General features: G+C 43.0%; 7 protein-coding genes across 8 annotated transcripts; 4 read left to right on the top strand and 3 right to left on the bottom strand.

Moving 5' to 3' along the window:
- Window positions 1-7,290: 7,290 nt before the first annotated feature.
- LOC101760987 (U-box domain-containing protein 52) lies at window positions 7,291-11,528 on the top strand. The gene is made up of 8 exons (XM_004951383.3): window positions 7,291-7,468; window positions 8,052-8,131; window positions 8,542-8,663; window positions 8,759-8,938; window positions 9,148-9,460; window positions 9,611-9,712; window positions 9,791-10,219; window positions 10,641-11,528. The coding sequence occupies exons 1-8, from the start codon at window positions 7,291-7,293 to the stop codon at window positions 11,400-11,402; spliced, it is 2,166 nt and encodes a 721-aa protein (XP_004951440.1). The 3' UTR covers window positions 11,403-11,528.
- A 1,323-nt stretch (window positions 11,529-12,851) lies between these two features.
- Window positions 12,852-16,956, top strand: LOC101782199. Its single transcript, XM_004954574.4, has 5 exons — window positions 12,852-12,964; window positions 14,979-15,176; window positions 15,274-15,378; window positions 16,100-16,159; window positions 16,447-16,956. Exons 1-5 carry the CDS (start codon window positions 12,852-12,854, stop codon window positions 16,574-16,576), a joined length of 606 nt encoding a protein of 201 aa, XP_004954631.1. The 3' UTR covers window positions 16,577-16,956.
- A 938-nt stretch (window positions 16,957-17,894) lies between these two features.
- Window positions 17,895-25,199, bottom strand: LOC101760579 (aminopeptidase M1-A). Its single transcript, XM_004951382.3, has 19 exons — window positions 24,828-25,199; window positions 23,784-23,929; window positions 23,603-23,705; window positions 23,054-23,240; window positions 22,860-22,953; window positions 22,078-22,231; window positions 21,686-21,790; window positions 21,488-21,604; window positions 20,664-20,777; window positions 20,057-20,239; window positions 19,639-19,918; window positions 19,435-19,556; window positions 19,255-19,352; window positions 19,001-19,178; window positions 18,792-18,906; window positions 18,646-18,713; window positions 18,441-18,518; window positions 18,279-18,353; window positions 17,895-18,192 (listed from the first exon to the last, which is right to left on the bottom strand). The coding sequence occupies exons 1-19, from the start codon at window positions 25,071-25,073 to the stop codon at window positions 18,010-18,012; spliced, it is 2,646 nt and encodes an 881-aa protein (XP_004951439.1). The 5' UTR covers window positions 25,074-25,199; the 3' UTR covers window positions 17,895-18,009.
- Window positions 25,200-26,892: 1,693 nt separating this feature from the next.
- On the top strand, window positions 26,893-27,745 carry LOC101759760 (19.0 kDa class II heat shock protein). Its single transcript, XM_004951380.2, has one exon. It carries the CDS (start codon window positions 26,980-26,982, stop codon window positions 27,520-27,522), a length of 543 nt encoding a protein of 180 aa, XP_004951437.1. The 5' UTR covers window positions 26,893-26,979; the 3' UTR covers window positions 27,523-27,745.
- On the bottom strand, window positions 27,689-32,861 carry LOC101760175 (probable 28S rRNA (cytosine-C(5))-methyltransferase). 2 transcript variants are annotated; one of them, XM_004951381.3, is made up of 13 exons: window positions 32,512-32,861; window positions 31,888-31,946; window positions 31,653-31,703; window positions 31,241-31,373; window positions 30,862-30,947; window positions 30,603-30,701; window positions 30,466-30,519; window positions 29,786-29,930; window positions 29,246-29,307; window positions 29,032-29,119; window positions 28,422-28,505; window positions 28,176-28,337; window positions 27,689-28,076 (listed from the first exon to the last, which is right to left on the bottom strand). In XM_004951381.3, the coding sequence occupies exons 1-13, from the start codon at window positions 32,777-32,779 to the stop codon at window positions 27,859-27,861; spliced, it is 1,509 nt and encodes a 502-aa protein (XP_004951438.1). In that variant the 5' UTR covers window positions 32,780-32,861; the 3' UTR covers window positions 27,689-27,858. The 2 variants fall into 2 exon arrangements, 1 of the variants encoding a protein (XP_004951438.1); XR_002677368.1 differs by having other exon boundaries at window positions 27,935-28,076; window positions 28,411-28,505.
- Window positions 32,862-35,178: 2,317 nt separating this feature from the next.
- On the top strand, window positions 35,179-40,045 carry LOC101759356 (serine/threonine-protein phosphatase PP2A-1 catalytic subunit). The gene is made up of 6 exons (XM_004951379.3): window positions 35,179-35,654; window positions 36,362-36,476; window positions 37,148-37,256; window positions 37,340-37,417; window positions 38,886-39,077; window positions 39,501-40,045. Exons 1-6 carry the CDS (start codon window positions 35,402-35,404, stop codon window positions 39,672-39,674), a joined length of 921 nt encoding a protein of 306 aa, XP_004951436.1. The 5' UTR covers window positions 35,179-35,401; the 3' UTR covers window positions 39,675-40,045.
- A 224-nt stretch (window positions 40,046-40,269) lies between these two features.
- Window positions 40,270-45,079, bottom strand: LOC101758957 (protein CLP1 homolog). The gene is made up of 10 exons (XM_004951378.3): window positions 44,797-45,079; window positions 44,591-44,659; window positions 44,386-44,487; window positions 43,529-43,770; window positions 43,276-43,414; window positions 43,122-43,178; window positions 42,227-42,361; window positions 41,738-41,973; window positions 40,676-40,720; window positions 40,270-40,595 (listed from the first exon to the last, which is right to left on the bottom strand). The coding sequence occupies exons 1-10, from the start codon at window positions 44,995-44,997 to the stop codon at window positions 40,508-40,510; spliced, it is 1,314 nt and encodes a 437-aa protein (XP_004951435.1). The 5' UTR covers window positions 44,998-45,079; the 3' UTR covers window positions 40,270-40,507.
- Window positions 45,080-69,546: the final 24,467 nt, after the last annotated feature.

The raw sequence follows: 69,546 nt of genomic DNA, 5'->3' as shown, positions 1-69,546 counted from the left end.
TGATCAAATAGATAATGAGGAGACTGAGAAAGAGAAAGATTGTTTCTGCCTGTGGATCTGGACGGCAAACCTAAATGGGCTAGCCAAAACTGGTACCCTCAAGGTTGAGGAACCACTCCATATCCTGAGGAGTTTTACATGAGTTCTGGAAACATGGAGATGGGGATGGTTAGGAGTGGCGCAGTTGAGATGCTAGATTATGAAGTTATCATCCATCTTGATCGTGTGCTAGACTTTTCACCTTTGCTAAATAGCCCTTCACATAGAAGCTATAACAGTGGCACAAGTGGGTTGCCAGATGATGAACAAAAGAAGGAATGGCCGGTTAGACATAGATTCGTTTGGCACTGATGGTGGTGGCAGTGGTCGGCGAATTTTAGTGCTTGAGCGTTTGGGGGGGAGAGACAGATCACCACCAAGGGATGGTGGGGCTGGTGGCTGAGGTTTCTCCCAAATGCCCTCTCCAAGCAAGCATGACCTTGATCAGGCCAGAGGCAGGGGCTTCCAGCATGGGAGCAGCAACTCTGGTGGCCAGAGCAGCTATCGTGGCCGGCGGAACGCTGGAGAGGAGGAAGACTGTGCACTGGTGGATGGTGGTGTTCTCACCGCCGGGGACATGAACCTGAGCAACTTGGTCAACAGGTAGCCGCTGGGAGGGAAAGAGTTTCATTTCAGCAGAGGACAATTTCCTATCTGATGAAAGCTTGCATGGGGAGATGAAGCTTTCGAACCCCATGATAGAAGAGGCCAACATGATGAATACAAAGCCCTCCCCCGACAAGGTTCAGAACAGAGAGTAGCAAGCACAGAAGTCGGACACAAACAAGGCAGCAGAGGTGCTGACCTTGGATTGCCATACAACCGCAGAGCACGTAGATTTGACCAACTCTGAGGATCATAACAGGAAGGTGACAGACCTGAATGGTCTGAACATGAGCCAGCAGGCAGAAACCATACATCCATGAGGGAAGGTGGACCTCCTAACTGAAGAAATGCAAAGTGATTTGGGTGGGCATGAGAACTCTGGCCAATCAGTGCACGAGACACAAAGGCATGCAATGCTAATGTCGAATGAGGAAGTACACACTGAACTGAATGGGCCTCTAGTCTAGTATCCGAGGAGACTGAAGGGATGGGCCGTCAGAAAAGCCTAGCCACAAGGGCATCAGATGCCTTGATGGGCCAATCTGATAAGCCACGCCTTGAGGCCTTTGTTTCCCAAGAAAATGGCCGGGGTGTCCCCACTGAACCCCAAAGAATAGATGCACCAGAAGTTACTATTGTCGGGCAACAAATAGTGATGAGAACTGATTCAAAAAAGAGAAACCTGTTAACTGGGATGCTGACGAAGCCGATCTCTGGGCCGATTCTATCCACCCCAATGGTGGAAAAGATAGGGCGCAGGGGCAAAGGAAAGGAGAATGATGAAGGACTCATGAATGGGGGTGTAGAAACATCGAGGAAAAGTGAAAGAATTGCTAGCAAGCCTAAGACAAACCTCATAATGGAACAACAAGCCACAAAGCTCTTGATGAAGAAATGTGGCATCCTTGAGTCGGAGAAGAAGGCTGATGAAGCGGACACCACAGGTTTAGGACCAGTTCACGGAAACACTGACAAGCCGTATTGTCCATGGATTCCGTGATGCCTTTGGGCTAACTGAAGATGCTGAACACCACCCTCTGAGCTCCCTGGCGCTAGAGGCTAATGCATGCTGATCATCAGAATGACAAGGATGTGTGTGTGTGTCGGCGTGCATGCGTGTGTGCGTGCGTGCGTGCGTGTGTGTGTCTTTGTTCCAATGTGTGACACTGATGTTACTATGTGGAGAAGTAGAAGAGTGGCCTCCCAGTGGGGACGGCATTGTATGGTGTTAACTGTTGATGGCAACGGAGATTTCTTAGAGGGAGTGGGAGGTGTACTGACGAATGATGGGAGGATGTGAATGAAAGGCTGTTGCTGGCTACTAGTGACAGCCGGTGAAAAGGGATGGAAAGGATGGAGATCTCTTCTTGGTTTACAATGAATGAACAAAATTGCATCATCTTCAATTGGAATGTTCGTGGTCTGAATGGGAAGGCAAGAAGGAAGATGGTTAGAGATCTAGTACAGGAAAACAGATGCGCAGTTGTATGCCTACAAGAGACTAAGATGGACATCATTGATGAACATGTGGTGAGGGAGACTTTGGGTGCACAGTTTGCACGAAATTACACCTATTTGCCAGCACAGGAAACTAGAGGGGAAATCCTTCTTGCAGCGCATGAGGATTTCTACACTATGTCACAAGCATCATGTGGTGCTAACACAGTGACAGCCAACTTGGAGGCCACCACGGCACAGGTTGATTGGTGGATTATAGGGGTTTATGGACCTCAAGATGATGGACCAAAGCTGGAGTTTTTAAATTAGATAAGAAGCATCAGACCTGCCAATGCTGAACGCTAGCTCATCTTGGGTGATTTCAATATGATACTGCAGCCTAAGGATAAGAACAATGGCAACCTTAACAGGTGCATTATAGGAGCTTTCAGGGAGGCAGTGGATGATTTGGAACTCAAGGAGATACAGTTGCAAGGGAGAAAATATACCTGGTCTAATAATGTGACACGCACTAGAATTGTCATGGTTTTTTGCACAAATGAGTGGGAATGCATGTTGCCCAACTACAGTTTGGAAGCCTTATCCTCAGTTTTAGATCACTGCCCTCTACTCACGATAGGGGAAAACAACTTGAGACTATACAAAAGATTCAGATTCGTATCATTCTAGACGAGCATATCAGGCTACAGAGAGGCAGTTGCTGAAGCTTGGAACAGATAGCTATCCCTGCACAACCCTTTCTTGCGGCTCCACACAAAGATGCAGTGCACGGCGAAGAAGCTTAGAATTTGGGCTAGATCGAGAATTGGTAATAATAAACTACTGATGACAGCGGCAAAATAGCTCATAGCAATCTTTGATGTGGTACAGGAGCACAGATCCTTGAGTATGCAGAAAATTCAGCTTAAGAGGGACTTAAAGAATAGATATCTAGCAATGGCAGCCATTGAGAAATTACGTGCAAGACAACGTTCTAGAATCACATACATAAAAGCTGGGGATGCAAACTCCAAATTTTTCTTTCTCAGTGCCAATGGGAGAAGAAGGAAGAATTTTATTCAGAAGCTAGACACATTGCAAGGAACTGTACATCGGCAGGAGAAGGAAGGAGCAATCCTGGGCCATTTTTAGTCTATACTTAGGACATCCACCGCCACAACTGAGACACTCAACTGGGGAGAAATTAACATGCCATGACTGGACCTGCAGTTTCTAGAAGAAGAATTCACAAAAGAAGAAATCAGAGAATCAGTGATGGAACTCAAGTCTGAAAAAGCACCAGAGCTAGATGACTTTATAGGAAAGTTTTTCAAAACCTATTGGGATGTCATCAAGGATGATCTGATCAGAGCAGTGCAATATTTTTATAACATGTATGGCCAACATTTCAACCTTTTAAACTCGCCTCCCATTGTGCTAATACCCAAATCACCAGAAGCCAAACGGGTAACTGATTTCAGACCTATCAGCCTGACGAGCAGCATTGCCAAGATCATCTCCAAATGCCTATCAAACAAATTATCTAGCTGTCTAAACCTGCTAGTATCAAGGAACCAAAGAGTTTTCATTAGGAGGAGTATTCAAGACAACTTCCTCTACGCTCAAAATTTAATCAGAGAACTCCATAGAGCACAGAGGCTGGCCTTGTTTCTAAAACTGGATATAGCAAAAGCTTTTGATACAGTTAGATGGAATTATTTGATAGAGGTGTTACATGGGGTTTGGAGCAAGGTGGAAAGGATGGATAACAACACTTCTTGCCACAGCAACATCACCAGTGCTGGTTAATGGGTCACAAACTGCAAAATTCAGACAGAAGACAAGACTTCAACAGGGGGATCCTTTGTTACCAATGCTATTCATTCTAGCTCTAGAACCACTACAACGCATGTTGGCAATGGCAGAGAATATCTCAGATTTAACACCGATCAATAATAGATCAGCAAAGATAAGAATCAGCCTTTATGCTAATGATGCAGCAATCTTTGTTAATCCTGTGAAAGAGGACATATAGGCAATAAAGGAAGTTTTTGATGTGTTTGGAAGAGTTTCAGGACTGAAGATAAACTTGGCCAAGAGTGAAGTATTCCCAATTCACTGTGAAGGTCTAAACTTAACATAGATATTACAAAGCATGCCTTGCCAAATAAAAAACTTTCCATGCACATACTTGGACCTTCCATTAAGTATCAGAAAACTAACAAGGCTGGAAGTGCAACCACTCCTTGACAGGATTGCAGCAAAGTTGCTGGCATGGAAGGGGAAGCTTCTTGAAAGAACAGGGAGATTAACATTAGTTCGATCTATTCTAACTTCAATGCCAGTGCATTTCCTAACAGTCTTTGCACTGAAAAAGTGGGCTGTCAAGAAGATAGATAAACTCAGAAGAGGATTCTTGTGGAAAGGGACTGAATAAGCAACTGGAGGGCATTGTCTGGTTCGGTGGAAAAAGGTGATGTTACCCAAAAATCTTGGTGGCCTTGGAATTTTAGATCTAGAAACTTTCAGCAGAGCTTTGAGATTGATATGGTTGTGGTACGAATGGAACAAACCAGACAGGCCATGGGTAGGAACTGAATCACCATGTGATGACATTGATCGACAACTCTTTAGAACAAGCACCACTGTAACAGTTGAAAATGGTACCAAGGCCAAATTTTGGCACTGCAGCTGGATTAATGGCAGGGCACCAATTGATATTGCACCTAACCTATACAAACTTGCCTGGAGGAAAAAGAGAACAGTGAAGAAAGACTTGACAGATCACAGTCGGACAAGAGGGTTGTGGCGTATGAACTCAATTGAGCAAATGGCTGAATTTGTGACACTCTGGGGGTCTGGTGGAGAACTTTGAATTGGAGGAACAGGAAGATAGTATTTACTGGAGATGGACTGCAAATGGATCTTATACATCAAATCAGCTTACCTAGCACAACTACAAGGAACCTATTCCACAACAGATGGCAGCAACATTTGGAAGGCTCATGCCAAAGAAAAATACAAATTCTTTGCATGGCTACTTGTCCAAAGCAAGATTCTAACTGCAAACAAATTGTTGGCCAGAAATTGACCATGCTCGGTAGAATGCCCTTTTTGTGATCAAGTGGAGAAAACTGCAACCCACCTGTGTCTGCAATGTTGCTTTGCTAGAGAAGTTTGGGTGTTGTTCAAGAACTGGGCAGGAGAAGATATAATGGTGCCAAGCATGGAAGAAGAAGATGTTGAGAAGTGATGGAGGAGAGTGCTTGCTCCTCTTTCTTGTCAAAGGAGAAGATCCATAGCTTCAATCTTCATGTACACGGCTTGGCATATCTGGAAGGAAAGAAATAGAAGAGTTTTCTACAACAGATCAATGACAACCATACATGTGTTCAGTTTGATCAAGGAATATGTAGCCTTGCGTCGTCAGGCGTGCGGTACCCCAATGCTGGGGGAGACAGTATGTGTATCTTCATGTAATATCAACCATGTTTGTAACTTGAACTTCTCTCCTTAAATGCATGGCAGTGCTCCTGCCCTATATTAAAAAAAAAGTTTGTTGAATGCAGGTTTTGTCTCATGCAAATTTTATTTGGATTAGAGTATCACAGGTTCATGAATTATTAATTTCCTCACATAAATCCTTAAACTTGTAAATAATATCTATATAGTATCTGCAACCTGTATATACTTGCCTAGTGGCATGCTAGAGGCGATCACTCTCTTATCCATCAACATATATATGCTTGCCTAGTGGCATGCATGCTAGAGGCAATCACTCCACATGATAACGGTCCAAAAATTCAGACCCGATGCTTTTCATGAGTAGACGTGAGAATGATTTTTGGCCCGAAACAAACCAAGCTTTTCCTCGGATACAGTACCATGTCAAAGAGGGAGACATGATGCGCATGCCCCCTTCCCCGTTGGCATGCAACGACAAAAGGCCTCCACTAAGCCGACTATTATCGTTGCTGCAAGTTCCCTATGATAATTAAATTGTGGCACTTAGAGGTGTTTGGTTTAAGAAATGATAGGATGGCCCATCATCTTTTCACCCCTTCATTATCAATCAGTTGAAAATTGAGGAAATTCCTTATTTAATACTGGAAGATGAGTTAATATCTTTCTTAACCCTAAAAAAGTTTTCTTCCTAATATGACACTAACTTCTAACTTTCATTCCTTATTTGGCATTTCCGTCACTTGAGTTAGTTAAGTCAAGAGAAATGATCTCCAAATTACCTCAAAAATCATGAAACTTTTGTAGTGATAAAACAAATGAATATGAACTCATATTTATTAAAATGAAACATATACCTTTACAGTTTTAAAATTAAAATTCACTAACTTAGGCTACCTCAGGTTATAATCTCCATGTAAAAGAAAAGCACAAGTTTGCTATTAATCTGCGGCGGATAAACATGCAACTACGCTGATTTTAACTATACCACGCAAAATTTTGTTGTTGACGAGTGCCAAACTTGTGCTATCTCTCCCTAAGATAATACAAAACAGTGTGTTTATACTTTTCCAAGACAAAAATAAGGCAGCACCATCCGTCATGTCAGTTGGGAAACAACCAACTGAACATCGAAATCTCTGTTTCAACGTCTCAGATCTTTCGACAGATACATGCATGATACAGCAGCAGCAGCCACTCTTTCAATTAAAAATGGAGCATTTTTTTCCCCACTCTGTTATTAGTTGGAAAAAAATATCTGTATTGACAAATAATACAACATTAATTCTGTTTATGAAGTGATGACAGGCTAACATAAACTCCTATAGTGACTGTACTGACAGTCAAGAGTCAAGCAACAAACACAAGGTTTGTGTATGCAAAAATAGACGAATGGACACGAGAAAACATGAGCTCCAAAGTCGCCGCAACAGTTTGTCCACCCAATAATAGGAGAAATCTCACGATCCAAATTTGGCGAAACAGCAAAACTCCCTGGAAACGCATTACAGCTTTGGGTGGCTGGCTCAATGGCAACAGAAAAACGGAGGGAGGTTAGGGGCGAGCAGGACAAAATAGGGCGACGGGAGAGGAGAGACAAAATTCCCCTTGTCTCTCTCTCCCCTCCGTTTCGCCTCCTGCAGCCTTCTTTCTTCTCTATCTGTTGTTGGGGCTCGTCGCTTCTCGTTTGGATTGGAAGCTGATCGTTGCATTGAGGAAGAAATAGAGTAGTGCGCACCATTTAAGATGTTCGCCTCGCCCTTCTCTGTGTCGTCTTCGCACAGCGCTGAGCACGAGGCGGGTGCAAGGGACAGCTCCATCATCGTGGCCGTCGACCGGGACAAGAACAGCCAGCAGGCGGCGAAATGGGCGGTGGATAAGCTCCTGTCCAGGGGCAGCACGCTCCAGCTCGTCCATGTCAGGGGTAGGCACTTTCTTCAGCCACTCAATATGAAATGTATGAGTTTTCCTGCATCAACATATGAGAGTAAAAGTTGATTGTCTTTCTTCATCAAACAGCATCTGAACTAGGCTAATTTACGGCCATAAGGTGTAGAATGCAAAACCATCAATTCCCTACCAGCTGATTTTAGGATTAAGTGGTTAGCCTGTAAATGATGGTAACCTAACCTAAAAGTTTTGTTTGTATTATTAGTTACTTTTTGTAATAATATGGTTACTTTTTTGTCTGAATTAAATTCTGCCAAAGCAATTTTCACAAGAATTTGTGCATATTCCTTGGTAGCATGATGTGCGTTGCATTGTTCATTCAATTGGCTGTACTTGCAACACTTATGAAGAACATTCAATATCCACTAGCCTAGTATATTGTTACCAAGCTAATTAATACGCATTTATCGCTACATGAAATCAATTTAAGGGACTCTTCTCATTTGTAACTGAGGCAAATTTTAACTTATTCTCATATCAACAGTCAACTTTATATTCTAGGAAAAAAGCACACTTCGATTTATCAACACTTTCCTTGTTTCATGACCATGCTGCAGCTGAAGCAGGCAAAGATGAGGGGGACGCAGAGATAACACATCTGTTTATCTCATACAGAGGTTATTGTGCTCGTAAAGGGGTAAGTGCCAATTGAATACTACTCCCTCCATTCCAATTTGTAGGTCGTTTTGACTTTTCTAAGTTTGTAGATATTATTATGCATCTAGACCTACACTATATCTAGATACATAATAATATCTATGAATCTAGAAAAGCCAAAACGACCTACAATTTGGAACGAAGGGAGTACCTTTTACTACTGTGGTAAGTGTTAGGCTGAGTTCATAACTGAAGAGTATTTATCTAGAACATAAACATCACCCTAACTATATGCTAGTTAATAACTGATAAATACCTAACATGGAATTTTGGCATCAAAAGTTTTAATGTTAGAATAACAGGAGCTATTCAATTCTGGAAGAACAAAATATCCAAATGGAAGGAATTACTGTAGAAAATACTTACGCTAATGCCATCTGTAAATCACAGATGCATCTGAAGGAGGTCATCTTGGATGGCAATGACATCTCCAAAGAAATAATTGATTATGCCACTAGCAACGCCATCACAGACATTGTCGTTGGGGCATCAACTAAGAACACATTCATCAGGTACATTACGTGCTCCACTCAACTTCCATGGTTGCGCACGTTTACATCCCCTTGATGCCTATACTGATAAAAGCCATGATTATTATACTGTGCAGAAGATTTAGAAATCCAGATGTCCCAACATGCTTGATGAAGATGGCACCCGATTATTGCACTGTGCATGTCATACACAAGGCAAAAGCCATCCAGGTGAAGGCAGCCAAAGCTCCAGCACCCTTTAGTACTCTCCCTCCAAAGCAATACTCCCAACCAAACATAGAGTCCGATGTCTCAAGGTAAGTCTATGAGGATAAGTGCACTTCATTTGTTAAATTGCGTAGGCGTGAAAGAAATATGATTCACAGTAATCTGAATACTTTCATTCTTATAATTGTGAAATAACATGGACTTTCTTAGTCAGGTCATTCTTTGCCTTTAAAATATGTTAACATCCATGTTTCAAGAAAATAGGTTTGTTGAAAGAACCATCTTGATTTGTGAACAGAGCTTCAAGAGGGGACTGGAGGAAGACTTCTCATACATCATCTCCGGTAGCAAATAGAAATTCAGTTGACCGGTTATCTGCCTATGCAAAGGCCCCGTCAAGGGATAGGCCACTTTCTGGAGCTAGGACAGCACCCCAGAAGGATTTCGACGACTACATTGATTTTATAGCACCACCAAGGCCCTCAGTGACTCGTAGCTCCTTTTCAGATGATATTGATTTGCCAATGAGCATGGAGTTACCATCCATAGACTTTGCTGATTCCATGGAGCTCTCCTCAGCAATGTCCATGGAAAGCCTAAGTTATGCCGGGGTAAGTTCCTTTATAGCATCAAGTTTTTTTTTGGCAATTGTCCACATCAGGTTACTGCAGTTAATAAGACATTTGCACATTAAATGCTTCACTTCCCAGTATGGGACTATATCATGACACAAACTCTTATAATGTTTCTCATGGAATCAGAAGGATGTCGAAACTGAAATGAGACGGCTGAGACTAGAACTGAAACAAACAATGGAGATGTATAACTCTGCATGTAAGGAAGCTATTGATGCTAAACAGAAGGTGTGTTTGACGCTGCTTTGCTAGCCTTAAGTATAAATGCCATGTAGTTCCTGGATTAAAACAATGATGTTACTGCAGGCAGCACAGATGCACCAGATGAAAGTGGAGGAGTCCAAAAAGTTCCAAGAACTAAGGAATGCTGAAGAGGAAGCTCTTGCACTTGTTCAAATGGAGAAAGCGAAGTGCAGAGCTGCCCTGGAGGCAGCAGAAGCGGCACAAAAGATTGCAGAGCTTGAGGCACAGAAGAGATTGAGAGCAGAATGGAAGGCAAAGCGGGAGGCCGAGGATAGAAAGAAAGCAACTGATGCACTGAACAGAAATGACCTCCGGTACAGGAGATACTCGATTGATGACATAGAAGCTGCAACTCATAAGTTTGACAAGGCCCTCAAGATAGGAGAAGGTGGATATGGACCCGTATATAAAGCAGTACTGGATCACACTAATGTCGCTATTAAAATTCTAAGACCAGACGCATCACAGGGAAGGAAACAATTTCAGCAAGAGGTAAACACAATATGAATCATATTCTAGCCTTGAAAATTATGAATTTTAACAAATAAGTAAACAATTTCAGCAAGAGATAAGCACAATTTCAACAATGTTCTAGCCTTGAAATTATGAATTTTAACAAATAAGTAATTTATTGGAGTTGTCGGTCTACACCTGTAGCATTTATAATCTAGATATTACAAATACCCCCCATCAAACAACAGCAACCTTCCCTTTATTTGCAACAATTTGTTCACACCCAGGAAGCATATTTCTTTTCCAGGACACCCCAATCTTCCTAGTATTATTCATTTACCATTTCAGTCATTACTCATTAGTAGCTTGTCAATGATTAACCTATTAGTATCAATGGCAACAGCAGTATTACACCTAAAGCAGGATTTACCTTTTAAATCGCATGCTTGTGACAATGCAGATTGAAGTACTAAGCTGCATGCGGCATCCCAATATGGTCCTCTTGCTTGGAGCTTGCCCAGAGTATGGCTGCCTAGTGTACGAATACATGGACTATGGAAGCCTGGAGGACCGGCTCTGCAGACGAGGCAAAACATTGCCTATTCCATGGAGCATCCGCTTCAGGATCGCCGCCGACATTGCAACTGGACTTCTCTTCCTCCACCAGGCGAAGCCAGAACCACTTGTGCACCGGGACCTAAAACCCGCCAACATCCTGCTCGACCACAACTTTGTCAGCAAGATCAGCGATGTCGGGCTTGCAAGGCTGGTGCCACAGTCGGCAGCTGATGTCACACAGTACAGGATGACATCCACAGCCGGCACGTTCTGCTACATCGACCCCGAGTACCAGCAGACTGGGATGCTCACCACAATGTCTGACATTTACTCACTTGGCATCATGCTGCTCCAGATCATCACGGCAAGATCACCCATGGGACTCACGCATCACGTCGAGAATGCCATAGAGAGAGGAACCTTCCAGGAGATACTTGACCCGATGGTGACCGACTGGCCGGTGGAAGAGGCTATGGAATTCGCAAAGCTCGCGTTGCGATGCGCAGAGCTACGGAAGAAAGATAGGCCAGATCTCGGGAAGGAAATTTTGCCGGAGCTGAACAGACTGCGTAATCTTGGGCACGAGTACGAGGCTGCCCAGGTGAGCAGTGCGAGCACAAACTGTTCAAGCTCGGCACCCTACAGTTTTGGTAATGACGATTGATGACACATGGGTTGCCTCCGGGCTCGGTCTGGAAAAATCCGCTGCTGTCTTTGCTTGTTCAGATCCTTAACTCGGATGATGAAATGATCATGGGCAGCAGCATCTGATGATGGGACCTAACATAGTTTTCGGTCAACCAGAAGAGATTGTTAGCGTGTAGATAAGGGGGAGCATACAAAGGGAAACTCAAGGTGTGCATGTATGTAAAATGGTAAATGCAAATATCCTTTTACTGTAACATCAGCCTCAAGTTTTCATCTATGGTTTGCCTCATTCTTTTCAAACACACGCGATTCCTGAAGATTTTTTTTTTCAACTTGCTTTTACCTCTATCTCGGCTGCATGATGATAACAATAAGAGCATTTTCACTCTAACGGACCAACCACTAGCCAAGCTAGCAAGATCTGGACACCCGCAAGCACCGTCCCCAGCCAGTTTCATTTTGCAATGCATAACGTTCGGCAGGTATGAGATTCGCAACCCATCTCAATAACGCGACAGAATTACCAGAACAAACACGAAAAAGAAAAACAAATGACCCCTTGAGTCCTCCTCATCAAGCAGGCACATACTATGACAATTGATCGAATCAACTAGTAACAAAAGAGTGGATCGTCAAACAAATGCAATATTTTTTTTCACGACCGTACCTTGGCACGTATTTCATTAAGAGGAGAAGTAGCAGGTTACATGGCCGTGCTGTGTCATCTAGGAACGATGACCTGCTTTACAAATGAAAAATTAAGGGAAGATTACATTGGCCCCATTTTGCGACCCAACTACCAGGTTAATGCCCGTGTCATTAGTATGAGGAGCTGCAGCGAACGTGCTAGGCATTGAAAACGAGCTGCTACGCAGGTATATGCGTCTTCGAGAATCATCTGTACCATTAGCGTCGCCGTCTTGTCCACTCTATTGAAGAAGGTTTGTGCGTTACGATCAAGCCAGATGAATCAAGGAATCAAGATCAGCAAAGAGTCAAGGGTTTTCCTGGCCGTCTTGTCGTTGATGAGAAGATGGAAGCAAAATCCCTAATCCCCCACGGTCTCGGCACCAACCAGTCCCCTCTGAGCTGCAATTCGGAGAGCGTCCAACATCGCGCACCTATCCCCTTGCCACTCACCCCAATCCATCATCGACCTCCTCTCACATTGGGCGTCGCGGCGTTGATGTGCGTACCGGGGAATCCCCCGGGGGAAGGGGGCGAGTGGGGGCTGCAGGGGAGGGGATGGCTTACAGGGAGGCGGAGCGGTGCGAGGCGGCGCACACGTTGACGCTTGACGGCATGCTCCGGCTTCTTCATAGTTCATAGGCGCGGCCAGCATGCTCCGCCATCGGCGTTGAACGCGCCCGGGGAGAAGCCGCTCATTGGACCCACGCCCCTGCTCCCAGCATCGGGCATTCCGAAAGGCCAAAGCGACACTCCCCCGCATGCAGCGGCGGGGGAGATGGCTGCGGCCGCCGGCCGGCGACGGTCGCGTGCTCGGCAACGGCCCGACGCTTCACCCGCCACCGAGGCCACTACTACACAGTGGGAGATGCGGCTTCCATGTCATTTACGGTAAACAAGTCACTGATTATATCGCACATGTGATGAAAAACATCTTGTCACCTGAAGCATTTATATGCCCCATCAAGAAGTCAGTCGGGGTTTGATTGCCCTATGTACTACTAATTAGCACGGGATCAGTACATGCATGTCCTCACCTGCATGCAAACACATGCATGGGAGGCTCGGTTTTTTTTCTTTCCACATTCATTTGTTTTAATTTTTTATTTCTAGATCTTATATATATATATATATATATATATATATATATATATTCTATTTTAATTGGTATGCATATACTTTACTCTTTATATCCTAGTTATTTTCTAATTCTCTCGCATATCTTTATTTCCTTGATTAAGGCTAACTTGGTTTATTTTATTTCCTTGCTAAGGCTTAATTGGCCTTTTCTTTCTTTGTGTTGGTTCATTTTTCTATTTCTTTCTATTTAATATTTTCCCTTTTAATTATTTTTCTAGATATATATTATTTTATTTTTCACTTTCTTTTTGATTATTCTAATTCTTATGTATATACTCTTTCTTTAGATGGTTCATACCATAAATCTTTGTATTTATATTAACAAACACATAACTGACTTTTCCCATGATGAAATTATTTAGAAGAGAAATTCAATGTTAAACTGTAATTTTATTTTCTTTTCTTCTCCTTTGTTTTGTTTCTTGTGGTGCTTTTTTCTATTTATTTGTATATTATTTCTTTATCTTTTGTTTCATTTGGTATATTATAGTTTCATTTTCTTTTTTATCTTTTTAGTTTCATGACTGTTTCTTCCATTATTTTTCTATTTTAACAGATGAAAATAATGTTATATGTCAGTATTATTTTGTTCATAGTGTATAATTTTCTGCTCAGTGAGTTTATATAATTTGTTCTAAGTGTATGCATACTTGTTCCATGGGTTCTGCAATTTGTTCGAGGTATATAGATCTTTTGTTCTGTGAGTGAATATAATATGTTCTATGCGTACAACTATCTTGTTCCGTGAGTTTGTATAATTTGTTCCATGTGTTGACATTTTTATTCTCTGAGTACGTATAATTTGTTCCATGCGTATATATATTCTGTTCCTTGAATTGTACATATCTCAGATTTTTTTGAAAATGATTAAAAAAATAGTGATGAATAAAATTCGTTCAAATATAATTAAGTGGGGCCTTGTTTGAAGGTTTTATTTTCAAAAACACAATGGTGTAATCGGAATTTAATTTGGATGTTTCGTTTGAGATTTATAATTTTTTTAGTGTGAAACTTTTCTTTGCATGTGGGATGACTTCATCAATCACATGCAAACAATTTTGCTGATACTTTTGCATGTGTGTAGCAGCTTTTTAATCAAATGTTCATGATGCTCAATTTTTTTCACATTATACCATTTTTTCATCATGTTTAATGTTTAATGTTTTGTTCGCATAAAATAGTTATTTGTTCATAGTGTTCAAGCATTTATTCGCAGTAGTCATAATTAATTAATCCGTATCTAAAAATATTTTTAAAAATATTCTTGAAACATAGTCAAGTGAGTCTTGTTTCCAAGATCTTGTTATAAAAAAATTTAATGATGCAATCAAAATTTAATTTGAATAATTAGTTTAAATTTATAGTTTTTTAATTCTAGTTTTGAATGCTCATGGGATGATGTCATCAATTATGTGTTTTTTTGCATGCACGCAGATTTTGTAGAAGCTGTCATGCAGAAACAAACGAGACGCAGAAATAGTCCAGTCAATACCATTTTTCGTTATTGGGCTGAAAAAGGGATCCACTAACCCAAGAAGGACGTGGTAATTAGAAGGTGACAAACGCAGATTTGTCACCTCCGACGACATATAACCGCACCCCTTATCTATAGTCAATGTAATAGTCAATGTAATAGGCAGGTCATAGGCAGGTCATTGAGGCTTCGTTTGGCAACCCTGGGTTCAGCGTGGATTGGGGCCGAAACCACCCCCACCCAGGGGAGCAGACTCACGCCGGGTTGAGCTCCCCCTCCTGATCCAAAAAGGTTGTATTTGGCTGCGGCGGGGTTGGATTCAACCCAACCCGATCCTCACCAATCCACGCGTGCATCCAGCCTCCCCACCGCACACCGGGAACGAGACGACTCGCTCGCGAGCGCTCTGCTTCAGCAAAGGCACCGCCGCCGCCGGGGCGGTCACCTCTCCCTCGCCGCACTGACGGCGTGCCCGACGGCAGCGGGCAAGTGCGCCTCCTCCTGCTCCTCTCCCTCCATCTCCTCCTCCGCTTCATCCCCTTCCCCTTCCCGTTCCCCTTCTCCTCATTCCCTTTTTTCTTGTTAGGGTTCGTCAGGCAGCGGCGTTGACTGCTGCTACTCCCGCACCGGCCTTGATTCGGACTGCGGCAGCTCCTCAGTGCATATCCCCCCACCCCTCCCTCTCCTCTTGGTAGGTAAATCCCATGTTCCTGTGCGGTGCTAGATCCGCGAGGAGACAGGAGAGGGTTCTTGCTAATTTCTATTCGTGTAGCTGTTTATTCTTGTACTGCATAGTTGTGTAGTTATTTCAATGCTCAAGCAAGCAAAACAAAATTTGAGAAGTCCTGATAGGTACTGAGATCAACTATCCTTGAGCAAACATATTGAAACACACTCATTTCATAGAAAAATCCCTTGTGTGGTTGTTTTTTTAAGATTCTATAGCTTAATCGCATCAGCTTAATCTCATTTGTCCCCTTTGAATCGGCATGTGTATCTTTAATGCATCATATATGATTTATTGGAACATAGTTTCTATGATACTTCTGTTCTTTAACTACGAAATTTGTTGGATGGCGGTAACAGGAATTGATTTGTGCCTAAATCTAATGAGGATCTCGTCTTGAAAGTTTATCTGTACTAGCTAATTCAAGACCCATTCAAGATGGCATTAACATATTAACTATAGTTACGTAAGCACAAACACAATGGAGAGTCAGACCAATGATGCCTATCCCTTTTGCTAATATTGCTTGTCTCCTTTTCCACCTTATTTCTTGTGGTTTCTTAGTAATACTTCTAAATAGGTGCTTCTAGCACTTCCACTTGATCACATGTTCTCTTCTAATTCCAGCATTTCAGGTAGATTAGCAACTTAAGTTTATTTTTAACTGAATACTGCTCTATTCCAGGGCAGCGGGTGCACCAGGGGTCCTCATCACCATGCTGTCCAGAAGAATTACCTGCAGATTGTAAGAGCTTTATTTATTGCTAGTTGTTCTTGTGCATCCTGTAGTTTTTGTTGTCATGGCTTCTACTTCTAGCATTAAAATCACAAGCACCCAATGTTACCAGAAATTACAGTTATGTGGCTGCCCATGTTGTTTTCAAAGTTAATTTTTGAGCTATTAGTGGCAAGGTACCATTTTCTATGAGCTTTTCTATTCTATTCTATATATTCCTGCTTTTGGTTTTCTTCACAAACTTATGTGAAATGTGCATGCTCTTAGTTATAAAATACATACTATTTATTTTGTAGAAAAATGGATTCAACAGTGGAGGATCTAGTTAGGAAGAGGAGGAAGGATGATGATGAAATAATGCTCATTATCTTATTACCTGCCATGTACCTTTTAAGTTATCAATGGAGGGAGGGAAAAGTGAGCTAGGCACTGTAATCCGCTGATCCTACAGACTCTCTGTGCAGTTTTGTGGAGGTACGGTGGGCCCCTAAATAGCATAGTGTAAATGGTCTAAAAAAAACTAGCATAGTGTAAATTCGACGGTCCTACTGATGCATGTTTCTGTTACTATGTACTCAACTTTAAATCTGTGAAAGATATACGTTGAAGTTGAAAACCTGTGGAAGATGATTGCGAAAGCTATCATACTCAAGAGAAGTGGGTTGCAAGATGTACTGATTTCAAGACCGGCAGCTATGATTTTTTTCAATATACGATCTAGCTTGCAACTTTATGTAAGCTGTACTGTTACGTCTGAACATTCTGCTATGAGAGGTTGTCCTATTCTGCTATCATGTTTAGATCAAGTCAAGTTTTCTTCTGTTTGAAACGGAGTCATACACATTGCATTTTGACGTGTGGTTTTCAAGTTTTTCTGATTATCTATGATTTTTATTAAAAAAAAATTGTGATATGTTTTTGAATTTTTGTTCTCATTAGCTTTAACCTTTTTTCTTTCATATTTCTTGGCGTAGAGGTATCGAATCACAGCTTCCTTTCTTGCATGGCGTACGTACATAGCGATCTCATGGGTCAACCCACGTCAATCCAAACCATCCCAAATGATATAATTATATGCCAGGGGTTAAACCTCCAGTCTGGGAGGGATTCGGTGGGAGGAGGGGTTCCACCCAATCAATCTGTTTCACTTTCACACGTGATTTGTGCCCCACAGCTGCCAAACGAAGCCTAAGTGGGTTTGACAACCTTCACTCCTTGAGTGATATGTGGCCATAAAATAATAGGCTGACATATCTATCCAGAGTTGTGCCTCAGCGCATTTAAACCATAATTCAGGCGTGAAATGCAGCTGCTGTGAAGGCATACAGAATGCCTTTCGCCAAAATGACTTAAAAAAAAACAGCCGAGATTCATTCAGCGCATTTCATCCAGAATTCAGGCATGAAATGCAGCTATATGCCTTTCGCCAGCATGACTTACGGGGTGTTTGGATACACCCCACTAAAGTTTAGCACCTGTCATATCGGATGTTTGATGCTAATTAGGAGTATTAAACATAAGCTAATTACAAAACTAATTGCACAGTAATAGATTCGTCTCGCGAATTAGCACAGGGTTCTGCAATTAGTTTTATAATTAGCTCATGTTTAGTCCTCCTAATTAGCATCGGAAATTCGAACATCCGATGCAATACTACTAAATTTTAGCACCTAAGTATCCGACCGTCCTCTTTAAAAAAACAAACAGTTCGTAGCAATCAACGCAGAAAGCGGACAAGAAGCAATAAGTCGAATCAGTAGCCCTTTATTAATCCATTCTATCAATCCACTTCTGAATCCGACAACTTACATCCCCGTCGACACTACAAGGGCACAGAAAAGGAAAGTGGCCATCTCGCCTCAGTTCTTGTGAGCGAGCGCCTTGATGACATTGCTGAGGTCGGCCTCGCCCTTGATGCTCTTGACCCACTGGGCATTGATCCTCACTCTCTCGATGCTCTGCTTCACAGTCCTGGCGATGCTCGCCTTGGTTCTGCTCTTGAAAAACTCCTCCACCTCATCACCCTTTTCATCAGTGGCAAGCTGAAACAATGTTTCGCGATGTGTCAGAACGCTAATGCGGATGGGCTTACAAGAGAGATGAGCTGCAGGTAGATTATCCAGCGTACCGGTGAGACAGTTATGTTGACGAAGTAGGTGAGCAGAGTTCCAGAGTAAGCTCCCAATATGTAGTCCCAATTTTCCTGAAATCATAGTCGTCATGGAGTTAGCATATAGGACAAAAAAAGTTGCAAAGCTAACCATGGAAAAATAAGGACGTCGGTGAGTACCTTCAGCCATTGCCATGCCACCTCGTGTGCCCCTGAACACACCCCTCTAAGCAAAAATATAGCGTCCTGATTCCTTACCTGCGTGTGCCAATACACCATGAGTTATTCCGGTAAAGATGAAACAAAGTTTAGCCATGTCATGTGGAACACACAGGGCCATGTCACTGATGAAATATTAGACCAAAAAAGAAGAATAATCACATGCCTCAGGCGATAGTATGAAGTCCAATGCTTCACGAACAACAACAGGGTCAGGGCATGATGCCAAAGAACCTACAAGGAAGAGCGTCAGAAACTTAGGGAGGTCCAAAAACTACAAGCTCACTTTCAAATGGTATAAGAAAACCCTACCTAACACGCGAACTTTCTCCTGGCTTAGATCACTTTCTCTGTATATCTTCAAGAGTGATTCATAGCCAGTCTTGTTCGATTTGTTCGCTGTCTGCATCAAAGCAACATATGCAGCCTACAAAACAAAACAGGATCAATAAGCAGACTGGACCTTTTCGCAGTTAGCTATGAATAGTTAAATACAACTTAAATTCCGTTAAGATGCTAACCTTTCGAACATCTGGAGGGAGGAGTGGTGTCTCTCTGTCTTCGAGATAGACATTAAATCTACGAACAGCTTCATTTATGGTAGCCTCATGGCCGAGTTCTGCAAGAGCAGTTAAGAGGGTACCTCTTAACAAAGCATTCAGGTGGCCCTCACCACTCTTAGAATCCCAGCCAAGTTTCCTGCAAATGATTTCTGACATGTTAGGCAAGATCTCAAGTATAAAATGTTTTTCCAGTAATAGAGCAATATACTTACTGCGCAAATGGCTCGAGGAAGTCAATTAGGAACTTCTTCAGATTAACCAACTCCTCTGGAGCAGCAACAGCAATCATCTCGGCAATGTTCAGACTTGTCTATAGAGCCAAATAGTTTAAATTGCTTAGAAAAAAAAATCCAAGTATATGAAAAAGGACTTTTCAAGTAGAAAGAACATACCGTGATTACGTGTGCAAGCACAGTATACTCAGTCTCATCCTTGAACGCAGCAATCAAATGCAGCAAGGAGACTAGCTTTTGTTTGCCAGCCATACAGAGAGCATAAGCATCATCAAGTACACCTGTATTCAACAATAACAATGTAAGAACATGTGGATGGGGTAAGACCAATACAATTGAAAAAAAAATATTGAGAGAATTTACCATATCTGTCTGCTGCACTCAATTTATTGGTTTCAATTGCATATCGAAGTCGGGATGCAAGTTCCTCATCATAGCTCACTCTGTAGAAGCTGGTCTGGTTGACATTAAGTTTAATCCAGAAGTCATCTTTCTGTTTGCATTCCATGAGCCCGCACAGACCAAAATCTTCTTGTTTCCCATGAAAAAGGAATTTCTCTTGGCGTGAGTATGAACAGCAACATAGTGTGATAGGAACCACCCATTGCCCAACTCCTGTGGACCCACTTGAAAGAAACTGTGTCTGAAAGAAACAAGAGCAGAAGGTTTTCAGAAAGCCTCTAACCAATAACTAAATTTGATCTTATAAATTGAGAAAAGAACTTGCAAAGTTTACATGATTATGCAGACAAGTCTCCAGAAAAATTAGCCTACAACATACCTGTTCCAGCTGTAACTTTCCATCCTTGAATTTCACACTGACAACAGGATAACCTTGCTGTTTTGTCCATGAATGCATTAATGTTCTAACTGGTTCACCAGACCCCTCTTCAAGAGCAGCCCACAAATCTTCTGTCTTTGCATTTGAATACGCAAATCTTTTGATGTATGCAGCCAAAGATTTCTAGCAAAAAGAACAAAGGGGTAGCTTCTGGTTACCACTGAAAAGATATTTCCATTGATATTTTCAACAAAAAAAAAGTCTCATTGACAAGTGACAACCAATTAAAAAGCTATTTGCATTTTCCAACAAATGTGTTCTCAAAGAATAATATTAATGCAATTAAGACTATGTCTAGCATGTCGCCCAATTGTCAAAGTATATTAAGTAAGAGAAAACATATTGAACTCTTAACAAAGCTCATGTGCAGGGAGCCGATGATTGCTTCCATTATCTAGAAAAAAGCTAAGCTGCATTTCAAAAGTAAACTAACCATAGGGCCAGGTCACATTATGTTTCAACCACATAACAACTACCATATCATTGCTTCAAACTGTACAATTTTTTGAGGAAAAAAGGAAGAGAGTAATGAATAAGCAAACCAAACCTGAAAGACCTCAGCCCCAAGATAGCTTTGCAGCATCCGGATGACAGAAGCTCCTTTCCTATAGCTTATAGCGTCAAATATCTCATCTATTTCATCAACATGATTTATGTCCACCTGAAAATAATAGATTTGTAAGCCATGTGATAAATGCAGCGGATATCTAAGGAAAATTTTAAACATGCATTGATTGTGCCATTTAGAGTGTGATCGCTGTTTAGTAGTGTGCCCCAAGTCTGCACAAATAACGGTTATCAACTTTCAGAACAACTGTAACACCATAACACACTTTCCAAAAAATACTAGAAATGTAGGAACCTGTTGAGTTTTTTTATTTTCATTCTCAAATCTCCAGTCAAATCAGATTGTTTTGACTGGTTATAAATATGCTATTGCCACATGAAAATTCCACTTGCATGCTGCATACAGATACAGGCATCAAAATTTGCCATTATACAACCATATATGATATCCCACTTAATATGTTGCTAATATACATATATAACAACCAAAATTAAACTAAGTTATGCTAGAGTCTAGCAGGTACCAGGTTAACCACATTTCAAAACGTCCATATAACATTAACTTTTTTGGGTGTATCCCAACTTCAGTCCCAATTGTCATCTTTTGTTTTGCCACTAAAGGTGTAGGGAATATAAAGTCAATCGTATTGATTTTCTAGACTGGTCAAATTAGATAAGCATTCAAGCAATCAAACCCTCAAATTCATGTATCAGACCTCCAAATTCACTTAGAATGTAATACTCTGCAAAATCCCACAAGATAGTCATAGCATTGCACATAAGGAGTAATAGAACTTTTGTTACCTCAATTGGATGTGATCCTGCAAGAGCATCCAACTTAAAACCTGTTGTAGATTCCTCCAGAAATTGAGTCCAAACATTCCATTCAGGAAAGAACTGATCTGCAGCTAAGTAAGACACCTGCAGTGGGGGGGAAAGCATCATATGAGCAACATACAAATATGGAGCTTTTCAACTACTACATTTGTTCTAGTTTATTACCCATGTTGCAAAACCCTCATTAAGCCACAGGTGTGTCCACCACTCCATTGTCACAAGATTTCCAAACCATTGATGAGCTAATTCATGTGCTACAACAACTGCAACCTGCAGAGAGGATAGACAAGAATGGAAAAAAAATGTTAGGTTGGTGTGACAGCACATGACAATCAAATAGCTACTGCATTTCTGAATCAAACCACTACAAAATATTATAACAGCCTTCTGCAGTAATTGCTATTAAATTGGTTGGTAAAATATATTAGTTGCATAATCAAGTTCAGCATTGCCCACTATGGCCAATTCAAATGGGTTGATGTGTCATGAAAAATGCCTAATTACGACGGTGGACCATATTACCAGGAAAGTACAAACAATTGAGACTAGTGCCCAACCCGTTGTTTATTAGCAGCTGCAGAGTGTTTCTCATCAAATAGCAACGCTGTTTCACGGTATGTAACCAAGCCATAGTTCTCCATTGCTCCAGATGCAAAATCAGGAATAGCAATCATGTCCATTTTGGGAAGAGGGTATGGCACAGCAAAATACCTGCCAACATAGAGAATTCATCATCAGCTGAAACCATAAAGAGAGCTTTAGTTGTGTGACAGTAAACAAGCAGAGGATAAGACGTGGATGCCTCAAAAGATCATCAAATTTACGGAGTCTGATGTACTTTGAAAGGTTTTGGAAGGGGCATAACATTGACATATAATGATCAAAGCACAAAACATCTTTGAAAGGTTTTGGAAGGGGCATAACGCTGACTAATGATCAAAGCACAAAACATCTTCTACAAATTTGGGAAGGCCTTAATCCACGGATCCCATTTTGGGAAGGCCAATAATATTGCAACATTGCATGATCAATACTGGAACATGTAAATGCCTGCTCTAAAATCCATCACATCCAGAAATGAGCTCTGAGCTCATGATGCAACTATACTTGATATCAAGAAATAAAACCTTCAATGGAATGCATTCGCATTTCACATACATGCCCAGAATGTAATAAAACCAATCAACCTATAGAACATAATTATTTGCATGTTGGTCAGGATCAGTATCAAAATTCCAAAATAACATTATCAGACTAAAGAAACTATGCATCTCATGAGCACTGCAACAAAAATGTAGGCGATCTTTCCAATAAATAACAAGGATCGTAAGAAAATTACTCCTTGAAGAGGACCAATGTCTTCAGGGCAACCTCTAGAGCAAATTTTCCCTGGGCACTCTTACCCACTTGTGTGTAAACACGGACCCTAGTACCTGCAAAGGAATGTGGAGGTTAGTCAACTTTTAAGGCATGAACCAACTTAAGATGAAAGATAAAGAGATGAATGTTAATGTGACAATGAAGTTACAGTACCATCTGTAGTGAAAGCTTCCACGTAGTCAAAAATGCCAACAATAACAGCCACTAGGTACGTTGACATTATTGGAGATTCTTGGAAATAGACTACTTTGGTAGGACCATTGACCTTCTCTTCAATTACTGGCATATTTGACAAAGCAACAGTCTCAGAAGGAACTTCTAGAGTAATTTTGAATACAGCCTGCAGGGAGGAAGAAATGATTACACATAAAATAATGTTTGCCATGTAATACAAAGCCATGAAAGTTCCTTCTGTGCCAATTACGCATAGACTCGATAAAGGGACAACTACAAGGAATATCAATCTGCATAAGCAGATATATGACTATGCAGAGAATAGAATTTGTTTCAACCTTGTGTGCTTAACACTGCGATGCATTGAGCTTGTTCATAATTTCCATGCAAGGCTATATACACATCTTCCCCATGCAACGGAACCAAAAGAAAACATAAGGTAACACCGGAATAAGAGAGAAAACAAAGCAGGGAACCTTGAATGGGGCTTATGGAATGCAATGCAAGTAAAAGATCAAAGCAGTATACCTTGAAAGCAGGCTCATCCCAACACGGGAAGCAGCGCCTTGCATCAGCGGGCTCAAACTGTGTTACAGCCATGTTCTTCTTCTCCCCATTGAGCTCGTACACACTATAAACAAAAAAAAATCGCTGTGAATATGTTGCTTCATTTATAGAATTATAAAGTTAACACTACAAAAACAATTACCTTCTGTAGAATCCATGCATCTTATCATTCAGAGTGCCCTTGAATGCAATGTTCAAAGTTCCCTCCCCAACAGGAAGCGCCTCACTGAAGCAAATAATCAGGATCTCATCTTCCGGCACATTGGTGACCTCCACGGGTTGCAGCACCTGATGCAGGTGACAACACAAATACGCGATTAATAGCAACTACAGAGGAAAGTGCTGGGGAATTGTAGGAAAAATGCAACCCCGAGTAAATACAAAAAATTCTGATCACAGAACCACAATGTTGCAAATAGCCCGCTATAGCTTTTTAAGACAGATGCCCGACGATATTGCAAATACTACCGCTAATGCTGCTAACTCCGCTAAAGTGTGAAATAGCCCCGCTAAATTCAATAGTCTAGCACCGCTAACAGCGCTATGGTTGATCTACGAACTTATATACTTGTGATTTATGAACTACGAGTTATGATTTATGACTTGTCTTGTGAGTTGTGACTTATTTGCTTATGTTTGAACTTATGCCTGCATATACTTATGAAATATGAACTGAAATTCATGAAATTAATAATGTTTAAGTCTAAATCTTGCTAGTTTTTTGCATACCGCTAAAGGTCGTAGCTTCCGCTATAGCTGCGCTATAATGTCTATTGCTTTTTCGGGAGCACTCCGCTAAATTCTATAGCCCGCAATTTGCAACATTGCGGAACCATGAAGTTCAACGAACTGACGAGCTACAGCACTAATAACTACAAGCTTGGATCACAAAACTATCCATGTGTCCGATTTAATTTCTACGCTTCTGAAGACATCGATCCGGTTCCCTCGATTGGTACACAATGCTGGACCCGAAGTTCGCCCGAATAGATCAAAAGTTTAAACGAATGGTAGCATAGCAGGTGCCTTCTCATAACCCTAGCAGACAGCTCAAATCCCCCGCATCTAAACCCCTAAACACCCAATCCGGCACGAGCAGATCAAGCGCTCGCCTCCCACCCACACACGCCCGCCCGTCACGAGGACAAGCACACCCGGTCCCGGAGCAAGCAAGCGATTAGTTTACATGGCCGGATCCCCGCGACGCGAAGCTGACGCCCCCGGGCGCGACGTCGAGTTCGGCGGCGTTGAGCACGAGGAAGCGCGTGGGCGCGGTCACGTCGAGGCCCACCGCCACGGAGCCGGCGAAGGCGCAGGCGGCGAGGTCGGGCGCGAGGCTCAGGTCGTAGCGCCGCGGCGCCGCGAAGCCGGGCAGCCGCGCCTGGCCCCTGAACTGCTCGGCGGTCTGCTCCGCCGCCGCCGCCGCCGCCATCGCTGGATTGAACTGGATGGGTGCGGCCGGGAGGAGGAAGAGTTTGCGAAACCTCGCGGACTTCGGAGGGGGAAGGAGGAGGGAGGGAGCGCTCGATGCGATGATTAGCGGAGGTGGGAGGGGGTTGGGCTTTGGGCGAGGGAAGATGTAAAGAAGAAGGGAAGGGGTTAAGCTGCTTTACGATTCGCAACGCCGATTCCTCCGGCGGGGATCACGCGGAGGAGAGTTTGTTCGTCACGGGGTTGGTGGGCCCCGCCGCTGGCGTTACCCGTAACGGACGCGTCGCGGCGGAGAGAGAGAGAGAGAGAGAGAGAGAGAGAGAGAGAGAGAGTAGAGCGGGCACGGCACCGGTACGGCTGAGCGGCGCACGATTTTCCTGTGGATTGATTTGAGATTTGAGTTCGAACTCGGATCTCTTGCGAGGGATTTTTCTTCCCGTGGATTTATGGTTTGCGGCAGATTTGTTTCGCTTAAAACGGATATCCGTAAACAGCTTCTTTTTTTCTCGAACAACAGATCTGTAATAAACAACAAGCCGTGCAACAAATGCTCTCCGATCTCCTATCCTATCCACGAGCCGTCCTGCCACGAATTACAGATAAGTTTTCAAGGACACGCAAACATAATTTACTATGGCTCATCTTTTAGATGCATTGGCCACTCAACATTTTTTGTGCAAAATAACAAAAACAAAGAGATGTTTGAGCGGAATCGGATGCGCCGTGCGCGACAACTCTACTCAGCATGCCGTGCAAAGTGTTCATGGCACTAAGCGGATTCTGATCCACTGAGGGCCTGTTTTCTTCCGCTTGCTAAACTTTAGCACCTGTCACATCGAATGTTTAGATACTAATTAGGAGTATTAAATGTAGACTATTTACAAAACCCATTACATAAGACGAATCTAAACGGCGAGACGAATCTATTAAGCCTAATTAGTCCATGATTTGACAATGTGTTGCTACAGTAAATATTTGCTAATGATGGATTAATTAGGCTTAATTAGGCTTAATAGATTCGTCTCGCCGTTTAGATTCCACTTATGTAATTGGTTTTGTAAATAGTCTACGTTTACTACTCCTAATTAGTATCTAAACATTCGATGTGACACGTGCTAAAAATAAGACACGGGAAGAAAACACCCCCTGAGTTGTTTACCACTCTTTTTTGGTCAGGCGCTGTCACACCTGGCAGAAAAAAAACTTCGGCCACGTCGCCTACAGTACAGCATGCTCCACCGGTGGGACGTGTTTTTTTCTAGGGCTGAAATGTTTTTCGCACCTGCCCCTTTCAGGTGTAACATTTTTCACTTATTACAGCTTCGAGTATGTGCAAATGTTCCGCTAGTAGAAGAAAGTGTTCATGAGAAAAATATTCTAGCAATTAAAAAAAAAGAAATGTTGTGATTGCAATTGTTTAAGTTGGGCCATGATAGAACTCTAACGAGGCCTGGGTGGGCTCGGAATATAAGATTTGGCCCACGTAACTACATATGACTTTCCATGTTTGGGCCGCTTTGTAGCAGAACTTGTAGGCTACTTTGCCTGGGCCATGTGACGTCACAATACAAGAACAGTCAACGAAGAAGAGAAAGCAGCCCAGCAAGGCAGGAACAGAAACCCAGGTGGATCAGCAAGAAAAGCGAAAGCCACCTCCGGAGACCACCTGAACCTTCTCCGTCTCTCCCGCCAACTCATCACTTCATCAGCTCCCCACGACCCCACCCAACCGGCAGAACACCCCCACACTTCCATCGCTCTCCACACTCTTCCCTCCCATAGTCCCATCCCTATATTAACCCTCTCCCACACCCCAACCCAACCGCAAGAACAACGAGAGAGATCACCAGCCATTGTTGATCCACACAAGCCAGAGTTCTTTTTAGCTAAGTAGTAGGCTAGGAGCTATGGAGTTCTCGTTCGGCGGCTTCGGCGACCCGGTGTTCTCGGCGGCGGTGCAGCAACTGCTGGACCTCCCCGACGAGCTGGAGCGGCAGATGAGCGCGCCGACGCGCGCCTACGTGCGCGACCGCCGCGCCATGGCCAACACGCCCATGGACGTCAAGGAGCTGCCCTCCGGCGCGATCGTGCTCGCCGTCGACATGCCCGGGGTTAGCCCCGCCGACGTCAAGGTCCAGGTCGAGGAAGGCAACGTGCTCACCATCAGCGGCGAGCGCAAGCTCCCAGCCGAGGACGGCGGACAGCAGGCCGCGGCCGATGGTGGCGCCGGCGCCAGCGAGAAGCAGCAGGGCGTCAAGTACCTGAGGATGGAGAGGCGGATGGGCAAGTTCATGAGGCGGTTCCCGCTGCCGGAGAGCGCCGACCTGGACAACATCAGGGCCGAGTACAAGGACGGCGTGCTCACCGTCACCGTCGACAAGAAGCCGCCGCCCGAGCCCAAGAAGCCGCGCGTCGTCCAGGTCAAGGCCGGCCACCAGCAGGGAAAGTGAAGGAGGCGACGTTATGCGTGATAGATACTCATCATCAGCTGATGACTCAGCTGGATGACGAGCGAATGAGTGTGATGATATGACGCCTTGTCATTGTGTGTTGCTTGGTATAACAATGGATTAGTGTATCATCGAATAAGAGTCTACAATAGTTATGGAACATGGATGTAAAACACTGCTAGAGTACTTCTGCTCATGGTATGCAACATGATATCAGTTATCAGTTTTTTCCCCCATCCCCATACATTAAAAGAAAAGAATGAAATCAATTGTCTGCGAAAAGTTCAAACTAGCTATTACTTCCAAAATTTGCTACAAAATGCTTCTAGAACACCTTCACCAGAGAACCCGGTTAGAGCAGAGGATCATCCTGGACAACCTTAATGAGCTGAACGTCCTAAGCCCGTGTCGCCTTCTACTCACTTTTCTTGGCACTTCTACTGCAACATCTTCACTAGGTTCTTCTACACCACCGTTTGCGGCTTTTCTGACGAACAAGGCAATGAAGAAGCCCTCCAGATCGTCCTCTGGGTCCGTCCGAAGCAAATGTTCAGCTGCAAAGCAAATGAGGGAAGCCGTGGTTACTGGTTAGATATACGTTCTGAAATTTTCACTGGCAGTGGCGTTAAACTGTTGGGATGTAGATAACATACATCCTTCAAAGACGGGGAGGCCGCGACGGTGCCATTGTGGAAATGGAGTGGCAAGCTCAAACCCGAGTGATGTGGCTAAGGGCAGGACGGCGTTCACGACATCCTCATTCTCTGCCTGGTGAATCGAGCAGGTGCTGTAGACCACCCTCGCCACTGAGGGAACTACAGATAAGGTGGAGAGAAGCTTCAGCTTCTGCACTGATATGTGATTATCCAACACATAAACTGACTAGACCTGGAATTTACATGATAGAGCATGTGAAAGAGCTTTCTTCTGGAAAGCGGAGAGCTTCATGACCCTTGAGCTTGTACTCGCATCATCCTGATCATCTGCAGAACAAGGTTTGTTTCCATGCTAAACATTCCAACCAAAAGCTAATAAAATGGAGGACCACCCCCACCACACGATTTTCCACACCACACCAAAAAAAAAGTCCCCTCCTTAAAACTAGGTTGTGTTCCTGAATGCTGGTAATAAAGATCATGCTTGACAATACAGTTATGTGTTTCACAGTTTCAAGTCAAATTTGACAAAGTAAACATATGCTAGCTACAGAAGGCTAATCTAGCTCAGCAGTCCACAATTAAAGTCCAACACAACTGATAACACAATGATGGTAACAAAAAAATCAAGGACTTATTTTTGCACAAGATAATGAACTAAAACTACGTTTACATGTCTTGTGGAGATGGCTAGGACAAAGTCCATGTGTTCAACACACATACTGTAAGTATTGTGAAACTGCGATAACAACCCATCTTACAGAGTGGCAATCTATGTTGAATTCAAGTTTTAAAATTGATGAGATAAATACATACATGTTGCAGGACTGCTGCCATAAAAGCATTTAGTTACCTCTAGAATGTGAAGGAAGCAAGTAGTCAAGTCTCTCTGTAGATATTCCAGAACCAGAGCAAGAGGGATCCAACAGAATTGCACGGACCTGCAACAAACACCATTGCACCACAAAATTACGGATATTATTGTTCTGCAAGATGAAGGAAATTCTACAGAACATGTGTCCAGTTAGGTTTGTAAGTTATCAAAAGAAGTGGAAGGGTCTATGAACCTCAGCATATGATGGATCCTTGCTATCTATATCCAGAAAATCACCATTAACTGTTTGAATATCTATAAAAATAAGTTAAGAAAGATGTTCATGTATCAAATGCCATAAATATCATAAGACGAGTGGATAGCATATATGGCAAAGAAGTAGAGTAAGGAACACATCATCAAATGATGATCAAATAACTAGTCACCACATCTGACAATTTAGCTCCACTGAAGATAGATTTATATTCTTTTATGTTTTCAAGAAGAAATTAACAAGAAAAGACTAAGATAGACAAACAGTAGATGATAGCTTTAGTAGAACTTCTAATCAAGTCTACCAGGACAAGTTGTATCAACAATTATAGGTTCAATGATAGACATTTAGGTACAGCAATTATGCACAAATTCAAAGATAAATTTGTACTTTAAACATCCAAATTATATCAGAATTATATCAAGGAGATAAGGATGGTTTAATGTTAAAAGCTACACAAAAAGAAAATATAAGTGCAACTTCAATATGTAACTAATAAGGATAATAAAGAAAGGATACTATTTGCTCCAGATCTTCTGACAGTATGTTGCAATGTCTTGGCCCTCTCTTTGTTAAGTTCACAAGCTATAATACTCCCCTCTCCATTCATGAGGGCAGCAAGGTGGACAGTTTTGTTCCCTGGAGCCGCACACGCATCAATAACCTAAGTTTTATGTTCAATTGGAAATTAATAATTTGGCATTACATAGCTAAAAGGTGATACAGCAAGAGTGGCATTTTTTTCATCCAGCACATCAGAACACAGCATTGTTTACAATAGACATGACAGACGTAAAACAACAATACCAACAAATAAGCATAGACACTTTATTCGCAAAATAAAAACAACACAAATAGTAGGTAAAAATATACAAGTACCACTATATCTTATTACTACCTGAATAGTGAATAGCAACATTTTTTGTGATTTAAGAACATGCATAGGTAGGAATTTATCAAGTATATTGCAGACTCTTCTGATATGAACAGAATAGCAACAAAACCTCAAGGGAAACCATTTGTGAAGTTGTATACTACGTACTAACCCATGCAGTAGTATAATCCAGATGGTATCATTCTGTAAACTTCTAAACCAACAAGTCAGATGGTAATATAAATAAAATATTTTTTCTCTGAGCTGAAAATGATTGTAAAATAGTAAAAATATCAGTAAAATTTAGTCCAACAGAGATACTAACCTTCCAGCCTGGCTTAGGGTTCAGTGCAACCGCTACCATACAACTAGCTTTGCCCTGTGAAGATCCAAATGAGGGGGGAATTTACCATTAATTACATGTCCTTCCAAAAGGTAAACACTTGAGAATCACAAAGTCACCTGCAAAAACACTTTCCCATTCGTGACCAATGGATGGCTATGCAAGTCAGTTCCAGGAGGAAGCACCAACATGTCTGGAACCATATCATCTTTATAAACCTATTTAGTGCAGAGTGACTTGGTCAAGTCGCACTAAGAATAGTACAGCTCAAAAGTAAAAGGTTGCAGTTGCAAAAACAGCTTCATAAAGAAACATCACATGAGAGCGATGCTACTTAGATCAACAATCTTGCTAAATATTAAAAGATAGATTTCATACCATGTGTATTTTGCTCAACTCTTCAATCACAGACTCAGCAGTGGTCTTGAGTGTGTTAACACGAAGAAACCTGGGCTTTGGTTTGACTGAAAAGAAAAGAGAATAATGAACAGCAAAGCTACAAATAACTTTAGTAGCATATGACATACGTTTACTGAGGATTATATATCACTGATAATTAGACATAAATCAAGCAATGCACACAAGCAGATGTGATATACACACCCTTTGACCAAGCATGGTTATAGTCCTAATCTTCGCAACCAAACATGGCTGCAATCCTAGTCTTGACAACCAGATAATGATTTAGAAATACACATATCACAGGAGCAATTGATGATAATAAGCTACAAAAGGAGCAGATAAGAGGGAAGGGCACCTGCTGTTTTCTGGCCTACCAAGTCTTCAACACTGCTGACCTTCCTTTTTGCACAAATTCTATCAAGAGCACTACTAAGAATGTCTTTGTTTGCCAAGATTAACTGCTCAGCTGATCCAGAAACTGCAGTTCCCTAGAAATGTCATTTTATGTCAGAATTTCTGCAACGGGAAGAAGAGCAAAAAGAACATAACTGTTGAAGTTCAATGACATGTTGAACTTGAACAGGTGTCTCAACAGAAGAAAATGACTATTTGGGAAGACAAGTACTTAATCCAATCTACCACTCAAAGTATAAACATTTTACAGCAACGATATTTGAAATTAACAATTTATAAGGGTTAGATAAAGTAAATGCACACAAATTGTTCAACTAATCTGATCATTTCAAAGGTCTAAAAAAGTGACATACCTGACCAAAGAGAATGTCATAGGCAGTCACAACAACCAATTCCTCCTGTTTCTGCAAGTAAAAGTAGAAAACATGGTGAACTTGTGCCTTGCTCCCTGAAGTTGTTACACATTTCTAATTAAGAGGCATTCCTAAACTTTAAAGTCAGCATTTTAAGCTGTCAATAGCAGTGGTAAAAACAGATGCAGCAAGAAGGAATTGAACTCCATCAGAACATTTGATTCAGTTGGCTGACCTTCCATTTGCTATTTAGCACTCCACTCGATCCTAAAACCTCCTTAAGAATCGGAAGATCTGATAAAAGGAAACAAAGAAACATGAGGGAAGAAGTTAACAGAATAAAACAAAAAATTAAACCTCGATGTACAACAGAATACTAAATTGCCGTTAGCTCAACTGCAACAGCACAAAATCGCCACGTTCAGATGGACTAACATGACACTATCCCAACTACACCAAGTAACTCAGGTGTGGCTGCATTAACTTGTCAAATCTGATTTGTTTCGAAGACACTGACTTGAGCAAAAGGAAATTAAGTGTCAACCAGTGAAGTCAGCACAGCTTCTTGTACTGTGCGACATACAAGCCTGACCTATATAAGATATGGTATGACTGCATATACGTGCATCAACAGCTCCATTGCATGCTGTTTTGCTTGCTACGATTATGGCTACAACTCCACACTGCATACAACAACCCACCCAACCACCACGACACGAGAAGCCACGCAACTAAGGCATCCAATCAGACACCTACAAGGGACTGCGGCACCAGTTTCTGCTTCAGCATTCCGTCGAACACCTTGCGCACGAGCTCCGACCAAGGCAGCCGGATGAAAGCTGGGGCTGCGCTTACTTACACTTGAGGGTCTGGCAGACGAGCGCGAAGGTGGCCCGCTTGTTTCGTACAGTAGGTGAGTAGACGAGGGATTTGATTGAGCCCGCGGAGCGCCTGGTGGCGTCCCCGCGGAGAACGCGACGGAGCACCGCCGCTGCCTCGCGCCGAGCGAAGAACGCGGCGCGCTCCGCCGCATCCCGACTCGCCATCCGGCGCGGGGGCCGCCCGTTCCCTCCGGTCACCGCGGGACCACGGCTGGGATTTTTACGCTGCGGCGGCGGCGGCGCCATGGCTGATGACCCCCGCCCGTCTCCGGACTGCGCAGTTGCGAATTTGGGAGGGTTTTTTGGGCGGCGCTGAGACGGCTGGTTGCTAGTGAAGAGCCCAAGCCCTTCACGCGTTTTTTTCCTCTATTTATTAATCGAAATCCATTCATATGTTCAAGCAATCATGATTAAAAAAACAAGACTTGGACAATAGACATTACTACTCAATAATAACTTACCCCAGCAAGAAATTTTTTTAATATACATACAGTCATATAAAGAACTTTGCAAGATAACTCTTACAATTATTTTTCCAGCATGACCGATCATTTTTTGTCTCTCAATTCATAATATATTTTATCTAAACTTAATAAAAAATAATTATTAAATTATGGAGTGGTGTAAATTAATCAATAACTTAAAATTACATAATATAATTGTCTTTATTTAATTTGAATACAGCATGGAACACTAGCTTTGAGTACTGTTTTAAAAAACTAAACTCACTCAACTATGCATGTTGTTTTCTATTATACTTTTGTTGTCTTATGTCATTTTCTTTTAACTATTATTGTTTATTTAGTTTTCTAATATCCAATATAATTAACCTTTTTATCGCAGTTCAACATCACTTTTTATAAAAAAAAGTGCCATTTGAGATTTATTAATATTCTATACTAGTATATTTGAACCAGTTCCCTCTAAAACTCATGATTACGTCAGTTTTTTAAAATAAATCTATATATGTGGTTGCTTCTTTCGCGGTTATTTTGCAAAAGTCTCTCAACTTTTTCGTTAAATTATCGTAGTTCGTTGTTGATTTGCAAGTTCCTCAACTTTTTCGTAATAGCTGCTGAGCGCAAGGGCGGGGATGGAGTAGTAGTTGAGCGCCTGGCGGAGCAGCGCAGCCGGCGTGGCCATGGTCGGTGTTGGGCCCAAGGGGTGGTCTTGGCGCAGCTACACCACCGCACGTGGGTGATGGGGTGTCGCGGCTTCCGACGAGGATGGACTGGCAGCTTTCCTAGCGGTGGCGCCGGGACTTCCCGCAGTGGTGGCGCGTCGCATCGCCGTCACCCTTTGCTGGAACCCGAAGCTAATCCGGCGGGGGAGGTATCACAAGCATAGCGTAGTGGTGGAGGAACTCCCCATGACGTGCAGCAGATCTCGCATGGCCATAGTGATGCATGCCACCACCCACCAGTTTGGATTCGCTCGCATGCCCAGCAATAGTCCTCAACCAAAGGCAGCGCTAGCTGACGTCGTCTTCGTCAGCAACTCTCACCACCACCTGCCAGCCGCTTCGGCCTCAGTAAGAAGCTCCACTGCCCACTACTGCATCACCAGGAGAGCAATCCACAACTGGGAACCATATGGGTAGAATGATGAGAAATATTCACTTAAACACGTCGTTGCTGATCTGCACGGATACTTTTTAAATCACAAGAATTAATGATAAGATATGTAAATTAATGATAAGAGGGATCTTCTTACTCCACTTATTTTGTAATATGATTGAGGAGCTTATCGTGGGTCACTCGGATACTGTGGTACTTCTTAGGGGCACAGTTCATAATCACTCAGGTGCAGTGCCTTCTCTTCTACAATTTATGTTTGTCTTAGTACAACACCCTCTCTCATATGCCTAACAATAATCATGGTTTTTTTATCAAGGATTTTAGCCCAAATGATGCTTAAATATGATTTGTCCTTATATTTTGAAATTTTCAGCCGAAGATAATAGGTCGACTGCTGTGCTTTTACTATCTGAATCTAAAAATTAATTTGTAGTCATTGACTATATTATTTGGAACAAATTGCGGAAGATACTTGCATTGGTTGATTGCTCATGTTTCTTGGAGCAACTAGGCCATGATGTCAGGCTGTCAGAGTGTATACACTCAGGCATAAATTGGTGAGTATATTATAATCAATGACCGAGTATTTATTTTAGCCTTGCAGTTTTTTTATGAGCTGAAAGTTTTGTGGACAATCTATTATGTTCATAATAACTTGCATATTCATAAAAGCTAAGATAGGAGTTTCATTAGTATTGAATCTTACCAGAAATTTTAATACATGTGTATAAAAATTGAGATTTCACCGTTCAAACAGGTCATGTAGAATGTATACAAATATTATAAAATATTCTAAATCAGATTAGGATGTGAAGTAAGCGAACTAAGAGTCAGTAGATGATAACTTAGGAGCAGGTAAGAAATCGTAGCAATACACGGGTATCTATATTTCTTATATCTCATGAGGCATGGATTAGCTCACGATGGCCCCTGCAAAGCTGGCAGAAGCATGACATTTCCACCTACGCGAAGTCTTCCTTGACCAGCTCACTCGGCCCCTGCTAATTACATTTCCACCCCTCCAAAACCACAAAACCACACACCACCCCACCCCAACCTGCTCTCTCTGCGCACCTGGGAAGCGGAGGAAAAATCTCGCATTCGCATAAAACAAAGCAGCGGCCGAAAAAAAATGGAGGCATGAGCTGCGCCTCCTCCCCGTCCCACGCCGATCCCCCGCAAACCCTAGCCCCGACCTGACCGCCGGCGGGCTCGCCGGCCGGAGAGGGAGTCGCCCCCCACCTCCCACCCCAACATCTGCAGCGGTCGGGGGGAGCGGGCGGCGGGCGAGATGCCGTCGCACGGGGATCTGGACCGGCAGATCGCGCAGCTGCGCGACTGCAAGTACCTGCCCGAGGCGGAGGTCAAGGCGCTCTGCGAGCAGGCCAAAGCCATCCTCATGGAGGAGTGGAACGTGCAGCCGGTCCGCTGCCCCGTCACCGTCTGCGGCGACATCCACGGCCAGTTCTACGACCTCATCGAGCTCTTCCGCATCGGCGGCGACGCGCCCGACACCAACTACCTCTTCATGGGCGACTACGTCGGTGCGTGGCTACGCGTCCCTACCCTAACTTCCTCACACGCGGCTGCCCCTGCTCCTCTTGCTCGCGCGCTCAGACCTGCCGATGCTTGATTCGGCGGATCTGTCATCTGCGGGGATTGGTGCGGCCGAAGTAGGGGATTTTTAGATCCTGCGAAAAACCTGAACAGTTTATTGGCTCTTGTGCGGCCGGCCGGCCGGATTGTTGGAAGAATTTGGCTCTCAGGAAATTAGGGAACATCTTTACTGCTTACGTAGGCTATTGGAGTTCTTTGTGTTTCGACTTGTGGAGGCCAATGCCCTGTGCTGCTTGTATGTCACTTTTTTGGCGGTCTAGCGTGCTAGGATCTTGTCGACGCCCTGCCTTTTCTGTTCCTTTAGCTGTTGAGAAGACAATAGTTCCCATTTACCGGCATTTGGATTCCTGCTCCAGCAGTTTCGTAAGATATGTGAGTGTGCTCAACTGTTAGTCTGTCGTTTCCGGGCTGATCTTTATTATGTGCAAGACAAGAAAAAACTGTCACCTGATTCTCTTGGCAATTTAGATACGCTGATGCCATACGCAATGTCGTTTATTTGAATGCTTGAAAGAAAATTTGTATTTTTCTGGGTCAAGGAAATGGATAATTTAGTCTGTTTTCATTTCCATGTATAGTTTACCTAGCATATCTGTCATGTTTGTTAAATTGATTGTGCGGCTCTTTACTGCAGATCGTGGCTACTACTCAGTGGAAACGGTTTCTCTGTTAGTGGCTTTGAAAGTCCGGTACAGAGATAGAATTACGATACTTAGAGGAAATCATGAGAGCAGACAAATCACTCAAGTGTGAGTCTACATCTCCTAGTAGTATTTGGATTTTGTATTGCAACTCTTAATTGCTACTTCCTGCTTTCATTAGTACCAATGCAGTAGCTACAAGTGATATAGATGGTTCTTATTTTTTTTCCAGAATATCTGATACTATCTTGCCATCTCACTCCCGAGTCCCGAAGTAACATGTCTAAAATAGTAAATCTTTAATTCGGAACTGGATTATTCCACATAAAGCACATGTTATTGTAGATAAAGACTTTACCAACACTTGTTTGATAAGTTGCCTTCTGTATGCTGGACTATTGGTAGCAAAAATGTGTTGATTTGGTTTGGTGAATTATAATGCTATTGTTGTGTCATTATGCTTGGCATTGTGAACTATTTGTTTACAGGAAGACATCCAGCTAGATATGTGGCCACCTTATTGCCATGAATTTTGTGCCCTAGGAACACACTGATGTACTTAATGCCCTCATTGTGATTTTCCTTATAGTCACCCATGGAGTTACTGCTGTTACTATTGGTCATTGAAATGAACTTCACTTACACATGCCAAATCATAATTGCATGGCACATGCACATGCTGCACCTGTACACTGTTTCTTTTACAATTTATTCTGTGAATTTTGTAGTGATGCATGTAATGGAACCGCATAGTTCTTGAGCTTGACTATTTTGTACAGGTATGGCTTCTATGATGAATGCTTAAGAAAATATGGAAATGCAAATGTATGGAAGTACTTTACAGACTTGTTCGATTATTTGCCTCTCACAGCTCTTATAGAAAATCAGGTAGGCACCTCAATTTGTTATGATTGATGCTGTTATAGGCTTGCTAATATATGCGTGAAATATGAAAAACATCCATATTGCAGGTCTTCTGTCTTCATGGTGGCCTCTCTCCATCATTGGATACATTGGATAACATTCGTTCTCTTGATCGCATACAAGAGGTAGGCAACAGTGTACCTCTTTCACTATGGACTAGGTTTTCTTCTTTTCCATGTCCAGTATCATCATTTTTCTTGTATAGTTGTATGCTGTAAATAATTGTGATATTTGGATAATAGTATATTTATGTATTGTTGGCTATGCACACATAATAGATCAGCCACTGGTCAAACTTTTTGGTTGTTCATGTGCAGAACTGTAGAGCCTTAGTTTAGGTACAAACATGGTGCCATAACCATAATATTCAGTTAACTAGATAGATGTTGGCACAGCTAACTGTTGTGTGGTATTTGACTATCTAAGATCATGTTGATACAAGTTGGAAACAACTTTTGATTTTGGAGGGTCATTTAGCATCCCTTAATATTTTGATGAAGTGGGCTTGTCTCAGGAGAGCTAAAGTAAAACAACTAAAAAGCTGCAAATTTAGGCATTTGCTTGAATCTTAAAAGCTCATATTGAAAAGCCAACATGCTCCAACACTTCAAAACCTTGAATTCTGTCACTTACTCAATTTGCCCTCGTATAACAAGGGATGTACCTTGATCTATACTCTGTGCTGTTACTGTTGATCCAGTGATTGAAATTTGAGTTCTGATTATCCTACATTAGTGGTGAACTAGATATGCTCCTTCTGATTGAAAACGAAAATATACTATTGTCTGACTAGTGATGAGTTAGATGTTTTGAATAGATATGTGGTATACCCTTACTACTATGGCATAAGAATTATAATCGTTGGGCTATTCCTTTGATATGACTTCTCCTCAGAGGTTCCTATCTGTTTTCTGTATGTTGCTTAGTCTAGTACTTCCTCCGTTCCAAATCTAGACATAGCATATATCTAAGTGCATAGCAAAATCTATGAATCTAAAAAAGCCAAAACGACCTATAATTTGGGACAGAGTATAGTTAAGGGGTAGGGGTACTTTGTTTACTTTACCATGGATGCTACTATTGAGCCCGAGCTCATTGCTATTAGTAAAGTGGCCAATTATTGCTCATTTTTTGGATGAAGTCACTCTCTGTGCAATTATGTTTGCTTGTTAATTATCATCTGGCGGCATGTATATACTTATTTGTGGAACATTTACATGTGGTATTGAGCTATTTTAAGAAGATGCCCTGAATCTCCAGTACTTCTACTACAGGGTGTTCCTCATTAGAGACCTTTTTTTTTAGGTCACCATAATTTGTTATGTGGATCATTATGCATGATAACAAAAGTTGAGCCGATAGTACCCCTTACCTTGACTAGGAAACGATGCCTGATGGTGATGGATCTTTAATTGATAACTTTCTAATTTTTACACGGTGTAGATTACCTGTGTTATACATCTTATATTTTTTATGGTGATGGGTCTTTAATGAATGACTTTCTAATTTTTACATGGAGTAGATTAACTGTGTTGTACATCTTATATTTTTTTTATCCTCAGCTAATTAACATATTCTGAAAAATGCATGCAGGTTCCTCATGAAGGACCCATGTGTGATCTTTTGTGGTCCGACCCAGATGACAGATGTGGTTGGGGAATTTCACCAAGAGGAGCAGGTTACACATTTGGGCAAGACATTGCACAGCAGTTCAACCATACAAATGGTCTCTCTCTCATCTCAAGGGCCCATCAACTTGTAATGGAAGGATACAATTGGGCACAGGTGGGTCTTCAGAATGCAGTATTGCATTTTCAATTTGTTTATCTGCTCACAGTTAATGAAACTGTATTGATTTCCCCCAAAAGCATATTATATTTTGAATGTACTATTTGCAATTCTTCTCTTGCAACTTGCAGTTACAATATAGTCATGCGCTCATGCTAGATTCCCTTCTTATACAACTTACCCCATGCAAAGATATACAAATACATGCAACTAAGTACACTTCAATGTATTCTATTGTAAAACCGATGTAGTGAGTAAAAGCTTTGTTGTAAGCATGGCCCTAGGCACCCTTGTGGGTATTGATGTTACATTCATGGTTGCACACTGCTGATCATGTATCTTTAGTGTGCTTCCTTTTGAATGTTCCCCCATATATTATCCCACTGGAAGCTTGAATAGTTACTGTTATAATTCATGCAGGATAAGAATGTCGTCACAGTCTTCAGTGCACCGAACTATTGTTACCGCTGTGGTAACATGGCTGCAATTCTTGAAATCGGTGAGAACATGGACCAGAACTTCCTCCAATTCGACCCTGCGCCTCGGCAAATTGAGCCGGACACGACTCGCAAGACCCCAGACTACTTTTTGTAATTGTGGTGACCTTAACTTACCGGTGTTGATGCTCCTCTCTTCCGCAGTGTCAGGGTCTGTAGATCTTCTGTCCTTAGATACGGGTTCTGTGAGCCCGAGCTGTATGTCTCCCAATTCTTTTGTTTGGAGATTTTTTGCTGCTTCTCAATCTTTATACAAGATATTAAAGGTTAAATGCCAGTGGATATTTTTTCTTTTTCTGTTGTACTTCAACTTTGTATTATTTGTAGACAGTGAAGGGAAGTTGCAGTAGAATCACCCCTCGTTTGTTTTTCGTTTTGGTCTAAAACATGTGGTCAGAATCATCATATCATCTGCCTGGCTGAATAAATTCTGTCCGGATGGGGAGGTGCTTTTGGTTTGGGTTTGCATCATTCGCGTCTGATGTGCCCGCCTGCTTTATAATGTTTGTTGGCGTCTTGTAATGAGCATATCCTGATTATTCTTCAGATGGCGCAAGCTTCGTAGACCGTTTTACAATGTGTTTCGGTTCATGTTTGACGTGTTTTGCTGTTTGAGATGGGTGATGGAACATCTGGGCATGGCATTTTACAGGCACAATTTCACAGGGTGAACATAACCAGGACAAGCATTGTGTTATCTCAAACTCTCAATTGCATAGCAGTTGTATTTTGTCAGGTAAATCGGAGCACAGCAAAACATACGCCTGAACCAAAATGTTTGCCCTTGCACCGTTTCTGTTGGTTAGCAGTTCAACACAGTACACTCAGTTCCAGCGTTAAAACATGTCCTGGCTTTACAACATGCGGCAATGCCACTCTACTCGTCTGGGCATACTGCCCATCTAAGCTACAATCTTCAGCCTTGAACGATCAGGCCTCATACCATGTCAGCGAGCTTGCAATCAACAGCCTGCTTGGCAAGTCCCCCGGGCAAGGTGCAATGTACGTCAGCTTCTTCCTGGAATGAAGAACATTAGTTCCAGGCGAACCTGGATATTATAAACCTGCATACTAACACGCTGGTTTTCCCAGGCATACCTTTGGATGTCCACATCTGTGACATGGATGAATCCGGCAACATTGCTGCAATAAATCATGTTGTAGATGTTAGCAAACGGGTAGATGCAACTTGCGATGAGAAAAAGATACTCCAATTCTGCAGATCTGGACATCAATTTTTTTAATTGTATTGGTTGAATCAAACAGTACCATGGGGAAATACAGCCACAAGGAAATAATTCGAAACCCATGTGACTTACCGAATATCGACATACCAAAAGAAACATAATCATTAGGCCTGCCACTGGGTATCCATACCCTCTCCCCAAATCCACACCCACTTCAAATGGGGAGAGTATGGTTAGAAAATTAATGGGGAGGGTAGGGTATGAGGAAGGTACAATTAATCAATTGGATATGTATATATATGTAGTACAAAGTTAATTATCCATTGGATATGGGTGGGATTGGGGAGGATAAGGAGTGGATAATAATTGTATGGATTTGGGTGTGAACAAGAGTGGGTTTGCCCATACCCTACCCAGTGGCAGGCCTAACAATCATCCTTGCTATCACTGTCTAAAGCATGACAACACATTCCTATAGAAATTTATAACCACTGACCGAGCCGCTAGAAAAATGAAAGTTTTCTGCATGACATAAACTTTATAAAACTTTGACCTATCTCTTCTCTATTCAAGTACAATTTACTGCTTGCGAAACTCAAAAACTATGCAGTTCTAATCTTGTAACATAAGCAAGGATAACTGTCACCAGGAACATATGGTTAGGTTAGGGCCATAACTGGGAATAGCTTGATGCAAAAGATGTACAAATAAGCACAAAAGCTATGAGTGCAAATCAGTCTGAAGAAAAGCAAAATAAACAGAGTATTTAAAAATGTGATAGAATAACCAACTGTAAATAAGTCCCAAGGCTCAATTACCTACATCATGTATTTTCATTTTCCTAAGGCTGCTGTACAGCTATGCTCTACAAATAATGTAGCTTCTGTGATATATCTCTAGTATGAGTCTCTTCTGCATTAAACCTTACTGGCCCTATAGCCTGTAATATAAGCAATGGGTACAATATTATTACCTAGAAATTATTTCATCAGGTTCCTTAGCATAAGAAATAGCAAGCACTGTATGGATCATATCCGTGCTGATGTTGACAGCAACAAGCCGAGTAGGATCTGCCACAGGCTCTGCACCAATAGGCAATGCTGAACGAGGAGCTTGATGGCCACCACCAATTCTGTACACTGAGACATCACTGAAATTGACAATGTTTGAATGTGGCGCCAGATCATTTGCAATCCCATAAAAGTATTCCTGCAAGAGCTCATTAGGACTTAGCTTTAACAACTCAGAGCATGACATAATGTTGATATAGTGAATAATTACCCCACAAATGTTGCAAGGATTACATGTAAATTATTGAAAAAAAGGAGAAAGAGGCAAAGAGAGTGACAGTGTACAATAATGCAGCTATATTTCAAGTTTTCATTAGATACCTTTAACATTAGGTACCAACAAAATTCGATGGCATTATTGGCAAATTCTACTTCAAGAAAATAAAGCTTACCTTGATTCGGAAGCTTCTTGTTTTTTGGCGATATTTTGAATTTCTGAGGACAACACCCTCTGATTTCTGAAGTTTTACAACATCAATGTTGGGCTTGCTTTGAACTGCATCCTTTAACATCTTCCAGAGTTTCTCCTGAAAGCCATGAGATAGATCAGATAATTCTGATAAGCTGCTTCATATATGATAATTTCATTTATCCATGACTCAACATTCAAAATAAAATGACGAACAGGTACAGTTCCGTAGAGCACTAAATTTGACAAGATTAAATCACAATGTAATAATAGTTTCAATTGCTACTGACATGCGATTCTGCACATTTGGTGTTATGTGCCTGTATGCACATTTCTTCAAATCTTTCTGAGTGCCAGTTGGCACATACAGAACATTCTTTTGAATGACTTATCTAGAATTATCAGAAATGTCCCTGGAAATCACATAACTTCAGTATGCGCACTATATGCGCAACCGGAGCATACTAGTGTGGATGATCTGTTTATAGAAAGCATGCTACCAGGGAGTACTGCTAGCAGACTGTGTTTTGTTTCAACTTGAGATCGATCACGTCTTAATGCTGCAAAACATTTACCGTTTTGTTACTCGATGGGATCTCCATTATTTCACAAACACTATAAAGGACACCTTATTTTCTTTTAGAACAATTAACATGATACCTTGATAATAGCACAGTACTACAACAAAATGTTTGCCTGCCTAGGATGCGTAGTAACACTATACTTAGCTACAAACTGAACAGTTAATATTATCATCAAATCGAATATTATGATAGTGCGGTTGTCAGCCAATGCGAAATGAAACAAGGATGATTTTATGAAAAGTACTGCTCATGTTGGAAAAACACTTTGCATGAACAAGTCAATGCATCACTTGCCTGTCCCAGTACCAGCACTACATTGGCCTTGAAAGTTTCAATTGCATTTAGAAGTAACTGCAGAGCAAAAATAAAGAATCACCACATGATGCATATAAATTAGCCACCAGCAAGCATTGTGAAAATTACCAGTCATTTGAAACCAACTACTCACCTCGTACCCAAGGCCTTCAACCCACCCCATGGTATTGATAACCATTCCTGCTGCCCTAGATTCAGCATTGCCAGAGAATTGTCTCTCCAATGTTTTAGCTAGCTCTTTCATAAAAACTTTGTAGACATCCGGATTGATACTATTTGTAACACAAGCAACAGATGAGGTGGCAACGCAGTAGAAAGAAATATATTATATACAGAAAGCACTCAGTAGTGAGTAAGAACTGCCAAAGAATACACCGGAGAGTTACCTTGGAGTTGGGTGGCCATAGAAGTAAACTAGTGGCATCTCCAAGGGAATCCCATCAACTATATCGATAGGTTTCTCAATTGGGGTAGCAGAAATACATCCAGGGATCGTTATAGACCCCTGGCCGATATCTAAATCCACATATGTAGGCTTCCAGCCCAATTTTGCAGCCCAGCTAAGGAGCATTCTGCAGAGGGTACTTTTTCCAGAATCTGTTGGTCCCACAACAATCACTCTAGGTCCCTAAACCACATAGGGTAAGAAAATTTCAGTGATTTAGTCCAGGGAAATGAAGATATATATAAGTAAAAGATCCCAATCAAGAACAAAAGTTTGTTATGTTTATGTAAACCATATTATGCTCACATTCATGTTCATGTTCAATCTATGCTAATATTCTAGGGCCATCATCACCCTGTTAGGTTAATCACAAGTTGCTCGTACGGAATTATATAGGCCAATGTTGCGATCTGTTTTTTATTGTCACAAAGAATAATGCATGATTACATTGTAGTCTGTCTTTTGAACATCATGTCAGGAACACATAAGAAAACATCACATACGCTTTTCAACAAAAAACTACAGAATTACTGAAGGCGATGTTATGCCAAGTTTCAAGTACTTTTACAATCACTTTTCATCTCTAGGGAAAACTGGCATGCTTTCTAACTAGTTGTTTTATAAGACAATACTCTGCATCTCCTACAGATAATGAACAAAATCGCAAAACTGGCACGCTTTCTAACTAGTTGTTTTATAAGACAATACTCTGCATCTCCTACAGATTCTCAATAATGCAACAATCCCTACAATTGTATCATGATGAGACACCAGCTAAATTGAAACAGGAGCACTCACCTGCGAGGCCTCCAAATCACCCCCCTGTGCTGCAGCAGCCCTTGCCCTTGCCCGTCGCGCATCAAGAATGGCGTGTGTGTTGACGTAAATCACCATTGGTGTCTACAGCATCAAGCAACAGAATCGTCAGACCAGGAACCCTCATTTCACCCTAAATTTACACAGAAATTAGGACCAGGAGGAGAAACCGAGCCCCACGGCGCACCTCCACGGAAGGATACTCGCTCTCGGTGGGCCCGTCCAGCTCCAACGTCGCGCCGTGCCAACTGAAGATCTAATCGGTAGAACAGAAACGGCGAATCAAGTCAAGCAAGCAGCACCGACAATGCCGGCAGAAGGCAGCAGCGCGTGCCAGGTGGTGGTTCCTTTTGCTGGGGAAGGGGTGGTGGAGAGAGGCGGCGTGGTGCTTACGGCGATCTTGGAGCGGGGAGGAATAGAGACCCAGCCCTCGGGGGGCAGCTCGGTGCCGAAGATCTCCGCCGTGCCGGCGACGAGGCGCACGCGGAGGGACGCGTCGGGGGGCACCTCCACGCGCAGCTCCTCCCGCGGTTCCAGCTTGGACTGCCGCGGCGGCGGTGCGGCGGCGGCCCCCGCGGCTGCCGTGGCCGCCATGGAGAAGGGTTTGCAAGAGTCGACGGCGAGGGTTTGGGCGTAGCCGAGACCAGCGACTCCGAGTGGAGAACGAAGGGTTGCTGTGGAGGCAAAAAATTCCACATGAATAATTTTGTGACCTTTTTACGAAATAATTTTGTGAAGAATTTATTCATGATTGAATAGTAAATTTTTTTAGTTTTTTTATTATAACAATACATTTTATTATAACAATACAAAAAGGTGCACCGAAGCTCATAGAATTACAAGGGAGGAAATTGCAAGTGTATTGAACACTATTATGAATTTTCTTCAAAAATACACCTATGCTTTAGTCAATGCGCTCGTTGTTTTGTTGAACAGACGGGTTCATATTCTCTATATGCCTATGTCAATTTATGTGTTTGATTTGATATACGTGTAGAGAAAAGTTTGCTCACTATGAAATAATTAATGTGAGTGAAATAATTAAATTACATTTCTGAGCCAAGATTTGAAAGTAAGATAAGTAATTTAAGAGTACTGGATCTGAATGAACTAGCCCTGATCATGCACTTCACTCTTGCAATGTAAAAGTATGTAGTTAAGATTTTACTCAATTTGTTTCTGCTGAATAAGTCTAAATAAGCTCCTTAGTGAAAAAAATGTGCCTGATTTGTGGTTGTGTGGGGACAGGGCGGCTGAACGCATTGGCAAGTACTCCCTCCATCCCAAAATACTAATTATTTTGGATTTTTTGGATACATGAATTGTACTATATATCTAGATATACGCTATACGCTATGTTTAGATACATATGTTTAGATACATATATAGTTTTTTCTGTATACTCCCTTCGTTCCAATTTTTTTTTTGAGAGTCCAAGCATCTCAAGTTTGACCAAATTTATGTAATAAAGTACTAACATTCATGATACCACCAAATAAGTAATATTAGTTTCTTCATTAAATATATTTTCATAGCATATTTATTCGGTGCCATAAACCTTTGTGATCCTCTCTATAATTTTGATCAAACATAAAATAGTTTGGCTCTCCAAGAAAGTTAGGATGGTTTACAATTTGGAACGGATCGAGTACTTAAAAAAGTAAAATGAATATTAATTTGGAACATATATATATATATATATTGCTTAGTACTCGAAAATGAGTTTTTCTTATATATGAAATATGTGTATCTGGAAAAGATATCTAGTTAACAAAACTAACCTTAGACGCACCCCTTCATAAATTCAGTAGATGCATGCGACTTTTCTATAACCCTCAATGCTCATAGGCTTATGAAGGTTGAACCCGCAACGAACAAACAAAGAATAGAAATGGAACAACTGAGCCACACGTGATGCATCCCACGTAATAGACAGACATGAGAGAGATGAGAGTGAGGAGAAAATGAGGCACCGATTAAGAGCTGTGTGCCTGTGTTATGGACCGAGAAAATGAGGTACACTCTGTGGAAAATAATTGAAACGTGATCTTTAAGGTCGCGTGTGCTTTCATTATATAGTTCAAGTTCATAGAGTCATAATCCTAATCATAATTACATAATTTAAAGGAGACCTACTCAGAGTAGAATGTGCTAGTCCTTAGAGCCTATTTGGTATTACCCATTTGATTCTGATTCTCTATAGGAGCTTATTCTTTGAGAGAAGTGATTCTGTGGCTGAAAGTGATTCTCTAGCATCATAAACTCTTAAAATTAGGATGGAGAATTACTTCATAGAATTAGGAGAAACTACTTTTTTCAGCTCCTAGATTCTTAGTTTATTTCAGAGAATTACTTCACAGAATCAGCAGGGAATCAATTCTCTTTAAAAATCTATTTGGCGGAGCTCCTGCTAGATTCAGCAGAGAATCAGCTCTAGGAGTTTGCCAAACACGACCTAATACAACTCATACTTTAACTAACACATCTAGGATCGAAAAGATGCATTACTGAAGGAGGAAGCATATTGAATCCATTGGAGGGCCGGCCAAATGCAAGAAGTTCTGCTTCGTCTATATCAGTGATGTTGCAACGAACCTGTACAGAGGAGAGCTTCACCTGGCCATGCTCGTCTCAACGACAGCCACTGCCTGTTGAGGGCCTAAAAAGCCGCGTCAACATTGATCTTGAGGTGGAATCCATGTCAGGTTTGCTTGGGCCTTTCTTGCGCGCCGCTTTGGAGATTCTCCCGTCCCCTAGCATTTTCGAATTGACAATGCCACTTGCGGGGGGCGAAGCTAGCCATCAACGGCTTCGGGATCAGCATCAGCTCCATTATCATAATGGGATCAAGCTTGTAGATGAACATATACAACTGGTTTGGTTACAGTTGCTAATTTTTTAGCAACTGTGATATTAAATGTTTAGATACTAATTAGGAGTATTAAACGTAGACTATTTACAAAATCCATTACGTAAGTGGAGGCTAAACAGCGAGACGAATCTATTAAACCTATTTAGTTCATGATTTGACAATGTGTTGCTAAAGTAAACATTTGCTAATGATAGATTAATTAGGCTTAATAGATCCGTCTCGCCGTTTAGCCTCCACTTATGTAATGGATTTTGTAGATAGTCTACGCTTAATACTTCTAATTAGTATCTAAACATTCGATATGACACGTGCTAAAAATAAGCAAAGGGAACCAAACGCCCCCATAGGATTTCATCGGGTCAGCTCACCCCGATAAAGGGCCTAGCTCCACCCTTGGCCACTTGCTGAGCCTGAGTTGCAGTATTAAGACTACTGTGGAGCATCGCCGGTTGACTGACTCGGTTGGTCTCGGCTCTCCGGCCAGTACGCGGTTATGCCGGGTACGTACTAATTTGGGCTGTATGCGCTCGCATTTCTCAGCTCCTGACGCAGTCTCAAGCTTGAACACCGTTCGTACTAGACGCTCTGGTCTCGTCTTCTCGTACGCTTCTTCTCTGAGAAATGCATTGTCACTTCGTCAACCGCGGAGCCAGATCGATCTATGGCCACTGGCTGCCCTGCCCCCAACCGAGGGCCAAGGCACAGCTGCTGCTCAGTGTAAAAAAAAGAAAAAAAAACAAGAAGAGAGGCACAGCTGCTTGCACCTGCCGGCTGCCGCCCGGCGGGGGCGTCGACGAACTACCGAGATGACCGCGCCGTCTAGGTACGGAGGAAAGGAAGCCCACCTAGCGTCCGCTTTCTCAAGTGGGCCTTCCAATTTGCAGCCTTGAAGCTTCTTCCAATTTGCGAACTTTTTTTATTTTTACATTTTTTTTACGATTTTGCAGAAATAAATAGTGGAATAAAAAATTTGCAAAAATAGATCTATACCGCCAAACCAAACGGCGGTAGCATCTTATCACCGGTTGAAACGGCGGTTAACGACGGTAAGTCTCTTACCGCCCCCTCTGGCAGGCCGCCCACGGGTTCCAATGACGCGGGTTTCAAGGAGTTTTCATCGTTTCATCTAGCGGTAAGGGCGTCCCGTCAGTTCAAAGGGCGGAAGCTAGCCTTACCGCCGGATGAGCCGGCAGGGCCCCCCTTATATAAACGGTGCGTGGCCGCCCCCAGGCTCCCCTCCACGCCAGAGCAGACCGAGCGAGCCAGGAAGGGAGGGAGGGAGACCGAAGGAAGGGAGGGAGAGGAGGAGGGAGGGAGTGAGGGAAATGAAGGAAGGAAGGAAGGAAGGAAGGAAGGAAGGAAGGGAGAGAGAGGGAGGGAGGGAGGGAGGAGGAGAGGGGAGATTGAAGTTTCGGTCGTCGCTTCATTTCAGGTATTTTTTTTTAAATCTCGTAGTTTAGTTAATGTAGATAGTGTATGTAACGACCCTTGTTAAATCAGCTGAGTTAATCTTAATCCGAGTCCCTAATCCCGCTGAGTCAGCTCTTCCCGAGCAGGAGCGCTCAACTCTAGTTCCCGGTCCTGACCCCTGAAAACCCAACCAGAACCGCCGGTTCCTTCTAAGTCCCAACATCAGTGTTCCTTTCCATCTTGAGCAGAGGAGAAACCGAGACTGACGGGTGGACCCACAAATCTTTTCCTCGGATCTCCCGAGGCAGACGCGCCCGAGCAGCATGCGCCCGCTTCAGAGCTTCTCCGCCGCGTGGCGTGATCTCTCCGACGCCCGCCGCTTCGCCCAGTCGCCGGTCGCGATAGGATGGATTCCCGCGCCCTCCTGGAATCCCTCTGCAACCCTTTCTGCATCGCCTTGTCTCGCTCGCGCCCTCGCCGGCCGCGCCATGGTGCCCCGTCGCCGCCGTGGCAGTGTTTTGCCGCTGCTGCGTCAGACCGCCTCGCGAACCGCGCCCATCATCATCTTGCCGGATCCCCGGCTGCAAGCCCCGATGCCTTCCGGCTTTTCCGCCTCTCCACAGTCGCGCCACCCACGGACTCGCTCCGCGACGATTCCTCCATCGCCAACCCCGACTCCGGCCGCGACAGCTCCTTTTCCGCCTTGCCAGAACTGTGCCCCGGCAAGCCGCTGTTTCGCGCTCGCCCGCGCAGCCGCAACTCGCCCTGTCTTTTCACCTGTTGCAACCTCTCTTGTAGCGTCGTTCTCCCTGTCACACCAATCAAATCCGCCGCTCGACAACGCCGCCTCCGCCAAATCTCAACCCCGGCAAAACCGTGCCTGTGCCGCCTTGTCTCCAGTGCCCAATGGCCGAAGATGCTATCTCCGAAGTTCTGTTCCGCCGCCTATCGCCGCTCAATCGCCGCCATGGCAGCGCACTCCATCCTTTCCTTCCGGTCTTCGCGCTACTGCAACTCTCTCTCTTCGGCGCAGCTATAAAAGGAAGGCCAGAGTCCCACCGGAGTTCCTTCGCCATTGCTGTTTTCGCCCTCCCTACTCTGAGCACACTTGAGCAATCCCACTGAAACTCTTGAGAGTTCCCCTTCTCCGCTCAGACCCGCTTCTCCCCAATCCACCCAGCCGTCTGCTCCTCCGTGCTGTGCTAGAGCTTCCTTGTTGCCCACAAGAAGCTCCGCCACCGTCGGAGCATTGTCCAACCTCGCCGCCGCCCAAGCCTTAGTGCTTAAGACCTTCCGCCCAAGTCTGCTTTTTCCCGACCCCAAAGCTTCACCTATAACCCTGAAGGTAAGCTGCCGACCCCTTTCCGGCTTGCCCAACCCCTTTTTCCGTCTCGCCCGACCCTATCTGTTTCGCCCGACCCCTTTTTCCGTCTCGCCCGACCCTGTCTGTTCCGCCGACCCTTATCCGCCTGGCCCGAGGACTCGGCTGTATCTGTTTCCTTGACCCGAGTGTATCTGTGTAAAAGATCGGGATTTCTCTGCGTTAAGTCTGAGGACCCCGAACACAGTTATCCCTTAAAGTTTAAGGGTCAGATCACAAGTTTATTCCCATTCGACCCTTTTGTCCTGTTCTCCACCAACTAAAGTGAACTTCCCCCACTTTTTCTGTAGCTTTGCTACAGGTATCCGAGCTTTAACTGCAAGTGTTGTTAAAATAACCGTCTAAACACTAACTCCTGCATTGCATTCGTGTAGAGTTGCATCTCGCTGATGGCGTCTACGAGCTACACCTGGCACCCGAAGACGGAGCTGTAGCTGAGCTGCCAGTTCCAGAAGCCGAAGCAGCCCCCGCTGAAGAACAGTTTTCCTCCCCTCCGCTTGAAGGCAAGCCCCGGAGCATGAACCCATCTTTCCAAACTTACACATGCCTTACTTCTCATGTTTGTGCATTTACGTATAGGAGTTGTTTGCAACCTTAGATGCATGACATAGTTCCCTTGATCTGAACACAAGTTTGTTGGGTCGAGTAGTTGCTATGCTTAAATCGGAATCGGTAAAAGTCGAGTGGTCACTCGCGAGTTATAGGAGTCGGTTGTTTTCCTTCTGTTACAACTATAAGGACGATGGACGGGGCAAGATTTTGGTTAACTCTTTTGGTGGTCGGCTGATCGTCCCGTCTGTTTACTGAATCTGTTAAGGCCCGACAGTGGTGGTGTTCGTGATCAAGTGTTTGAAAGTACTAACCTCATACTCAGTATGGGATGGGGAAGCCTAGTACCTGATTGAACCTAGACGTGAGCGGTTGCCCCACTGTCCTTGGAACGAAGTTCCCCTGCGGCCGCACGTGGTGGCAAGTGTGGTTACAGAACGGCAGAGGCCGGGTCTGTGGAACCTTGCACCAAAGGAAGTGGGCTTGACACGGGTTAGGGAATTGATGGGGAAGGCCGACACAGGAAGCGACCCTCGGTGGTGCGCGGATGTCGTGAGGTTAGGTTCACCATGCATGGTTAAAGAACTCGAATCGATTCGTCTGCCTCCCACAGTTTGAGACTGATTGATCATAATGCTACACTGAGTAATGAAGGAATCTGATGATGACATGGTTTTGATGATGAGCTTATATGCATAAAGTTGGATCTATGTTTGCTTAGAGTAAGTTGCAAATGTAGACTGGTTAATGAACTTAGAATTTGAGCTAAAACTTGAAAATAAGGATCTACATAGTGCTTTTGGCAAACAAACCCCTCAGCCAAAGAGCCTTGCATGTCTAGAAGTGGTGGAGTAGTTGTTCCCACCGGTCGGTTAAGTCTTGTTGAGCTTAGAAGCTCAGCCTTGTTTGTGGCTTCTCTTTTCAGGTGAAGTTGCAGCTTCTGAGCTTGCTGCTGGCTCTTGGCCGCCCCAACTCCCTCCGGGTTGGACGGTCGAGTGGGATCCCTCCTCGGACGGCGAGGAAAGGGACCTTTGATGTCCTGGCTAGCCTCACCAGGGACATCCGACCCCGACGAGTAGCTTCCGCTTTGTTTTATCTTCTGTTGTTTTCTTCAGAATTTGTAAAACTCTGATTTATAACCGAGTGTGCAACAACTTGTTAATCTAGTAGTGGACCTGTTTTATTCTCTGGAACCACTCACCTTCGTGTGGGTTATGCTAACTCGGTCCTGTCAAGTGGTTAAATTGGAAGAAATCCGACGGCACCTCGAGTTAACGCGATTAAGGCATGAGGATCGCATCTTAAGCGACTTAACCGTGCTTTAGTTGAGTTAATCCGAGGTGGTTCCGCCACAGTGTAGTGGATAGATGTAGTAGTAGATAGATCTAGTAGTTAGTTTAGTTAGTTTAGTGGATCCGAGACTTAGGAAAATGTAGCGGATTTTAGACATAGGAAAAATGTAGCTTAGTTAGTATAGTGGATTTAGCTTAGGTATTTAGTTGACAGTAAATTTAGTTTGTTGATTTATGTAGATTAAATTTAGATGAATATTATTTGCATTGGTAGGGTTATATTTTGTTTAGGTGTTGGCAATATAGTTGTTATAGGGGTAGTTGGAATTATTAGATTTAGTGAGGACCTTTGTGATTGTCGCGTATATTTTTCCAGGTAAATGCCTATGGTAAATTTTGTTCGTAAGGTTGGTTTACTCTTAAATAATTATTATTGTTGATAATAGAATTAAATGAAGGTGTTGTTGTAGTTAACTGATTTAAGTTATTGAGAGTAATTTGGACTGCTCGTTTCGTGTATGTTGGCAGGTATGTCAGATAGTTTATATTTCTAAGTGTTCTATGATTCGGAGGAGCTTAGATATGGTTCGGAAGGGGTAGATTTGAGTGGTTTTCAGTATTTCTGCAAATATTTACCAAGAGCAATAGGGAGGACTTGGGGGGGGGGCATATGCAGGTGGCTTTGTAAGGATTTCAGTGTTGACAGAGATCAAGTGGATGTGTCTGTAAGGCTTGTAGTGAAGAGATGGCCATACATAAACTTTTGAGAGCTGCTCCCGCTTGAAGGAACCTCAAGCTACTGGGCTTATGTAAAGGCATGCACGAGGCATGGTTTACCGCTCATATGGTATGTTCAACTGTTCACGAAGGCTGGGTCTAGCAGTCAGATGGTAGAAGAAGTGGGAGGTGCTGAAGTTGAAGCCGAGGAATATGCAGAGAGTATTGATGGGGCAAATGAAGAAGTTGATCACGATGGGGCAGAAGGGGGAGATACAGAGGATGATGTTGCAGCCCATGAGCCTAATGGGGAGGCTGATGAGGGGGAATAAATTGTTAAGTTAGTTGAGCAGGTGGTGAGGGAAGGAGAGGAGGCCAATGGTATCATGGATCATGACTCGTCGGATGAGGAAGATGCTTACCCTGTCCCGCGGAACTGGTCAACTTATGACCATTCCGCCCTGTAGGTTAATGTAGGAGAAATATCCCTTGGGAGTATAGGGAGAATGAGGTTTGTGTGGGTGCTTTGTACCCTAGTGGGGATGAGGTAAAGGCAGCTGTGAACAGATGGTCCACTTTATTTTTGCAGCATCAGTTTAGAGTGGAGAAGAGCAACCCGATGGTGTATGATGTCCGCTGTGTGAGAAATGATTGCCCGTTTAGGGTGCACGCATACAAGGGGAAGTGGAAGGATTACTGGGAGGTGACTAGGGTGGTTGAGCACCAATGCTTGTTGGATGAATTGGAAGAAATATACCGCAACCTCACTGCTGATTTTGTTGCTCAATATATGTATCCTCAGATAGTGGAGAATCCCAGCTTCGAACCCAAGTCCATTATTTGTGCCATAGAGGAGAAGTTCAAGTACAAGATTAGCTATAGCAAAGCTTACTGAGACATAACTCTCTCATCCGAACACCAAATCAGACATTCTATGGGGGTGTTTGGGAGCACTCCACTCCAGGAAAAATTGCTTCACTCCACCAACTCCAAAAATTTTGCAGCCAAACACGTCTAGCTCCAGCAACTCCGGCTCCAGGAAAAAGGTGAAGCAGGGGGTAGATCCACGTTATTTATGGAGTACCTCAAGAGGTGCTCCAAAAACCTCCTTTTCAGACCTCCTCATGGAGTTAGGGTTATTACCCACCATTGCCACTGGTTACACAAGTTACCGGTTCGGTTCTTATTTTTCTATCTCCTCCGTCGTCTCCGTTTCCTTCTCCCACCGGATGCAGGCCGGCGGGGGCGTTCGGCCGGGGGCGAGCTCCCCCGTGGCAGTGCGGTCGGGGCGTAGGCCGGCCGGGGGTGAGCTCCTCGGCCAGGTGCCCACCGTCATGGCGTCCTCGACGGCCGCCGTGGAGGAGGCCATGAAGACCCGCGACCTGGCCTTCGCCAGCTGCCCCAGGCTGCGGATGGCCGACCGCCTATACTGCACCCGTGACATGGTCTTCGTGTCATCCGGAGAGCGCTGGCGCCAGCTGCGCCGCGTCTGCGTGTCCCACCTCCAGAAACTGCGAAGAGGAGAGGAGAGGAGAGAGAGGAAGAAGAGAGGAGAAAATAGAAGAGTATGACATGTGGGTCCGTTCACAAAGGGTAAAATAGACCATTCACAACAAGTGCTCATATTTTTGGAGCTGGAGCACTGCCATTAGCCAAACACGTGCAGCAGCTCCATGTTTTTTTGGAGTTGGTGGAGTGGAGCTAGGAAAGTGTGGAGCTGGTGGAGTGGAGCTGGTTTTTCTGAAGTGGAGTGCTCCCAAACAGGCCCTATATATGCATTTTGATCTACTCGATGAGAGCTACACAATGGTGAAGTCCAATTTACATTTTCAGAACTTTGATCAAACTGGACTGACCGGTTGGAGACCGGTTCAGAACATATCTGTCCAAGTCTGCCAATTTTAGTCGCGAACACGTGCTCAAGCAACTGTGTTCGAGGACAGTGCGGTAGTGGGGGCGCGCTGGCTGAGGATGATGTGTTGCGCTCCTCTGGTTAGCGAGTGGGTAATCAATCAGAAGAGGGAGCAGAAGGGATTGGGAGATAACCAGAACAGACTTGACAAGGAGGAAGAAGTGAATAGGGAGAGACAGAGGCCACAGAGGAATGCGCAGGTTTAGGTTCAGAAAAAATTCCTTCAGAGTCGAGGATATTGTCGCATACATGGCCCAAGGCCCAAGGCATATTCATGGCCTACTGCTCGATGGCTACACGGGCTGAATATGGCCCAAGGCATACTCACGACCTACCGCTCTTACTCAGGTTCAAAAATCAAAACCTCGCCTGCCACTAATTCCCCCGCGCTTGCGCTCCTAGGCCCGTGAGCCCGTGACATGAAACTGCACCAAGCAGGGCCTTCGGTGCTAGTTTCGGCTGTTGTCAAGTGTCAATAGTTGCCCTAGTTGTTTTTAGTTGAGGAGTTAGTTTTGTTGTTTAATTGGCTTACTACTTGTCTATTGTCAGCCTTCCTCTTACTTTTTTATAAAAAAATATGAAATAGACACCTCATGTTTGGTTAAAAAAACAAACAAATTGATTAGGTATGTGCGTCCCCTGATCAAGTGATCATCTCATTGAAATGTTTGCAGCAAATTTAAATCTACTATTGAAGGATGTGGACGTAAATATCAAGATCCCCGCCCTCGGTTCATAGGTGTTTGTATGCATCTAAATATAATATATACAAACATCTATGAACACTTGAATGAGTGAAATCCCTAAAAAATGGTCAAAATCCGGCAGCACCTCCTCTTATTTCGGCATGGATAGGGTGAAGCTCGAGCTGGAGGAAATGACTCGGGCATTAGGAAGGAGGGGATTTATAGGAAGAAATTTAGTATCGGTTGGGGGCACCAACCGGTACTAAAGGGCCTCACGGGCGCCCCCTTGGGTACTATCCGCTAGGCCCGGTACTAATGCTAACATTAGTACTAGGCTCAATTTGAACCGGTACTAAGGTCGTGGATGAAAGATCCATTCGCTAGTAGTGCTAGAAAATCCAAAACGACCTACAATTTGGGATAGAGGGTGTAGCAATTGTCCATTGATAATTAAAGCAGGCCTCCTCCAACAATACCACATGAGCTAGTTCATAGGAGTCCACCTCATGATTTTGGTTACATAGAAGTGAGAGAATATGGGGAAAAGAGAGAGTGTGCTATCTCTTGTTCAAGAGATAGCTCATAGAGAGAAGTGGATTTCATATTTTATTAATGTGAGACATATTGTGGGACCTAAGATGCTTTGAATGATGTGCTATGAGATAGATCATTGGAGAAGTAGTCTCTTTGCTATCTCTTTTATTAGGTAGACATGCTTAAAGCAAATGTACTAGCTCAACCATTAAAGAGGGCCTAACTTTGCTCTTGAATTTTAGTGTACTACCTCAACCATTAAAGAGGGCCTAACTTTGCTCTTGAATTTCGGGAGCACACATAGACATGCTCCTTTACGGCATTAAACAAATTTTGGTTGTCTCTGGATTTTCTTATACTTCAAATATCTCATCTGCATTCGAGTTCCACTAGTGTCATCATGTTCCTTGTATCAGCCAAAAAGCCCCTCCCTCCTAAAAGAACCATGGATAAGTAAACATAGTGCACTAATAAAGGTAATGACCTAACGATCCTCAATAAAATATAGCTATTCAATAAAAATTAAGAGCAGTTCAATAACTTCAGATATCGGCAGAGTTTCCCCTTCCTGTCTGCCATCCCATCTACATGCGGGTGGTGCCTGCTATTTGCTTTTTTTATAAAAGAATAGGAGGGTTAAACCCCTACTGATTATATATTAAATAAAAGGATACAAAGAAAATGGCACAATTCTAAAGACATAAAATCAAAAAGGGGAAAGGAAGAGAAAGAGAAAAAAGGAGAAGAAAAAACAAGCCTGGGAGTACAAGGTAAGAGATTACAGAGTATGTAACCAGACATTCATAATAGGCACTAAAGTGGGGCACACTCTATGGAGTAACAAGGAAAATTCAGACATGAATTTCCTTTTGCACAATTGCACTGATGGATCCAGTCCATTGAACATCCAGTCATTCCTAGTTGTTCTGATGCTTCATGACATAACAATTATTATTTTCATGAAGAAAGGAACAGCCAACTTGTCCTTGATTTGTCTGAAAAATCTGAAGGATTGGTCTGGTGGTGATAACTGATACTCCAATTGAATTCCAGCATGCTTTGGCAAAGTTACATCGGAGGACTAGATGTGCCACATTTTCCATCTTTTGCAAGATACATAGTTCGCAAGTGTAGGAGTCAAGTTTCATTTGTTTCCTTCTCAATATATCTCTTGTACTAAGATGATCTTTGAGCAATAACTAGAAGAAGACCTTGTGTTTCATCTGACGTTTAGATTTCCAAAGCCAAAAATATGCTGGATGGGTATTCCTTTACCCAATGATAGCCTTATATGCTTTGGATGTTGAAAACATTGAATTGCCCCAAATGTATGTCCACCTGTCAGGTTCTTGTACGGTATTCATGCCATCAATGAGTTACTGCAGGATGATAAATTGTGAATGTGCTTGGGTTGTTAGGGGTAAGTTGAAATTCTGGATAAAACTTGGTTGGTTGACAACCGCTTTGAAGGTGATGTTGTGGTCTTTGGAATATGAGAAAAGCTTCGGCTGAACCTGCGATTGCACTGCTCCATTCCAAAGGTCTTTCCAAAAGAGTACTGTGGAGTCCTCGCCACTAAAACTGAAGCGATTCCTTTGTATGTATCCAGTAATTTGACTACAGCCCTCCACCAAAATAAGCCTTTCCTTTGCTGATCCGGTTGTCGACCATTAGCATAGTAATTTTCCCATACAAGGTTGACCCAAGGAGTGTTGACCTTGGGTCAACCTTGGAGAAGAACTTGTGCATGAACTTTAGCAGCATAGCATCATTATGTGTAACAAGATTGATAACTCCCAATCCACCTTGTTGCTTAGGCAAACATACCATAGGCCAAGCAGCTTTGGAAGGCTTCTTGGAGTTCATATCTGTCCAATTATCTTATAACCCTTTTGTGCAATTTTAGCGTTGATGTATAGAAAACTGTTGATGAAGAGAAGACCGAGTTAACCATCTCCAACTTTCCACCTTGACTCAAAAGAAGGGACGTGCTACTTAGCCTCTTTTCTATCTTTTGTTTGAGGGAGTAGCCTCTTTTCTATCTTTTGTATGAGGGGTAGAAAATTTTCCATGTTTGGCTTGGTGGTTCCTAGGGGCAGTCCCAGATATGTGAAGAGGAGAGAGCCTTTTTGACAGTTAAAAGTTCTGACAAGATTCTCAAGATTTGATTCAGAAATTTTCAGGGTACTACAACCGATTTACTATAATTGACCTTCAGTTCAGTGAAGGCAGCAAAGGTGCTGAGAAGGTCTTTGAGGAACAAGAGCTGGTTTGGGCAGGCCTCCATAACAAGTAGGATGTCATCTGCATATTGAATAATTGAAAAATATATTCCTGCTCTTTCTGAAATTGGTAGTTTAAGAAATCCTTGGTCTTTGCCTGTGTTGATGACTAATTGAAGTAGGTTTGCTGCCAGAACAAAAAGAAGAGGTGAGAGGGGATCACCTTGCCTTACTCCTCTTCTACAGTGGAAGACTTACCTGGAACTCCATTCAGAAGAATTGAAGATGTGCCTGATCCTAGTATGTCTTTGATCCAATAAATCCATCTATCCTCGAAGCCTTTGTGTTTTAGAATTTGTAGAATGACTTGGTGTTCAATCTTATCAAAGGCTTTCTCAAAGTTTAGTTTTAGGATCACCTCTTTTAGAGGCCTTGCAGATATGTAGGTATTCAAAGACCTAAGCCAGACAGTCATGTATAAATCTTGATCTAATAAAACCATATTGATTCTTGTCAATCTTAGGATCACCTGCTGTAGCCTGTCTGCAAGTAGCTTGGTGAGTAGCTTAATTGTGGAGTTTAGAAGGGAAATTGGTCTAAAGTCTTCAATTAAGGATGGCCAGTAGATCAGGGTAACGTACGAAGCATTGATGCTTCTTAGACATATATTCCCTTAAAAAAAACTTGCTGTTCGCTTCTGTGTTCGTCAGGTATTGCTCGTCGTTATACTTTGCTGCCGTGGCCGTGCGACACCGGCGGCAGGTCTGCTGGCGTCGGTGAGCCACAAGCTACTCTCATCATACCTAGTGCCCCGCTCTGCACAGACGCAAGGGAATTGAGGACGTCTGTGACGCTTGCTCAATGCCTCGCCCCCGTCAATTCGTGTTCCATTGTGTGGGTGATGAATCGATGTCCCCTCCGCGAGGTACCACGTATTCTTCGGCTTGCTTGCCGAGGAGCCTCCGCCCCTGACTATCGCCTAGTGGAATCAACCTAGCAAATGATCCTAAGGTATGGCCAATTCACTGTCACGGACAAGTGGGGTCATATGGGATGGCACACAGATTTCCACTTTCTGGTTGCAAAGGATGATCCCCGCTTTTGCTTTTGTTTCTTTAATGGGCCAATTCCCCCACGCGAGGAGTTGCTTGACTGGGCCGCGGCCTTCCTCCAATAAAGGCAAATGGGCCGCCGGCCGAACTGATCAATAATGCATTTCGTAGCCCAGCTGACCATTACTACTCATCATCTAATCGTCTCCCTCAAAAAAAAAATGTTGGACGTGCTAACTGTCAATGTAATTGGCATTACCTGACCTGCTAGGGTCGTATTCTCTCATATATATATAGGCAGGATACATTGAAGAGATTACATCCGAGTTCAACAACCCCTACGGAAATCACAGAGACACAGCTCCAGGAGAATCAGGACTCCTTCTATGAATAGGAAGAGATATCTATCGTTAACACTAACTACTGACAGTTGATAAGGTGATGAAGATCATATCTTTGGACTTGTAACACGAATACACGATCGATTTAAATTCTCGATGTGTCACCTTCGTGCACGGCCGGTGACTGCCCTGCAGACATCATCGCAATGGGCGCCCGTACGTACGTCCGGCGTCGTCTGCCATGGACGGCGATGGGGTGGAAGATTTCTGTGGCGTGCATGTGAACTATCAGAGATCGAGGAGCACGTACATGGTACACCCGTACGTCGTCCGGTATCGTAGGGCCCGTATTGAACCATGTCAAGATATTTTCCTTGGTCCTGTATGTGAGAGCGCAGCACTGATAATGTGGGGGGCGTTGAACAGTGCTGACAGCCCATGACTAGCACAAAAAAGGACAAGAATTAAAGGCTCTCAAGCTTTTGTGTAAGACTTGCTACCACACGATGGTCGTTCATGCTGTTACTCCCTCCGTTTTGCTTTACGTGTCACAGTTACTTGTTCTACTGCGGGAGTTTATAAGAGTTGCTACTATACGGTATACACGGATACGAATTACAGATGCTCATGTCAAATAAATGAAGCTTTTAATTTGCACGCCACAAGAAGGCAGATCCGTACGTTTTCTTGCACCACTACGTTCTCCTACCTTGCTCATAAAAACGAGAGGTGGCGCATCATACCGTTCGATCTCCCCTTGAAACGTACGGCATTGCGGCCATTGCTCCCGTCAACGTGCAAGAAAACGATGGATCGGCCGGGCCGGCGACCCTTGGTAACAGGACCGATACATCCACCCCATCATCGACCGGACGTGCTAACTGCTAATAACCGCGCCCAGCTGCGAATTAACAGGCTAATCATTCTGCCTTTTCGTTGGGAGATGCGATGATACGATCCACGGGAACGTGTTAACTTCGCAGTTGAAAATCGTAATATCCATCGACGATAGATTCGACGCACGTCGCCGTCGGGCACGGCCGGTCGGTGCCCGGCTGACATCATCGGAACAGCGCCCGTCCGCCATGGACGTGAGCTAGAGGATCTGTTCGCTTCAGCTTATTCAGCCGACTTATTAGTCATCAAATAATATTTTTCTCTCACAACAAATCAGCCGTTTCAGCTTTTCAGCCGACTTATAAACTGAAGCTGAAGCGAATAAGTTCCATTATTTTCCGTGCGTACGGGTGACATGCGTGCGCGTCAAGGATCGATACGATGGTTGGAGAACACAGATCCTATCCTAGCGACCTAGCCCATGGCCTGGTGATGTGGGGGCCTGAGCTAGCTGAGTTTGATTGTGCCAAAGCAAGATATTTCATGGCCTCGCTCCTCTCGTGAACCGTACGTCTGGTACCACCGTCCGTACTGATGGTGACGACCTAGCTCGTCTCAACGGGGCGAGGTAATGGCTACACGTATACGGCTCCATCCACCGTGTATTCGTGTGGCTCTTGGCCTGGCTTGCAACCGTGATGTTGCGGTTGGAGACGACGAAAAACCGTCTGCTTCACTCGGATCAAGATCCTCGCCTCGATCGTTTTCAGCGCCTAGGAAAGTTTGGGCCTTGTTTAGTTTCCAATTTGGGAGTGTCAAAGTTGGGAGTTTGTCATAAATGCGCAACTGTAGCATTTCGTTTGTATTTGTGAATTATTATCCAAAAATTGACTAATTAGGCTCAAAAGATTCGTCTCGCAAAGTACAACAAAACTGTGCAATTAGTTTTTGATTTCATCTACATTTAGTACTCCATACATGTATCGCAAGTTTGATGTGATGGGGAATCTTCTTTTTGCATAGTGTCAAAGTTGGGATTTTGGTGGAAACTAAACATGGCCTTGGTTTCCGGCAACAGCTAGCTCTCTCCGTGCGGGAAACGACGACGGCACGCGCTAGCTGCCCACGCCCTGACTGATTATTGATAGCTCGCCACCCTACTGTTCATCGGTCCTGCATTGTCTTGTCCGCGCGCGCCCAAGTCGGCAGCAAAGGACGCATCGGAGGAACCCCAGCTCGCCGCCAAGAGAGAGACGATCTACATAAGTTTCAAAAACAAGAGAGACGATCTACATGTGTGAAGGATCTATCCATACAAGGATCTACAACATGCAATAAATAAGAAGGAATATATTTGGGATTGACCAGTCTATTAGCCTGGCTCGCAGTCACACATTTTTCGCGCGCGTGAAGTTCTTGTATCAATTCGAACCCATGGGGCTGATTGGTTGCCTCGTTTTAGCCGAACGAGCAGGCTCCCCGCATGCAACTAGCGCGTGATTGATGGATGCAGCAGCTACTGGACCTGTCTCGTGCGATGCACGACTACAAAAATGGTTTCCAGGTGCGGTTGAAACAATATTTTCAGGGCGGGCGCGCTACCGCTCCTAGCTTTCGCAGCTATAAATAGTTATTTGTAGGAGCGGGTAAAAGGTTCGTCCCTGTAAAGCTTTTTTCCAGGGACGGCTGATGGCCCCTTGAAATACGTTATCGCCAAAATTTTGTACCAATTTCACGCAAAATTTTTAAAATGTGGTTCTCAATCAACCCATTTAGATCCAACACTCAAAGAACACTATGCAATATAATATATATAACCAGTTCCTATATCAATAAGGAAAGAGTAGGGGTACATCCACGTCATAATACAATATAACCAATTCTGACAATAGTGCAAGTTCGTACATCATTACTTAAGGTCTTAGAGAGAATAAGTTCAAATTCATAAGAAAAGGGTAGGGGTACATCCATGCATGCTACATATTTAATTTTACTCCGGTTCGCTTCCTTAGATATGGAATATAGTTAAGGTTTCCAATCATCCAGCTTAGAACTTTATAAAAAGTTAGAGCACGGATGAGTGCACTCTCCTACGCTTCACATGGACGGTCACATACACTACCATAAATCTCGAACAATGGAGAGGTCAACTGATATGGCCTGTAGAAAGTGAGATGAGCCAGGAACGTCCAATCTCTGGTGAATATCGGGTTTTCACCCATGTAAGTCAAATCCAACACATCCAAGACTTGAGCTAGAATCGCACGAAAGCTCGTTGCCGCATTGGTAGTACCAAAGAGATCCTAAAAGATGATAATAATGTGATGAAAGTTAAAAGATGTAACATAACTAAAGTTAAAAGAATGATAAAAGAATGTTTCATACCATGTCATGTTGATTAAGCCGACAAAGTCTCTCAGTAGTCACAATCACATTGCTTTCTCCCTCCTCGAGCTGCTTTATTCGAAAATATGATAAATTTGGCACAAAGTACCCATAATCAAGCAAGCCTCCATGGCGGTCCTCCAAAAGTTACCCTATTTGGTGCTATTTGACCCCATGCGGCAATTGAAACCATCGGGATGGCCTCTCCTGGTAACTTCGATGTGAAATCTGTTTCTTGAACAGGTACTTGAAAAGAGATATGTACTCTTTTAAAATGAGGTTCACCAACAACCTCGGTTTGCACTAAAGGAGAAGTACCACATATATCTTCGACAACATCTTTGAGCCATCTAATAGGGTTGATAAGCTACATTGTATGCAAGTAAATTTAGAAATTATTCATGTGTAGTAAAAAATCAATTACAAGAAGGAAAGAATAAAACTGTATTGGGAACTGATCCTTTGCTTCGATCGCCTTGTGGCAAGTCAAAGACGCCAGTAGGGAAGTCAATTCCCGGACGATGAGACAACGGCTCCTCGAACATGTAGTCTCCATGATCGCCACCATCACAGCGGCCGTCGCCACCATGGCAAAAAGAACTTCCACTTGCCATAATTAGCCCAAACTATCCAAATAAAATTGTAATAAGATACATTATTCCACAAACATCAACTTCAACAGTAATTACGTCACAAAACATCATAATTCATGCAATGCTAAGAATAAAAGATTGTCAAAAATAATGGAAGAAATTTACAATTGTTGGATTAGATCACATGTACATTATGATAACTTATGAAAACATATTTATTATCATATTGCAATTGCGTGGAATAAAAATGGACAAAGGTAACAATTTTAAATTTCTACCGCAATCCCTATCATATAACATTTATATCATTATGAAAATAATAATATATATATATGATAACATTTATATCCTTAATGAATTTACTTTAAATAAAATGAAAAAAAGAAAAATAAAAACCAACTGTCAGGGATGAGGCGGCCTGATGGTGACGCTTGTTATTGACACATTTTTAGTACCATTTAAGTGGTGTTTTCATACACATTCTTATACTAACCCGCCACTTGGTACCTGAAATAACCCCATTTTCGTATATGCATTGTATTTTGAAGGATATTCTATTTTTGCAGGAAATTGGAGCTTAAAGTATATATTTGGATAAAGCTCTGAATGAGCAACGAACCTATCAAAGATGAAGGCTAGCAAGCTCAGAAAGAGCCTAGGCCAATCGGCCTGGTGACGCCCAAGCCGATCGGCCAGAGGTCTTCTGGCCTTCTCCGACGCTCATTTTTGGCAAGCACTCCTCCAAGATAACTTAAGGGCTAAGTTTGTGAAGATATGTCAAGGATCACTTCAGGATCAAAGAGGATCGAGCGAAGATTTAGCAAGTTATTGAAGATCAATCTCATCCTGAAGCTACCAACATCTAGGTCCACATGCAAGTGAAAATAAGACTCCTGAGCATCTAAGAAGATTTGGGGACGAAGCAAGACACGAGAGGGCAAAAGGAAGGCCTAGGCCGATTGGCCTGGGGTTTTCCTTCGCCCCCTCACCTTCCAATTTTTGCCACGCGCTCTCCAGGCTATAAATACCCTGAAAATTCACCAAGCCCCGAGATCCATCTACCAGAACTCGACGAATAAAGAGACACACACACTAGAGACACACCAGATTAAGTTCTGGAGGTTTTCAGAACTTTTTCCAAAAACTCCGGAAACCCCCGGATTCTTCCAGAACAATTTCCAAAAATCTCTGGACTTCCAGAATTTTCCGGAATACTTTCCGGAAACTCTGTAAACTCCGGAATATTCCGGAAGAATCTTCAGAAAAATCTGAAGCTCTTAAGTTAGCACCATTCTAAGTATCCCTATGTGATGTGCAGGTGCATAGGTGTCTATTTAGGTCATCTTGATCACTTTTTTCAATGTAAAGACCAAAGGTTACGCATCCTTCTTAATAGTGTGGCATTCCTATACTCAAATTCAAACCAAAAATAAATTTAGCCTTCAAGGTATGCCCTTTACCTATTCATTTCCTTTTTGAGGGGTCAATCACAAATGCCCCATGTCCATCATTCCTTTTAAACCTGCTTATACACTTGAAATTTCATTAGACGCTTAAGCTTGCATCATTAATCCATCAAAACCCACTTAGGGGGACAAGATACTCTTCAACTCCGCTTCTCATAAATGCCTAAAGTAGTGTCGTCTAGCTCAACAGTGGCTACACTATTCCTTATATCTTTCCTCTTCCTTTTATTCCCATCGGTTGGTTTTGCTTGTCGTCATCACAATAACGGATTTTTGTACCAATTTGCAAAACATACAGGGCATTGCTCCAAGCCTTTGAAAGTATCCTCGCGGTACAAGATACAATGGTTTGGACATGCATGAATTCTTTCCACACCCATCGTGAATGGACTAACAAGCTTCTTTGCTTGATATGTGTTGGTGGGCACTCCATTTGGCTTTGGAAGCAACCAAGCCAATATACGCAACAGATCATTGAAACTACCATCGGACCAGCCGTGTTTAGCCTTTAGAATCAATAGCTCAAGTATGAAATGAAGCACGATCCAGTGTTTTGGACATCCCTTTGACCGCTTGTACACATTCTCCTCCGCTAATTTCTTCACTGTCTCGAAGTTGCACTTCCAACAAATAGTTCCACTTTGGTGTGGTGCAACAACTGGCTCAGAAAATCACTATCTTCAAGTTCGTCATCGCCTCTACTATCATAACCGCCATTGTAATCACCACCACCATCGCCACCCTCGTAAACACCATCATCATTGCTGCCACCCTCATCAAAATAATCGTAAGCATCAAATATTCTTTCAAACTCGATATTTTCCATGATTTCGTCGAGCGGATTCTGAGGGGGTGCTTTCTTACCATGATATGTACAGATCATGTAGTGTTCAACGAAATCTCGAACCATCACATGCGATCTTATTATAGTTGTCTCGCTGAATACTCTCATGTTCTCGCAGGTTTTGCATGGACAAGCCACCATCTTTGTCTTCTTGATCATTGCATTATTCTCCGCAACTTCAATGAATTTGTTAAGTTCTCCACGGAAATAGGTGTCCATTCTTTGTGCTTGGTACATCCATGTCCTATCCATCTCTGTGAACAACAAAAATAAATTACACAAAATGAAAATATCATACATGTCAACTTGTTTTATTCTAATAAAAACATTATATATATAATTACACACATGTACTATTTCCTAATGAAAATATCATCCATGTCAACTTGATTAAAACTATCATAAATGTTAAACAAACAAGTACTAAATATATAATTACACATGTAGTATTTCCTAATAAATAAATGAAAATATAGAAATCTTGGAAAAAATATGAAAAATAATTATTCATCATCCATATCAACTTGTTTTGTCCTACAAAATATTGGAAAAAATGAAAATTATATCATGCATGTGTCAATATAGAAAAAACCAAATCTTCTCTCTCCTCCATGGATCTAGGAAATTCATCGTTCATGAATGAGGCTAAAACATCAAAGTTGAGTCCAAATGATTAGATAATCTTATTCTCCTACCTAAATAACCTAACTTCATCCAAAAGTTTGAGGTAAATGGATCTCCAAATGGCTAATCCACACCTTGGAGATCTAGATCTATCTAGAGGTACATGGAATTTCATTTGAGCCTAAAACCAATGCGGTAAGCTTAAAAAAGATAAGGAATTAGCATCAACTTACCTCCTATAAGCTCCAATTCCAGGGAAACAAAGTTGAAAACCTTCCCCCACCTTTTTCACTTTTTTTGATTTTCGGGCAGCACCTCCTCCGAGCAGTAAATGTGCTGTAAGGAGGAGGAAGAAGCCCAGCTGGTTGTTTTGTCGCCTATTTTCAGGGACGGGTCGCTCGTGTGGCCCGCCCCTAGAGAACCAACCATTTGCAGGGGCGGGCCATGAGGTGACCCGCCCCTATAAATGCGGGCGATTTTTAGAGGCGGGTCCCTGAAAAGATTATTTCCAGAGGCGGCTACAAATGGTTCTCCATGGACGGACCGTATGCTACAGTAACTACTCCGTTTTGTAGGTGTGGGTGGTAATTTTACCCACCCTTAGAAAATACGGAACGTCCCTGCAGATCGTTGTTTATAGTGATTTAAGATTAAATCCTTCTCAGCTAGGCTCCGGGAATACGCAGAAAATGGTCATTCCTGCTAGGCCAAGCTGATGGGAGCGCGTGAGGTGTGCAGGATGAGAGAGGAGCGGTGCATGGCCTGCACAATGTCAAGGACAGCAATTAACTGATTTGTGCGGCCATGCTGTGAATATGCAGACAACCAAACAACAGGCTTTTGCATGCTGTCAGTCTGGCCAGGGAGGGCCTGGTAAGCTCGCTGGTGCGTGCAGGCTGGGCCCGTGCAAGAAACCAATCAGTGCTTCCGCACCTCACTAAAGAGTTGTTGCTAATAGCAATAGGATAACATTTCATTTTTAATCTTTTGGGAACCAGTTTTCGTTCCCAGCAAGCGCTCACATAATCAACGGATTGTGAAAATGCCAGGCGGTGAGCCGCTTGTGAGAATTCCTGAAATATTTATCTCTTTTTTATGATTTTGATAAGCTGAGTTATTTGGTAATGAAATGTCGTGGATGGATATATATCGAGCCTGGTTCCAAAATTTGCCATACCAAATCTAGGACATGTCAAAATGTGGGCATGATAAAACTTTTATGTAAAATCTGAGAAGAACTAAAGAATATCACTTCAAGTGCCAGAATGCGCGAGCCAAATTTTTTTTTGACTTGAACCAAACAAGTGCCAAAATTTCTGAGCTTATCCCAATTTTAGCTGGGAAAGTTTTGGAGCCAATCAAGCAAACTCATCATGTCCATCCCTATCTCTAATCAAATTTATAATATTTACAAATCTTTCCGTTTACATATTTTGTAACATACATTATTATAACATATTTTTCTAAGTGAAGTATAAGTAGAAGATGCCACACTATTGTATATTCTATGATGTCAATCGTGTGCTTATCACAAGAAGACGAGAGATTAATTGGTTGCTTTTAATTGATTTCATCCCAACAGTAGCTATACAAATTGGAAACGTAGTTGGTATGGACACTATATACATTGATGTGAGTTTACTCGATCGGATGGAGTCGGTCGACAAGAAAGTCCTCTGATTGAAGGTGTGACCGATTAGGCTGCACGCGCGCGGGGTACGCCACCCACTGATTGACTGATCATTGAGCAGTTTTCACTCTGGCTGCCGTCGTCGCCGGCTTTGTCCTGTCGCCCATGTCGGCAGCCGAGCATAAGGACAGACAGGCCAGCCGTCGTCGTCGGTCTTGGCTTGTCCGCGAGCAACACGACTAGCCGGCGTTGATCTGCTTGCGGATCCACGGCGGCTCGTCGCGCCGCTGATTGGGTGGCGGCCTGCGAGCCCAGCCGAGCCGAGACGGATCGGTGGCCATCAGCCGAGGAAGAAAAGAAAAGAGAGATGATGGATGAGAATTTGCAGTGACTCTCGTCGCTTTCAGGGCCAAAAAGCAAAACCGCAAATTAAGCGCAGGAATGCAGAGGCGTGTTTAGGCGTACGCTGCTGGCTCGGCTAGCTCGATCGATCATCGAAAGCTACTGGCACTAGCCACTATGCACAGTCTGCATCTCTCCCTGCCGGATCTTATCGTATCGATCACGTCACAAGTTTTGGTGGAAAGCATGCTCTGAAATGGCTGGGGTTTCGTGCTCGTAGTAGGCGAAAACGAGGCGGATTTCATCTGATTTGTCGATTTGATTTGAAGATAGGTGGCGTGCTTAGGGCTCCGCCACGACACAGTACGTTCGATGGTGCCACGCCACGGGGATATGTTCGCTTTGCCCCAACGCCAACATACGTGACAGGCCCGGCCGGCCGGCGAGACGTGTCGCGCGCTCCCAGGCCGCGCCGCAGGCTTGGCCACGAATCCAATCCGACCCATCGTGCGCGGTAGCTTTCCGTCGCCCGGGCATCTCTTTTCTTTGTACGTGTTCGATGCCTGCCACGGCCGGCGCGCGCGTGGTGGTGGCCGGTGTCGACGGCGGCCGGCGTGCAGAGCGCTAGCTGGACCACGTCCGAGTGCGATGCGACGAGATGCGACCGCTCGTGTACCGGCCGCCAAAAGCTAGCTTTGTTGTGGGGGGTTGTGCCTGATCTTTGCTTTGTTGGTCCCTCTTCTTGGATCAAACAAGGAAATAGAAACTATCTGTATACTTCTTCCATCGTCCGTCCGAAACTTTACCCGGTAACAATTCAGAGAAAAATAATTCCTCGATGAAATGATCACCTAGGAAAAAAAAATACTTCCAGACAACTCCATACATGTATCTAAAAAAACTAAAATAATTTATATTTTGACACATTTTGGAACGGTGGAGTACTAGTTATTATTCTAGGAGACTCTTTTCATATCTTGCATGTTGATTTTCTGAGACGCATTAGAAAAAAAACTAGAAATTACAATGAAAGCAAAGCAGTTGAACATGAATTTTATAAACCTAATCATTGTTGGCAATAGTAGTCATTAGATTTAGTCCGTTTCAAATTCACCCACCTATGCGATTATATAAAATAACCCATAAATTACCTACACCTGCGATTTTGGAGAAAAAAACCAACGGTAATGGCCTGAATTTATATCTAAATTTTTTATGTCTACAATTATGAAAATGGTACAACTTAAGCTCTAATTTTGTGTTTAAACTGCCTTCATTTGTCATCATGGAAAATAACCTAAATTAACCCTATAAATGTGTATCTAAATTATCCAGCTTTGCAGTTATTAAAAATACCAAAACATAGCCCCTTAAATATGTATCTAGAGGACCTCCATCATTATGAGAAGATATAAACCAAAGTACAATATCCAATTGCTCCAAAATTAAGGAGA

Source organism: Setaria italica, chromosome I, assembly GCF_000263155.2.
Source record: "Setaria italica strain Yugu1 chromosome I, Setaria_italica_v2.0, whole genome shotgun sequence".
Classification (NCBI taxonomy): domain Eukaryota; kingdom Viridiplantae; phylum Streptophyta; class Magnoliopsida; order Poales; family Poaceae; genus Setaria; species Setaria italica.
This window is presented reverse-complemented; position numbering and strand designations above follow the sequence as displayed.

What these genes read in the sequence shown, in the direction of transcription:
- LOC101760579 (XM_004951382.3), bottom strand. Translation starts at nt 25,073, where the DNA reads ATGGCGGCGGCGGCGGCGGCGGAGCAGACCGCCGAGCAGTTCAGGGGC. An exon ending in ACATTGGTCCTCTTCAAGGA is followed by an intron (nt 22,232 to 22,859) that starts GTAATTTTCTTA and finishes CTATGTTGGCAG; the next exon opens with GTATTTTGCTGTGCCATACC. An exon ending in TCAACATAACTGTCTCACCG is followed by an intron (nt 18,193 to 18,278) that starts GTACGCTGGATA and finishes ACATTGTTTCAG; the next exon opens with CTTGCCACTGATGAAAAGGG.
- LOC101759760 (XM_004951380.2), top strand. Translation starts at nt 26,980, where the DNA reads ATGGAGTTCTCGTTCGGCGGCTTCGGCGACCCGGTGTTCTCGGCGGCG.
- LOC101782199 (XM_004954574.4), top strand. Translation starts at nt 12,852, where the DNA reads ATGGCTGCGGCCGCCGGCCGGCGACGGTCGCGTGCTCGGCAACGGCCC. An exon ending in CGGCTTCCATGTCATTTACG is followed by an intron (nt 12,965 to 14,978) that starts GTAAACAAGTCA and finishes TGATCCAAAAAG; the next exon opens with GTTGTATTTGGCTGCGGCGG. An exon ending in AGAAGAATTACCTGCAGATT is followed by an intron (nt 16,160 to 16,446) that starts GTAAGAGCTTTA and finishes TTTATTTTGTAG; the next exon opens with AAAAATGGATTCAACAGTGG.
- LOC101760175 (XM_004951381.3), bottom strand. Translation starts at nt 32,779, where the DNA reads ATGGCGCCGCCGCCGCCGCAGCGTAAAAATCCCAGCCGTGGTCCCGCG. An exon ending in TGCTAAATAGCAAATGGAAG is followed by an intron (nt 31,704 to 31,887) that starts GTCAGCCAACTG and finishes TTTTACTTGCAG; the next exon opens with AAACAGGAGGAATTGGTTGT. An exon ending in TCTTTCACATGCTCTATCAT is followed by an intron (nt 28,338 to 28,421) that starts GTAAATTCCAGG and finishes CCTTATCTGTAG; the next exon opens with TTCCCTCAGTGGCGAGGGTG.
- LOC101758957 (XM_004951378.3), bottom strand. Translation starts at nt 44,997, where the DNA reads ATGGCGGCCACGGCAGCCGCGGGGGCCGCCGCCGCACCGCCGCCGCGG. An exon ending in TATGGCCACCCAACTCCAAG is followed by an intron (nt 43,415 to 43,528) that starts GTAACTCTCCGG and finishes TGTTACAAATAG; the next exon opens with TATCAATCCGGATGTCTACA. An exon ending in CAAGAAGCTTCCGAATCAAG is followed by an intron (nt 41,974 to 42,226) that starts GTAAGCTTTATT and finishes GAGCTCTTGCAG; the next exon opens with GAATACTTTTATGGGATTGC.
- LOC101759356 (XM_004951379.3), top strand. Translation starts at nt 35,402, where the DNA reads ATGCCGTCGCACGGGGATCTGGACCGGCAGATCGCGCAGCTGCGCGAC. An exon ending in AGCAGACAAATCACTCAAGT is followed by an intron (nt 36,477 to 37,147) that starts GTGAGTCTACAT and finishes TATTTTGTACAG; the next exon opens with GTATGGCTTCTATGATGAAT. An exon ending in CTCTTGATCGCATACAAGAG is followed by an intron (nt 37,418 to 38,885) that starts GTAGGCAACAGT and finishes AAATGCATGCAG; the next exon opens with GTTCCTCATGAAGGACCCAT.
- LOC101760987 (XM_004951383.3), top strand. Translation starts at nt 7,291, where the DNA reads ATGTTCGCCTCGCCCTTCTCTGTGTCGTCTTCGCACAGCGCTGAGCAC. An exon ending in ATAGAGTCCGATGTCTCAAG is followed by an intron (nt 8,939 to 9,147) that starts GTAAGTCTATGA and finishes ATTTGTGAACAG; the next exon opens with AGCTTCAAGAGGGGACTGGA. An exon ending in CTATTGATGCTAAACAGAAG is followed by an intron (nt 9,713 to 9,790) that starts GTGTGTTTGACG and finishes ATGTTACTGCAG; the next exon opens with GCAGCACAGATGCACCAGAT.